Here is a 71504-nt window from a genome sequence, read left to right as displayed (position 1 = left end):
TTTGCCGTATACCTTCTGAAATGCCCGCTTCGTTTGGCTATCCAGCTGAAGAGAGCTTATCATCGTGCTGTCCTCCATCGATGCTGCGTTCAATGTCATCCGCCACTGGGCCGTGCCAACACTAAGCGCCTTTGAGGCTGGCTGTTTGACGGCAAGCATCACGATTTGATCGCGGGTCGATATACTTTGGAGCTTCTCTGTAGCCTTGGCCCGTTGTGAGACCGCGTGACGAATGCTTGTGCATGAAGGAGATGTCAAACACGCCGTACACACACTGAAACCGGCACTGTCTTGGGCTCACCATCTTCTGGCGCCTCCCCCGGAATTGAGGGAGCCGCAGGGGGTCGCGATAACGCGTCAGCAACGACGTTCAAAGCTCCTGGACGATGATGTAGCATGAACTAGATGGACGCGAAAAAGTCTAGCCAGCGAGCCAGGCGACCGGACAGACGCGGATGCTGCAAAAACCACTTGCACGCCGAGTTGTCCGTGTAGACTTCAAACGATACTCCATGGAGATAATGACGCCAACGAGTGAGCGCCTGTTTGATCGCAAAGAGTTCCTTCTCGTGAACAGGCCAATTCAGTTCATGAGGTCCGAGTTTCTTGCTGAAGAAAGCCACGGGGAGATCGTTGCCATCATGAAGCTGAGAGAGCACTCCGCCAATGCACGCATGGCTAGCATCCGTTGTCACGATGAACGGCTTGTCGAAGTCAAGCAGCCGGAGTACCGGTCGTGCTGGAGCGCGAGCTTGATGGCATTGAAAGCCTGGCGCTGGCGTTCATCCCATATCAAAGCCGCATCCTTCTTGACCAGAGCGCTCAGCGGCCGTACAAGCGTCGCAAACTGATGAATGAAGCGACGATAATACCCGGCGAGGCCCAAGAAGCGCTGGAGGTCCTTGATGTTGCCAGGCTCTGTCCACTCTGCTATGGCTCGGGTCTTACGAGCGTCCACGTGCAAACCATCAGCCGAGATCGTGTGGCCGAGGAAGTAGACCAAAGATTGGCCGAAGTCGCACTTGTCAGGCGTGTGCGGGTTGTTCGAATGCATCCACTCTAAGCGAGATGGGAACTTGCCAGTAGTGGGATCTTTTTGAGCACGCCGAAGATATTTGATACCCATGGTGAACCCGACACCTCGATCCAGTTCTTCTTCAGCAGCTCTGCCACAAAGATGTCCAATGCTTCCTGCTCGACCTTCGAGAGGCGGAAGGGAGCTCGGTTGCTAGGTGTCGCACCTGGTTTCAACACCATTTCGTGCTCGATTGAGCGGTTCAGTGGTAATCCAGGTGGCAGCTCTGCTGGGAAGACATCTGCGAACTCTTCGAGTACCGCTTGAAGCTGCAACCGAACGGTATTCACCTTGGGCTAAGTCTTCGCCGTGACCTGATACAATTCGGCATACTCTTCGGCTTTCGCCTTCGTTTCAAATTCCGCTGCCGAAAGGACACACAACGACGCGTCCGTGTCATCGTCGCTACCGTTGCCAAAGATTCGTGACAATGGCTGACATCCAAGTGTTGTTATCGAGCGCGGTCCCAAAGGCATAGTGACGTATCCCGCCTTGACACGATCATCGAGCTGCTGTCGCAGGTGCTGGGGAAGAGGGTGCTGAAGGCACTCCGGTTTCACTTCCACTGAAGTCACTGCCGGTCCCGACACCTGGAGACTGTTGTTCAACGAGCTGAAGTCGCGCACTACACGCTGGCTGGGGAATCGCATCACTCCAATTTGCCAGTCGATGATCGTGTTGAACTGCACCAGCCATGGAAGGCCGAGAATTATGTCTTGATTTATCGACACCTCCCACTCAATGAGAGAAACACCGTTGAAGTCCCTGCCCGCAAAGTTGATAGTCTCCAAACATTGCTGTGCCGTACGAGCCGGTGTTGTTGTACCATCAAATCGCTCGGCCGTGACCTTTGTGGGCTCGATGTAATGTTGAGCGAGGCCAGGACGCACAATGTTGCGCTCCGCACCGCTGTCGATCAAAACTCGCACGACCTGTCCGTTCATCGTCCCCTCAAACCGCAATAGCTCGCGGTTGGACGACGACTCGGCGCCGACCGACACCATGTTCAGCTGCAAACTGTCGATGACTCGACGTGGTCGTCACGGTTGTCTGCGTAGTCATCGCCATCCTCTTCTGATACGTCGTCATCATCGACGATACGACGAAATAAGCCCTGGTTAGCGCGGAATGACCCGCGACCTGGCGGAGGACGAGATGGGCCTCGGGGGTTGTTGCGCGCTAGCCGCTTAGGACACATCGCCAGGCGATGTCCGGGTTCTTTGCAGTAGAAGCAGAAATTACTTCGCAGGCACTCGTCGCGAGAAACAAAGCGCGAGCTCCCGATCTCCATTGGTATCGGCTCCTCGACGTGATGTGCCGATTGCTGAAGGCGTTGAGGACCTTGGCCTCCGCGATTCGCGTGGTTTCGACGCGACCCTATCGCGTGCGTGCGGTCGTACATGAGTGCAAAAGAAATCGCGTCCGTCGTGTTTCGGAACGGACGCAGCTTCACCTCTTGTCTGAAGCCCTTCTGGAAGTACATGACTTTGTCAATGTACGACATGTCTTCTACCTTGCAGATGATGTGCCGGAAGGCCGAACCGTAATCCTCAAGACAGGTGAAGTTGTTCTGGCGCAGGCGTAGGAGCTGGTCACGCAAGTGCTTTTGCCAATCGGGGGTCGTGAACTCGCTAGTCAGTAGCTCCTCGAACTCGTGGGAGCCATACTCGCTGTACCAAGCCGCTGCTGGTCCCTTCAAGTTTGCAACCAAGAGCGACAAGGGGCGCTGCTGCGGCGAGTCTACGCCATACTTGATGTTCTTCGACTCGAAGTACAACTTGGCGCTGAACAGGTAGTCCGCGACGTCGTCGTCCTTGGTACCGGCGAACTTCGGCATGGTGATGCCTTCAGCCCGGTACTCACGCGTGTCTTGTGATGAAGGTTCAGGCGACGGCGGTTGCTGCTGCTGCGATACGGATTGCTGCTGCTGTTGCTGTTGCAGTGTCGCCGCCATCTGTCGCTGCAGCTCGGCTGTCTGCGCCATGAACTGCTGCTACTCGTGCATCATCGCCGCGAGAGAGGCGAACATCTTCTGCACACTGTCCGCGCGTTGCATCGCGGCTTCGTCCATGTTTACGCCTACGCTAGACACGTCGTCAATAGATGGCTGGGGCGCGCAAACTCCTCGGCCAAATCAATCAAAAATTTGAAGTCGCAGGCACTCCCTGGAGCGCTGCTTCCGACAATGTCTTTAAGCCCCAACGAAGTCACAGAGGCTCGACCCGGAGCTCTGTTTCCGTCAATTACTGCCAACCACTTGCAGTAGACAGTGTCCCGAAGGAAGCAACTGGTGCAATTCCGTTCGGCGCTAGTTCGAGCCCGCCTCGGAGCACTAGAGACTCCTACTACTAGACCCGTATCGGCCACCGACGCAGATGTTACACTCGGCTGCGCACTGCTACTTTGCAAGTAACAGCCGAGGCGACAAGCCGTGGGTTGAGGTGGGTGCCGTGAATGGACACGTGGAAGTGATTGGGCCAAATGCACCAATGGGATATTAACACGAAGTGACGTGTGACAATGTGCGTCTCCACTCCTCCCCCAGAAAAGAAAAGGAGAGGGCGCGACGAAAATGGCGGTATCGTCAGCGACGCGTCGAACGGTACGGCGGAAGAGGTCACGCACGCGGCGTACCCGGAGAAGCTGAAGGGCGAGATGTACACACGCGGCGCACCGGAGGGACTGAGGCGGGAAGGTCTGCGCGCGCAACGACAACGCGCAACGGACGAGGCGGGACGAGCGTGAACAACGGCGACGCGTGGCGGAACTGGAACTGGAACTGGAACGGGGCTGGAACTGGAACTGGGACGGAAGCGCGCGTCGGCTTCGCAAGTGCTACCAAGTGTAAGGCTTTTGGTTGTGCTTGTTTCTTTGAAGGTAAATTGGAAACTGAATTGATGTGGTTATCTCTTCGTCCTGTGCTATCCATTTACCCAAGGGCGCCCTCGTGGCGTGCAGTCTGAAACATGCATTGGTTGGATGTGGCTTGCTGGAGCCAACGCTTGCGCAACCCGGTAAGTGTGCAGGCGGCGACCCAGGCTCTCTGTGCGCTGACTCAACTGATGATGTGGTGTTGCTTCTGCTCTTGCACGTGCAGATCATTACACGAGGCTTCGCCCCAGCAAAGATCCTTGATAAACCGGAGTATCCGTATTTTGCTGCCAGTACCGAGATCATTTCCTTCTCTGGGTTTCGTACATACGTCATGCTCGTAAAAGAGTACCACGTGTTCAACTGCGGTGTCACAAACAGGTCAAGTCCTGCCTCGTCAAGCTTCAGCAGCTTGAAAACGTTGGCGGCGGTTTCTCCATTTAATTCCCAAGTGTCTATTACCAAGATCCGCAGTCGCGATGCCATTTTATTTGTGATTGCGGCGTGCGCCCCCACCTCAACCGCCCTGGCGACAACACCATCCCCGTAGGTCTTGGTGAACATGTCGATTTTCAGCTTTGGGTTTGCCAGGGCCTTGCTCATTCCAGCGTTGAGCTCCAATTCCTTCATAAAGACGTTCGCCATAGAATCCTTGCTGCGCACCCACTTCTTGACCTGAAGTGTGTCTGCTGAGGAAAGCTTGGCCTCTTTTGGGGTGGAATTCAGCCACTTGACAAACCTGGAGTTACCGGGAGTTTCATTGCTCGCTCTTCATCCTCCGGTAGCTCGACACCTCTTAGCTGTCTCGAACGCGGACCATCACAGTCGTTGGTGATGAGAGAGCGGACAATCGACGGCGGGGGTGCCTTCGCGTCCGAAGATCTCGGTACGGCAATGGCTTCTGCAAGGAAAGTGGTGGTAAGTAGCAGTATAGTGAGGGAATACACACGCATGGATACTGCCCTCCTCGGAGACAGACTGACGAGCGAATTCACGAATGAGAGCAGAGCGAGATTTTGGGCACCTAATCTTTTGCTTACCTACGGTACCGGTACATGTACTGTACCGTGACGGTGCACCGTGCCGACATATAATGTCAGCAATGCCGCCAAAATATGTATCCTGCCCATAGTGGATCTAACTGAATAAGGTATAATACGACTGCAACCGACAAATTACTTAGCTTTTGTATTGACTGTGTCAGACTGCTTTGATCAATTTGCAATGGCGTTTCAACTATTATCGCGAACTCAACCGAGTTTCCTGGACATGCCCTCCAACTCTCCGAGCACGACATGAACGAGCAGCATTCAACCGGAGTTAGCTAGATGCGAGCGCACCACTTAAAGCACGAAGAGGATAAATTAATTAATAAAGAAACAGTTTATTACAATTTATTCGTATTCAATAATATATGTGCACTAGTAGTGGGGTGCCACTGCGGGACATCCCACCAGCAGCAGCAGCATCCCACCAGAGCTTGCGGCAACACAACAGACAGCGACAGCAGGTCTTCCTCCCGCTCGTCGTCAGTCTCGCACCCGACACCGTAGTCCTCTTCGCCACCTCATTCAGCCCGCTGCCCCCTTCCCCTTCCCCTGCCGCTGCCCCCACACCCTTCCCCGGACGCCGCCATCCAGCTGCTCGCCACTCTCCTCCATGGCGCCGCTTTGTCGCCCTCCTCATCCTTCCGACCGCTATCCTCCAGCCCCCCCATGTCATCCTGTTACCAAACGCCGTCCTTCAGCTCCCGGCCGTCGTCCTGCTCCCGACATCATTCCGGTCGCCCCCCCTCCCCCCTTTTGGTCGCTGAGCTTATCAGGGGTGACAGCCGGCGCCCCCTGCTGCTGGGTACATTCCTCTTGCTCACTGCCGTCTTTCGCCCGCGGCATCGTACTGTGTGTTTCCTTCCTCCCGGCCGCTGCTCTACGCCAGTTAACCGCCCTCCTCTGTCCCGACGCCCACACTCTTGCTCGCGGTTGCTGCCACAGACGCCGTTCTCCTCCCCTCTGCTAGCCCCCCCCCCAACTCCCCTTGGACACCGCTCTTGTAACGGGGTTACACGCACAATTGGCTACAAACCACTAGTGATTTTAACAGATAAAATATCTGTTAGCTATCGGTTGCACACATAAAATATCGTAGAAAGCAAGATACGTTATTAATGGCCAGTAGAATAAACAGTAGCAGATCAATCCAGAGAGAATTAAAAGCGCAAAATAGTTTTTTTGTTTTTTATACGCCTATGCTGCTTCAATGGACGAACTTTTGGCCTCCAACACATTTTATAAGCCCCGCAAAATTTGATTTTTGCACTAAGTGTCATTTTGATTCACTGAATTTTTATGTGTGACATAAGTGTCAATTCGTTTTGCTGACCTACTTATCCTTTTTGGCTCGTTTTCTTTGGGTTGGTTGAGTAGTTGTGCTGCAGAGTCCGCATCTTCGACTGACGGTGCATGGGCGCCCACGCTGGAAGCTGGTTTCTCCTGCCTTCCCTGCATCTTTGCTAATCTTGGACTGCGTGAGCTCCAGTCAAGTATTTTAACGGTCATAAAAACTAAAAAGCCCATTTCTCCGATATTCATTTAAGTGCGAAAATGAATGGCACATCTTTAAACGCCGATATCTCGAAAACGTCATAATGTAAATAAGCGTCAATTTGTTTGGCGGGGTCTCATTTTACCTTAAACTAGCTACTTGGAGTCTTTATTTGATTTATATTATACTTGTGGAGTCAAGTATAATTAATTCAAAAGATGAATAAATTCCTACGCTTCCTCATACACGTAGCGCAACGTGTAAGCTGAAGTAGTGAGCCAAAGTAGGCCCATTACAACTCTTTCGAGCTCGCCACCCACCTCCACGGCACCTCTGGCCTCCTGGAGCTCAGCACTGCTCACCCCGCCCGCCTGGCGGAGTCGGCGGCCTCATCAGTGAAATGGGTCTGTGTGTTTATTCAAATGCCTCCGGTGTGGACTACTCTGGGATTTGACCAATAGCTGAATTTCTTAATTAATATGTGTTTCGGATCAATCGTGATGCTGTCTGCTGCTGTCGGCTCCGTCACGCTATGGTATATGAACGGTGCTGACTTTGGTCAGACCATCGCGTTTAGGCGTTAGGAAGAGAAACGAATGGGAACAAAGCGTCGTGTCGTGGGTTGCCAATACGTATGGTACTGCAGAGTACTACAGTATACATGTATTGTGATTCCCGGCTCGATTGAGGTTTATTCTCCAGTTGAGAATCTCAACTGGCTCATGGGGCGGCATGTATCGAAATACACGCGTGTGATTGGCTAACTTGGTGTGCGACTGCATGCAGGGCGTGGCAAAACTAGGCGGACAAGCACGGCGAGGTCAGGGCATGAGGAACCACCAATCACAGGACAGCAACTGTGTACAGAATGAACAAGAACGATATCAACGGTGGAATGCACTCTAGGCGCTTTTCACGAGCGAGGTCTCGAGTATTGTTATCAGCTGTTGTACAGGCCATAATTCATGGGCCTAACTTTCAGGTGCCCGTCCCGTATAGAAGTGTAATAGAGCAGCTACGAACAATGACGCGGCAGAGCGCGGCGACGCAGGAGACGCGCACGGATACGTTTTATTCGAAAGAGCCGATGAAATCAATGCGCAGTAGGACAGGCTGGTGAGGACTCCGAGATCACGAAGATGAGAGGCGAAGATACGTTGAAGTCGACGCTGGACGGGAGACTGAGAGCGTTCACGGACTGCAGGATGCAATAGGGGGTTTTCAGTTCTCGATTTTCTTGGCGAAAGATCACACCGCAAAATCAGACCAAAAATCGGTCATTCTTCTGATAGCTTGTCAGATTTCTCGCGAGAAGGCCAAGCGGCACGCTGGTGCATCTACTTAGTGCGGGGATATCTACTCAGCCCCCCCCCCTTCGAGGTCGGTAGCGCGCGTCGGTTGTTCATAAAAGTCCTACTAACAATGCTGCGCAGGTCGTGCTAAATACTGCAGTCGGAGAGTGCACAGCTGGTTCGGTCGCTGTCGAGTGCGACCGTTTGCCAGGTCCTTCTCGCGGAGCTCGACGAACTCGACGAGAACGAGAACGACGACGAGCTTGATGAACTCCAGGACTTGTACTGTGGGGTGCGCGTGCATCGCTACCTCGGGGAGAGGTCGAACGTAGAGCGTTCCAATGCTCACCAAAGACTTGTGTTTGACTTCCGGGATGATGAATCCATGAAGTCCCTGCGCGTCACAAAGCATACGTTTGAGTTTGTCTGGCAGCTTGTTCGGGGCGACGCGCGCTTTGAGCAGCGTGGCACGAAGCCGGAACGAGATGTTAGCATCCAGCTTGCTGTTGCCCTCGATTGGTTTGGGGCTTGTGGCAATGGAAATTTCAATTGGAGAATCGTGCGGCACTATGGCGTGGGGGCTGGCACGGTTACTACGTATGTGAGGCGCGTGCGACGGGCGCTGCTGCGCCACTACTGCGCCTTCGTCAGATGGCCGCCTTTGCACGAACGCGAGGTTTCCTCTGCTTTTCTCCGCGAGAGATACGGGCTACCCGGAGTGATTGGCATGGTGGACGGGACGCACATTTGCTTCTATAAAAAGCAACACATCGACGGCGATCTTCACTTTAATCGAAAGTCTCGCTACTCGCTGAATGTGCAAGTTGTATGCAATGAGGACAAGCGCATTCTTATGGTATACACGGGGTGGCCAGGATCATGCGCGGACTCGACAGTGTTTGCTAAGTCACCAGTCTTCCAACGCCCCGCCAGGTAATTTGTAGTGGGTCTAACTTGACCCACTACTTTTGCTTACACGTTGCGCAACGTGTATGAGGAAGCGTAAGTACTTAGTAATTACTTAGGTTAATTATGTTTGAATACACAAATATAAGTTAAGTAAGATAGGATTCCAAGTGACTTAGATTAGGTAAAATGAGAACTGTATTGTTTGTAAATTGATCTTCCTCTAAAATCTGCTAAAAACTGTTTATCATCTATGAAAGGGGTTGGCAGCGGCTGGCTGTCAGAGCCCCGCTAATATGCATGTCTCTGATTGGTAGAAAGATGCTGCTTTCTACCAATAGGATCTTTGGGTATGTGTGGACCACTCACTGTGGTGGTCCACTTCAATGTATCCATCGGTGCGTCTTACACCAATGTGAGGAAGTATCCAAAACGTTTAACAGATAACCTATCTGTTAAATTCACAAGTGGCTTGCAGCCACTTGTACGTGTAACCCCGTTACACCATCCCCCCCCTTAAGGTTAGACGCGCGGGGTCTCCGCACGTCAATCTTCGGAATTGACCATTCGTCAATTCTCCGCGTTTGGAGAAGAAATCCGCGCTCATTCAACGATGAGCGCGCCTCAGAAGAAGACCTCGAAGTCGGTGGGGAGTCATCTCTCCATCGACGACTACTTCGAGCGTCAGAAGGCGAAGTACGGCGACGTCGTCGACTTCGACGACGACGATGAAGATATGGAGGGCGAGGAGGACTCGCCCTCTAAGTTCAAAGACTCAGTGTCGAGCGAATCTCTCGACCCTCATGCCAAGAACATTCGCCCACGTGAAGGGGACGAATCGGACGCTTCGAGCTCGAAGCGTTCGCGAACTGAGAGCGGTACCCCACTCGCTTCCGCTGGGGCTCTCAGTACTCCGCGCGCTGCTGCTGCAGCGCGTGATTTCAAAGCTCAAGGCTCTTCCCGCGCTGCAGGCGCAGCGCGCGATCCGTGGATGTCGTCCGCGTCCGAGATCACGGACCGGTATGGGAACTCGGTACCTCCGAATGAGGTGCCGCAGTACGTATGCAGCGCCATCAAAGCTGACGCTGTGGCTGCTGAGCTGCACTTTGATGCTGACACGCATCAAAGGCGCGATTATTACATCGGACTCTTTCATGAGCTCCGATGGTTTCAAAGCAAGAAGACATCTTCTCGCAGCAAAGTGCCCGAGTGGCAGGCACTTTGTCAAAGTTGGAACGCCTTTGTTGAGAACTTCAACAAGAGGCCGAGTGCTTACCGTGATCGGATTAAGCAAGCGCGTGATCGCTTCGAGACGTACTCGAAGCGTGGAAAGTTGGAGCAACTCCATGTTGCTGCGGAGGAGGCGAATGTGCCGTGCGCTGTGCCCGAGGGCTTTCAGTGCACGAAGTACTTCCCAGGCGCAGTCCGCTTGAGCGACCGCGACCTGAACGGGTACACGTCGTTCCGTGTGCCCGAGAGTCTCAAAGAGCTCCGTGCTAAGTTCTTAGCACGTGAGGGCTCGGGCGCTAGCAATGACCGCAGCGCTCGTATTACTTCCGCTGCGCCAGCGCGTACTGCTCCTCGTACGCCCCCACCATTTCCGGAACGTCCTCCAGCAAGACGTTCCGCGGCTCCCATGTATCTTGATGGGGAGGAAATCCTCTCCAACGAATACGAAAACGAGTCCCTTGAGGGTTCGTTTTCGGGATACTATGGTCAACAATCCGCTCAACAATCCAGCGCGTTGAGCCGCGGGCGTCACGGATCGGCGGTGGCGGGGGTGGGAACACACCCCGGGTATGATCAGCCCCGGGCTGATCAGTATGCGCCTCTCCACGACCGGGTGACCGCCGTGGAGCGTCTGCAGGGCGCTGAGTTCGCCGCCCTGAAACAGGAGCTGGCGAACCAGAAGGCCCAAGTCGCGGCGGTCTCGCAGACCGCCTCGAACATCCAGGTCGAGCTGGGGACCCAGATGAAGGGATTGCTCCAGCGCGTCCGCGCGCTGGAGGAGAGGCTGCTCGTCGCCGAGGCCAAGTCCTCCGCTTCTGCCTCGGCTCCTGCCGAGGCTTCGGGTCAGCCGAGCTAGATGGCTCGTGCTGCAGGTATGGCTTCAGTCGTCCGACGTAAAAGGTCGGATGGAGGCGCATGCCATACGGTATGTCTAGCGTGTAAGCATTGCCGTGCCATGCTAGCACAGTGAATGGCCCGATGAAGCGCGGAGCAAGCTTGCTTGCTCCGAAATCCGAAACCGCATGTTTAGGCAGGTTTTGCGTAGCTAACAAAACCAATGAACTAACCTTGAATTCATTTGTGTTGCCTCTGTCCACACTGTCTGCGTTCAGCTTCTGTTGATCAACAGAAGCTGCTATTGCGTCTTGGACAAACCGAATTACGGCTTGTCTTTTGGTGATGAAATTGATTGCATCCGAGCTGAAGTCATTCAGCTCGCTCTCCGCTAGAGGCCCGGCATCTGCGTGGTTCTTTGCGGTGTCTGCGCCCTGCGCAGACCCGTGGTCGTTGTCCTTGTTGGTGGAGGAGTCTGCGCCCTGCGCAGACTCATGTGGTTTGTCCATTGTTGCAGCTGACACTGTGCAAGTGTCAGCGATTTTCTGCGGCTGCTGTATTGCAGTCGTAGATCCTCCCCCACTTGAAGTGGGAGCCATCACTCCGAGTAAACTCGGTAGACGTGGATGCCGCATAGCATTCACGTAGAACGGCGTATGCCTGGTCGAGGCATGCACTGAGTTATTGATGGCAAACTCTGCCATCGATAAGCACTCGGTCCAGTATCGGAACGAGTGAGCGTAGCTCTTCAACATATCGACGAGCACGCGATTCACGCGCTCGGTTTGGCCGTCCGTCTGCGGATGATCCGCAGTCGACATTGAAAGCTGGCTCCCAAGAATTGGAAACACTTCTTACCACAGGTTCGCTGTGAAGCGCGGGTCTCTATCCGACACGATGTCGGTCGGCATGCCATGGGGTTTGAACACCATGTCGACGAACAGACGGGCCGTCTGTTTCGCGGTCACTTCTGCCGGCACCGCAGCAAGATGGTACATCTTGCTGAAGCGGCCGACGAAGACCACAACACCGGTATCCCCTCCGCTGTCCGGGGGAAGACCAAAGATGAAGTCCAAAGACATGGAGTTCCAACACTCCGACGGAGTCGGTAGTGATTGTAACGGAGCCTGCGCGAATGGCGCAGGCTTTACGCGTTGGGATATATCGCAAGCACGGATGTACTTGCGCACCCACTTGTACTGGTGGTGCCAGTAGAAGTCGCGCGTGAGAAGGACGTATGTCTTCTCACGTCCGAGATGTCCCGCGGTCGGGGCATCATGATACTCGTACATGATCCCGAGTCGCAGGTCATGGTCATTTGGCACGACAACGCGATCCGTGTTGTCGTCGACTGCATTGTAAAGCAGTAGTCCGTCGTGCACACGAAAGCGGTGTGCACGCGCTCGAAGGTGCTTGGGCAGCTTCTGACGGGACTTGTCAGAAGGCGCTGTGCCATAGGCCAGCAAGAGCTTCGTGTCCGCGTCGTGCGCGTACGCGGCCTTCACATCATCCAACAGGGACGATGTGGGTTTGCTTGATCGCATGACGTCAATGGCATTGACGTCAGCAGCTTCCGCGTAGTCCGGCCGACGTGATGACGCGTCGGCCACTACATTCAATCTTCCGGTTTTGTATTCGACCTGGAAGTTATACTCCGCAAAGAATGAGAGCCATCTCGCCATTCTTTGTGATATGTGTGGCGACTTCACTGCGGTGCGCAGTGATGCATGGTCGGTGTAGACCACAAACGGTCTACTTCCAAGCAAATACACTAGGAACTTTGCGAGTTCATATTTCATGGCAAGGAGTTCCTTGTCATGTACCGGATAATTACGCTCAGCTGCTTACGGCTGACGCGATTGGTAGTAGACGACACGACCACGGCCTTCGCGATCGTGCTGCATCAACATACATCCAATCGCGAAATCGGATGCGTCACGCACTTCGTGAAATGGGCGTTCTTGGTCAGCCACGGCCAAGATCGGCGCCTCAGTCAAGCCCCGCTTGACTGCATCGAATCCTTCTGGCAATCGGTTATCCAATTCCACACAGCTTCCTTCTTAAGAAGCCATGACAGCGGGCGGATCTTGCCCGCGTAATCCTCCACGTACTTGCACAAGTATGTGGCCAAGCCAAGGAACTGCCTCAGTTCCTTGACACTTGAAGGCGTTGGTCATTCGTTAATCACTCTGACCTTTTCTGGGTCGGGTCGAACACCATTCTTTCCTACGAGACACCCGAGGACGGGTATCTCGCTCGCCTCGAATATACACTTCTTTAGGTTCGCGTAGAGCTTATGCTTTCGCATAAGTTCAAGTAGCTTCCGGAGATGCACCCTGTGCATCTCTACGTCGGTCTTCCCGTCCACAGCCCGGCTGTGGATGAATATATCATTGAAGTAGCTCGGTGCGAAATCGCGCACCGAGCGCAACAAGTGCGTCACGCACCTGTTGAAGGTCGCAGGGGCATTCTTAAGCCCCTGTGGCATTACTAGCCATTCCCAGAGCATACCTCTTGGCGTGCTCACTGCCGTGAGAGGAATATCGCTCTCACGCATTAGGATCTGATAGAATCCGTCTCGCAAGTCGAGAGCACTGTAAACGGTGCTCCCGGCCATCGAATCGATGATAACATCTTTTCGCGGTATCGGTGTCGGCGCCGGTACCGTCGCATCGTTCAGCTTGTTATACGCATGAACGATGCGCCATCCGTCCTGTGGCTTTTTGACACAGAACGTCGGAGCACTGTGCGGGGACTTTGATTCCCGCACTTGTCCTGCTTTGCGACGACTTTCAAAGAAGTCGTCGATTGGTTTTACTTGCTCCCGCGGCAGTGGCCACTGCCGCGTGACACAGTACTTCGTGCCCGGCACGAGATCAATCTCGCGCTTGCCCTTATCCTGCGGAAGCTCCGCAGGAATCCCTTCCGGGAGTACGTCCTTGTACTCCCTCCACAATTCGTAATGTGGACTCGACTTAAGCGAGTCCCAGCCTTGTTCCTCGAAGCGCTCTCGCTTCGTCTTCGCACTGAGCGTGTCTTCACTCTCAGTGGTACTTCCCATGAAGAGCTGCCTCAGGTCTTCGCTCTCGCTCTCCGTTCTTTCGCTGTCCGAAAGAACGCAGACCTGCTCGATGCGTCCATCGTGCAAGTCGCGCGTGAAGCGCTTCCAGCTCATGACTGGAAGCGAAGTCAACTCCGACGCCGTCGTCGGAGGATTAGCGAGTCCCATTTCGCGATACTAGAATCCAGTATCGGTGCGTGTCAAGACACTTAGCGTCTCGACATCCGGCGTCACCGCCTCAGTCTGCCCAGCAGACTGCTCTTGATGCGTCTCGGTCCCGGACCGAGACTTGCGCAGCGTTATCCGCATGCGCCGTCTTCTTGTTGTGCGGAGCCCGGCTCCGCACAGTTGTTCTTCTGGTCCAGGCCCGGCCGTGGACAGTTGTTCGCCGGCGGACCCTGTCTGTGGGCGCGCGGTATCAAGTCCAGCCGTACGACAGAATGCAAATTGCGTCAGTGCGGTACGTTTGCAACCGTCCGCACTGTTTGCAGCGTCAACTCCCGGAGTCGACACGCCTTCGACACCTCGACGCCATTCATTGGCGGAGCCCCTCATGACCGAGGGTGCGTCGGCTCCCGAAGCCGACGCGTCGTTGTCGACCTGACCTCTTCGGGTCAGGGACTGTCCCTGACACACTTGAATGTGTGTGTTGGTTCCCGGAACCAGCACATCTTTTTCTTCCGACTTCGGCAGTATTGCCGACGTGGGTCTCACTTGTGGGCCCCCTCGCGCACTTCTTGGGCACTCCGGGACAGCAGCATTAAGCGCTGTATCGACTGGTGAGCCGCGCGCACCTGCTGGTGCGTGCGCTGCGGTAACAGAGCCATCGCTCTCTGTACCGCTGTCGCGGCCGAAGCGCACGAGCGTGCGCTTCTTCCAGTCTATCACCGGATCATGCCGTGCAAGCCACGGCATGCCCATTATCATGTCGAACTTATCGTCCTGGATCTGGACGATAAAGTGTTCAACAAACACTCGTTGTTTGTACGAGAAGCGCACGTTCACGACGCGCTTCTCGGTCTTCACGATGGCACCTGTTGCCAGTCGCACTTCCAGAAGACTTCGAGGTACATTTACCTCCTCGAAGTCAAGCCTCGACAGGCTCCGTAGTCGATGAAAGTTGTTCGACACGCCTGAATCTACCAAAGCGCGAAGAGAGTCGCTCGCTCTCTTCGACGTTACCTTCAGGATGACCAGGTTCGGCCTGTCATCTTGTTTCTTGCAGTGAGAGCTGGTCTCACTGGGGGCTGCAGTCCTCATTGTCGCGTGCCGACATCGGCACGCGCGACTGCATTACCAGTAGGGCGCCCCGCGCCTAGTGGATGTTCGCGTTTTTTGTTGGTCCGCGGCGATGCCTAGCATCGCCACGACGGCCACCTCCAGGGGGCATGGGAGCTGTGCACTCCTGTGCAAAGTGACCGATCCTTCCGCAACGGAAGCATCGCACGTTGCCTCCCTGCTGCTGGTAGCCACCAGTTGTAGCGTTCGAGAGGTCCATTGGTTCTGGACCTCCCGTCCTCGCTACCGGGCGCGGTTGCGGCCTCGGCACGTTCACATGCAGTTTAGCCTGCCGCAGGCTAAACTCTTCTTGCATGGCAAGAGTAATCGCAGCTTCGAGAGTACTCGGGTACTCTCGGAAGAGATAGGTCTTCACAGGCCCATCTCTAAGCCCCTTCATGAACGTGACGACCTTGGTCGCCTCGTCAATCGGGTTAGTCACGATATTTGATACCAAATATCGTGCGCGCTGCGCGTAAGCATGGACGTCATGCTTACCCTGCTGAAGGTCGAGGAACTCCGCCCTCGACCGGAACTCGTTTTGCGGGGGCTCAAACGCTTGTTTGAGCTCCTCTTTGAACACTTCGTACGTGCTGAAGCACGTAGGATCGGAGAGTCGGCGTCCATACGCCCAACTCCTTGTGCGTCCGCCAAGGCAGGACATGGCGAACGCGACCTTCGACAGCGGGTCGACGATGCGTCGAGCCGCTATGGCTGTGTCGAGTTCGACAAGCCATCGGAGGAGAGGCTCGCCCTCTCTTCCCACGTAATTGCTTACGCTCAACTTTAATGGTTGAGCACGCGGTGTCGTCCCTGACGACGCCGTCACTGAGGAAGCAGCATCACGCTGCTCCTTCATGATGAAGCCCAGAGCAACACCATGTTGCTCCGTCGGCGATAGCGTACGCAGCATTGTGGCTATCGCCGCTTCTCCAATGACTGTTGACAGTCGTTGGAGGGCCTCCCACTCTGGGTCAGACAGGTGGGGGCAGTCAGCGCGTGCAACATGCGTTACAGGCGTATTGGAGCTCTGCATGGGCACCTCCGTGCTAATGGGGTTCTCGGCTCCGCGTTTGTAAACCCTGTACGAACGTCAAGCTGTCGGTCGTTGGACGGACTACAAAGTGCTACCAGGTGTAGTGGGTCTAACTTGACCCACTACTTTTGCTTACACGTTGCGCAACGTGTATGAGGAAGCGTAAGTACTTAGTAATTACTTAGGTTAATTATGTTTGAATACACAAATATAAGTTAAGTAAGATAAGATTCCAAGTGACTTAGATTAGGTAAAATGAGAACTGTATTGTTTGTAAATTGATCTTCCTCTAAAATCTGCTAAAAACAGTTTATCATCTATGAAAGGGTTGGCAGCGGCTGGCTGTCAGAGCCCGCAAATATGCATGTCTCTGATTGGTAGAAAGATGCTGCTTTCTACCAATAGGATCTTAGGGTAGGTGTGGCCCACTCATTGTCGTGGCCCACTTCAATGTATCCATTGGTGTGTCATACACCAAGGTGAGGAAGTATTTGAAACTTTAACAGATATCATATCTGTTAAATTCACAAGTGGCTTGTAGCCACTTGTACGTGTAACCCCGTTACATAATTTGTTAATGATCAATATCTACTTGGAGACTCGGGATACGCAGTTTCGCGTAATGTTATCGCGCCGTACAAAAAGTCCGCAGCATTGGAGGCCGATAATAAAGCGTTTAACGACCGTCATTGCAGCGCTCCTGTAGTGGTGAAGAACACGATTGGGATGTGGAAGTACCGTTGGATGCCTCTCAAAGGGATACGAACACAGATTCGGAAGAAAAAGGATTTCGATGTGGTAAATAATCATGTGCTAGTATGCGCGATGCTTCATAACATTGGGTTGAAGCTAGACGATGTTTGGACGGACGAGAGTAATTCCGACGACGAAAACAATGCAAACAACACACTCGAGGAGAGCTCTAGTCTTCGGTATGGGTTTAACAAACGCGAGCAACTCAAACATGCACTGCTACGTAGTCAGAACTAGCTACGACGAATACTAGGCTGTGCTAATCAGGGAAAAAGGTCTTGAGGATCTCATTGACTTCAGCGAGTTGCTTCCCGCTCAGAAGAAGTTGCAGTGCCATCTTGTTTTTTTTCTTCGGCTCGTTTGTCGGCGGAGCGCTCGAAACGGTCGCGCTCTCTCTGCTCGATCTCCTGGCGACGAAATCGATCGTCTTGCTCCAGTTTCTTTTCTTTGAAAGCTAGGTATTGCCGCATGCGCTTCTCACTGAACTCGAGGCGTTTCTCGGAGGCCTCCGTGTATATACTTGCGAAGTCACGGCACTTTGCGTTCTCTGCCTTTTCCACACCGCGAGCATCACGGCTTCGAGCGCTGACGGGTTGTCGCCAGAAGCAAGAGAAGGGAGTGATGGTCGTGACGAAGCATTGCGTCTTGAAGCGGCGGCTTCGGCACTTGTCGATGAGGCCGCGGTGGCTTGGGTACTTGGTGTGGCGGAGGACACGGCGGCCTGAACAGTTGCCGTCGCGGAGGACGCGTCGACGATAGCTGCGGCAAGATCCGTCTCTGACAAGCCATCGGGGACGCTGAATTCAGACGAAGGAGATGTGACGTTGCTCCTAGCTGGCGTGGCTTCTTCGTCCGTGCTTGCTGAAACCTCTTCATTACCAGGGAGACTTGCATTCACACTAAAGTCCCAGGCATCTGCGTCGTCGTTATCATCTCCACTTTCTTCGCTGACGGGCGCCGTGGTGTGTGAGTTAGGCTCGACGTTAGTCTGCTCACCAAAAATGTTGTTCAGACGATAGTAATGAGGGCACGCCTTCTCAACAGCATCACGAAGGGTGTAGCCAAGGGCATACATTTCATCAGTGATGCCAAAGCCGGTCTGCAGAAGGAGCTTGTCGTGTGTGTTCCTGTAGCGGCTAAAGTAAGACTTCTAGCGACTTTGGCAGACTTGAGCAGTCCACGGTTCTGCCAGGGTGGCGTCGTAAACCCCGGCCTTCTTCATCGAGCTGATAGTCGCACGATTCACTGCGACTGCCATTCGCTTGAAGCTTTCGATCTTAGTAACGCCGACGTCGTGAGAAACACCCTTGCCTGAAGTGGATTCCCCCACCATTATCTTGTAGTTGCTGGACACCTCGAGCCACTCAACCATATCGAGGGATTGCTGCTCCCTTGTGTGCACATACTTAGCCGTCTTCTTCGGCGTCTTCGTCGCTGCTGCCACCTCTTGCTGCGGCCTTGGCGATGCCGCCGCATTCTCACTGGAGTTGCGCGCCATGACCTTGATGCTGGGCGCGCGCAAAATTTGAATGAGGCTTGCTGCGCGGGAAAGTGACCTTTCGACATGAAGAGATATCTTTCGAACCGTCCGCCTCAGAGGACGGTCGGTTTGGCTGATTTCTCGCGGTCGATTTTTGGCGCCGTTCGTGCGAGAAAATGGACCAAAAAGACGGCGGCAAATCGGACAACTGAAACCCCCTAATGGGTGCATTGCTTGAGTGGACGAGAATGAGTGTTAGCTCGCGCGGCCGAGCGCAAGGTCGAAGTGAGCAGTCAGTTGGAGATTTGCGCCGAACCGAGCAAATCGACAGCTACGGAACGAGACACGGCGGTGGATTGGATCACCACCCGCCACGACGAACGAACCGTGGCAGTGACCTGTGTGTCACCTGCTGTTGATACGAACTGCGGACTGGGGCTTGTGTGCTACTAGGACGTTTGCAGAGCGAATCAGATGACCTGTGTGTTGATCGAGGCGGTTGTGGACGAATCGAGTGGCCTGTTTGCTGCTGGAGACGTTTAAGACGAAGGGAACGTACGAACGACTGAGTGTGGTGGTGGACGCATTGCTACGTGAGGTTGAACAAAGTCTGGAGACGCAGGAGTGATAGTGTGAAGAGGACGCGTGACTGTGTTCGAGGAGTGCTTGAAGCTAGGATTGGAGCCGCTTCCAAGTTTGCTGTAAGCTGCATTGTAAGGGCAGGCGACTCGAGGTGCGTACGCCCAAGTGGCTAAGTGAGCGACGCTTGTGCTGGCTGAACATCTGGACGTGGACAATTCGCATTGCTAGGACGGGTTTCTGTAGGCTAGACGTGCGCTACGTTAACTTGCTTTGATAGACTTGAAACGCTTAATAAAAAAAAATGGTAGTGCGCTATCTGGGCACACTCCGGCACGGGGACTCACAATTGAGCCCGTTGGCCAGCAGGACTTTGGATACTCGCGACAGCACTGTACACCAACACCCGACGTGCAGGGTTAGTGAAGACACGTTACATGGTGGTCATACAGGGGCGTTCAAGCGAGAAGAGGAGAACGCCACGAACCAAGAAACTGACGATTGAAAGGCAAGAAGAACCGAACGACTTCGAGTTGTTGAAGTGAAGGATGGCGAGAACGAGACTAGTTTCAGCATCTTCTGGAGTCGACACGCTCGGGACCACGATCTACACCGAAGGTGCCGGGCACGACAGCAGTTTATCTAGGAACTCGATGACAGCAGCGGCGAGTGTGCATGCTGCTAGTGCCGCTAACGATGAGCAAGAAGGGTCTGCTGCAGAGGCATTGCCAGGGCCTTCAACTGGTACGACTCCGACAGCTCCCCCTCCAGATGTGGTCATGGTGGCAGCAGATACAACGGGCATTGACGAGTATTATGCAGCAGCTGGTGAATTCGATGGACCAATTAACGGCGAGGATGACCAACCTTGAAGCTACAGTCAAACCTGTTTATATGAGGCCCCGTTGGTGGCCATATACAACAATGACTCATATAAAATGGACTCAGTTAAAAAACATATGTGGTGCACGTAAAGAAATCGCGCATAATTCGCTGCCGCTTTGCCTTCACCGTAGTCTCCCGAACCAAAGCGGTCACGGTCTGTAAAGCTCTTCGTTCTCTATGTCTGCTCTCCGCATTGAAGCAGAAATGCAGACAGCTCCATGCAGTGTCTCAGAGCGCTGGCAGGTTGAATTGTGGGTTCCTGGTCCTCCTCCTCCTCCTCCTCCTCCTCCTGCTCGTCCTGCGAACCTGCATCACTTTCTGCTGCTTCGTCCACTATCACATCTGGCTCGTGCGCACGCACGTCCTCGTCCACTGCCAGATACTCACTAGCGCTCACAGCGCCCTCCCACTTCGATAAAATCGCTGTCAACTCCTCCATCTCATTGCCGGATACCGCCTCAATGTAATTCGTGTCAGCGCGGACCCTTCCCAGCATCGTTCCGCCCAAAATGCGAGTTTTAACCCAGCAATTTGTAATCGTCGTTGGCGTCACACCAGCCCAAGCATCCATAGAGAATTGGGCAGCTTCAAGTACGTTGAGCTTGCGTGTAATGTTAGCTTCAAGCGCATCCTAACACCACCGCACAAAATACTTTCGGTACCTAGCCTTGAACGACCGGATGATACCTAAATAAATAAAAAATGTAAAAGAGTTTGTTAGTTTTGGCCTTACCACAATACTGATGAAATATTTACCTGCATCTAGCGGTTGGACAGCGGATGTCAGGTTTGGAGGGAGGAAGTGGACGGTCACATGAGTCAGGTTTCGTAAAATCTTGTGGCATGAAGCGTTGTCGACTAGAAATAGGACCTTGCGATTGGAGGCCGCCATTCTCATGTTGAAGTTGTGCAGACATTCGTCAAAAATGACGGATGTCATCCAGGCGTTCTTGGAGGACTTGTACAGTGTAGGTTTACCTTTAATTGCCGCTCCTTTTTTAAAGCACCTCGGGTTTTTGGCCGTACCAATGACAATTGGGTCGAGCTTGTCGGAACCCGTGGCGTTGCGGCAGAAGGCCAAAGTCAAACGTTGCTTTTCCTTTTTCTCGCCCTTGCGGACAGTCGTTGCTAACGTTTGGTTAGGTGCCAGGCGATAGAAAAGCGCTGTTTCATCGAAGTTGAACACATCATCGGGTGCAAACTGTGCTACCAGCTCTTGTAGCTCTAGCCTGACATCACGCACTGCATCATCTTCTACAGCTCCACCTTCTCCGTGTAGCACATGGGAGCGGATACCATTGCGCTTCTTAAAGCTTTGGAGCCAGCCTTTGCTAAACCTGAGTTGCGTGGAATCGATGCCTAAGCGCTCCGCCAGCTCATGCGCCTTCAGCAGGAGCACGTCGTCCACCATTGCCGTTTTAGCTTCGTTCTGAAAGAAAAATTCCCTCAGTTCCCGCTCGAACTGTGGGAATTTCACTCGGCGCCGCTTGGTTGCACTCAGGTCGACGTGGCTGAAGTAGGAAGAAGGCAGGCTGCGCAGTCGGGCAAGTGTGGCACGGCTGACCCGGGCCTTGAACGTCGCGTAGATCCACTCAGCGAGCATGGTGTTGTTCATGCCAGGATTCTGCTTGAGCTTTAGGTGCACTTGGAGCTTTTGTTCTAGCGTCAGGCAGGTGCGAGGAGACATTGCGAGGGAAGGGGACTTGCGTTGGGCGTTGAGTAGTGGGGGCTTTGAAGAGTGTGTGGTCGTGAACAGTGTGAATCAAATAAACAGGTTAGACCTAATTTGGTCCTCCAAAATGTGACTCATATACCTTGTATACATATAAACAGCGGTTATACAAAAACTAAGTAAAATATTTGGTAGCAACAAGGCTTGCATCAAATAAATGGCAAGGCTCAAATAGGGAGGATCATATAAGCAGGTTTGACTGTAACCAGGAAATGACCTCTGGCTCCGCAACAGGTAATGCCGGAGTAGCAGCACCCGCCCCACCACAATCAAGTACAACAACGACAGCAGGGACAACGTTGACGTAGATCGCCACAGCGGCACCGGCACGTGAAGTGACTTTACCTGCACCAACCGAGTCGATGCGTGCACCAGCTTCGGTTGGCCCCAAGACGTCAGCAACCTGTGCGATGCGAGCATCGAGACGCGGTGATCCTGATGACAGTAGTAATGATTCGGACAGCAGTGACAGTGATTGGAGTCGGAGCAGCAGTTCCAGCAGGTCGAGTGGGTCGAGTAGCTCGAGTAGCCCCAGTGGCGATGGCTCGGGTTGAAGCAGTGACGACAGTTCAGGCTCGTCAAACAGTGACAGTAATTCGGATGTGTGGAACGTATCCCGACGACACCGTAGACGGCGCCGTAGGAGACGCCGCCGCATCAAAAGCATCAAGGATTTCGAATTGTCTGTGTACTCCCCATCACGGGAGTGGTTATTGCAACCATATGTATGGTTGTTTTTAGACGTTCTGAGACATGTATGGTTGCTTTAGGGTTTTTAAAAATTACGAGCGTAATTTAAATGTCTAAATTACCACTACGACATTAGGTACACGAATCTCGCTAAAGTGCGCTTCCGATTAGGTACGATGTCATTAAGTGCGCTTCCTTACAGCCGCTCATTTTAAGAATCGCGCTGCTGGACGGAGGCCTCGTGGGAACGCATCTCGCGAATCGGAGAAGCAGTAAACGGCGACGGGGGACCGATGGCTTCTGGGGGGGAGCAACTAGACACGGTAAACAGTTTCCTCCTTGTTTGTAGCAAAGAGAATGCCTACGTGCCTCACAGGTTCTTTGGATTCTGTCTGTATATCCTGTCTGTCTGTATTGTTTAGGGCGAAAGCTGCGGGATGTGAACGAGGAGCTAAACTACATGTATGCCGCTCTCGGGCTTGAAAAGGACGACGACGAAGACGAAGACTTTGTGCTGGATGATGACGATGAGGAGGACAACGACGACGAAGAGGCGGAGGATAACTGCCAAGAGGAGGCAGGCGAAGAAGAGGTCAACGATGACGAAGAGAGTGATGGCGGTGACGAGGACAGTGACGACGATGAAGAGGATGGTAGCGATGGACAGGCGGCGAGTGACAATGAACAGGAGGCAGACGACGAATCCACCGCAGAAAACGAAGCAAAAGCGGGTAAGACTCGTTTGGGTTGTAGTTGACACTTATTGACATGTATTGATGAGGCATTATGTACTGTTCATTTTGATTAGCACGCAAGACACAACCGAAAAAGAGAGCTACATCACGCAAGCAAACGCCAGGTATTCTCGTTAAAGTTGCTTTAAACATTATGGTTGCACTGTCATTAATAATATTCTTGCTGCAACCGATAGATACTGCTCTGTCCAAATGCAATATTTCTGCTGGAAATGATGGTCAATCTTTCGCGAGACAGCGTAAGGCTGAGCTGCACCATCACGAGTCTGTCGACGTCAATTCGGCTCAACGTTCTTCCAAACGGAACAAGCAGTACACACCGCGGAAGCGATCAAGTAAGCACCTCGACGAGTTGCGAGAGATCAACGAGGAGCGAGAAGATTATATCAACCCCGTTCCGCCGTTCACTCCAACGGTTATCGAGAGTTGGAGCAAGTTCAATGCACACATGAAAATATACAAGAAGAAATACCACCTCAAGTTTCGAGTTCGAAGCTCGGAGTCGCGAGACCTGTACAAGAGGTATGTGTGTCTTCTGTTTGATGGCAAATTTAACGCATTAACGAAAATTCTCTTCATATGCAGCAATCACCGGGACCAAATCCCTTCACGTTTTAATTGGAGTCACAAGGTTATCCGCTGTACACACGGTGTTTCGCAAGCATCGCGTTCCAAGGGACACCGCAATCGAAAAGGCAAATATTGCGGGTGTCCTGCACGCATGACGCCAACCGTTCAGCGAATAGCTAATGGCAAATGTCGAATCGTCATAAGAAAAGAGGTATCTGTCTTTTTGTCTATTTGTTAGCTTTTTATTAATTCTCAAATGTTGATGTTGGTAAACAGAACTCTACGCACACTCACCCGACCACCCGAACGCAAGCATCGTTGTACCTGACAACGAAGACACTTCCATTGGACGAGCAAGATCTCGAGGATGTTAACACTTTAGCGGACGCTAGTGTCTCTTCCAAGCATATCACGAACTTTCTCAACGAGAGAATCGGTATGTAGTTTTATATATGGTATGCTGAAGTGTTACTTACTTTACTGCTCGCGCTTCGTGTGTTTGCTAGGCTGCAAAATAACACCTCAACAAACCCGTAATCTCATCCGCAGTATCATGCTGCACGACGCAGCGAAGGCCCGTTTCAAAAACTTGCTGCAAGCTATCCGCCGGTTAGACGGTAGTGACGTCCTTGCTATGCAATACCAAATGGACGTGACATGCGGTATTGTGATGCAAACAAAGGTGCAGAAGTTAATGTTCGAGCGCTGGGGCGACACGATTACGATGGATTTCACTCACGGCACGAACAATTTGGGCTATCACTTGGGTACGTATGAGTTGCTCAGTATAGCAACTTTATCTTTCTTACGGCAACCTTGCGTAGTTACAGCAACCATGTCAATCATATAGCAACCTTGTTGTTTAACAAAGTGATTTTCTGCTGTTGTGTGTTGAATATCTCAGGGAGTCTGGTTGTCACAACCGCTACGGGTAGAGGGTTCCTAGTTGTAGACTTCATATGCCTCAATCAACGAGCCCCGATGCTGACAACAATCCTGGGATATTTCCAAGAGAAGAACCCAGGATGGCGACTAATGTCCTCCATCGTTATCGACAAAGATTTCGTTGAGTGGAGGGTGCTGAAAACACTATTCCCTGATGCGAAAGTTTTGCTCGGTCCATTTCACGCCATTTCGTACTGGAAGAAGGTGGTGCAGCGGGCTCCATATAAGCTGAAGGTGTCTGAACGCGACGAGCTACTCAACCTGATGATAAAAACGCTCTACAGGTGCGCACTTGTTCTTTCTGTAATTGTTGGTGTTACGCTAACTTTGAACAATATCCAGCACCACAGAGACAGGTTACGATTCTAGTTACGCTGTATTGAAGCAATACTGCGAAGATAACAAGAAACAAGCTTTCTTCTCGTACTTTGAAAAAAACTGGGATTCGTGTCGTGTCATGTGGGCCAACTTTGCTCGCGGCAAATTTTTCACGGCTGGGAATACTACAACCAACCGGATTGAGTCGAAATGGAATCAAGTGAAAATGTTGTTGGGGCACAATACACGAATTGACAAGACTATTGCGGGCTTGGTGCAGCATCAAATCATGATTACTCAGCAGATCGGCTTCGTCATCGCGCAGTTCCATTCGACTTCGCCCGTTCCTAAACCATACCGATGTTTCTCCGGACGGTAGCAACTCGGCTGTATCCTGACATCTTCGAGAAAGTGAGAAAAGAGTGGGAACGATTTGTGAACTTCATGGTGGATGCGACTTGTGAGCGTACTACGTCGAGTTCTTCACATTGGAAAATTTATTGCGGGAATCAAACATTGGAAGTGAAAGACGTACTTACGGCTGCAGCAGAAATGTTACAGCCTATTGTGCAGATGCCCAAGTTAAGGTTGCCGAAAGTAAAGTTGCCGAACGGCATTGTACCTGAACCAGAACAACCACTTTGTGATGAGGTGGGCAACGCTTCGCCAACCGAAACTAGGAAGCAAGTTGCGTACGTTCGGCTACGACGAGGTGAACAGGCAAATCAGGTTGTATTGTCTTCAGCTGAAAAATACTCATTCGCAAAAGCGATGATGGAACCACTGTTGGAGCACCTGTCAAATTTGTCCAGTGCAGACTTCTACCAAGAGTTAAATGCTTGAAAGGAAACGATCGCCATGGGGCTCAACCGTGTCAACGCTGACCCACAACCGAGTTCTAAAGAACCTGCTGACGATGGCAAGCAAGAGGAAGACGTATCCGAATCTGTCTCAGACTTCGTTCTGGACCCCATGGATGCAATGGGGACTATGAAGCTCATGGACGCATTGGAAAGTAGCCCCGGGGCCATGAATTATGGCGATTATGATTCGGACGAAAGTGGGTTACCGACACAACGCACAAACCTTTCGCAGTTATCTCAAACCCGACCCCCCTCCGACGAGAAATTTCATGACGGCGGCGGAATGAGTAATTCTGACAAGCTGCCGAACCTATCGAAGCCCGATACAGAGTCGCGCGAGCGCCAGGTCGGTATCGTTAGAGTTCCTAAGCCACCAAGTCGAGGAAAGTCAAGGTCAACTCCGAAACAGCTGAGACAAACTACGATCAGTTTCAAAGCTGACCGTCTTGTTGTTCTCAAGTACCCAACTGAATTTGCCGTGACTTTGGATCAGTTCCTGATTTGGGCCAGAAATACCGCAAACCTGAAGTACGTGATGGAGATGCTGTCGAAGTATCCTGTTCAACTTGAGGATGCCTATCTAAGAGCTCGGAAGATTGACTGTCAGTGCGAAATTGTACAACCTGCGGACTAAATGCACACATTTGGAATTCCACACGACCTCGCCCTCTCCATGCAGGCAGCAACAACTACTACCCGGAGGGAGAAACTGCCAATTGTACTCGATGAAAAGTCCGAGAAGCAAGGGCTTGTTCTCGACGTCGTCTTGTCGATTGATCCAAAACTCTGGAAGTTTAGCGGGTAAGGTTGCCTTAGAGATATAGTTGCTTTAGTGATATGGTCGCTTTAGTGATATGGTTACTTTAATAGGGTTGCTTTAACATGCTTATGGTTCTAGACAATATGTAGGTGCTCTAACAGGATTCTACACGATCAAGGCGAAGTGCTCGTCATGGTTGAAGGATCGAAAGTGGCTGGAGCACGATTGGCATAAAGTGGATTCCATCGTGGATCTTTTCAGTGCGGAGACAAAAACTACAGGACTATCGCGTGATGCTGTTCGCGAGCGGCACCAAGGACTAGCGAGTGAAATTATCTCTAAGTTAGCTCAAGTCGGCTACGCACTGAATTTGCGACGCTCTCAAACAATGTCCTAATCAGCTTTGACAATATCGTGGGAGGGATGTGTCGAGGTTGGCTAAATGATAGCCCTATGGACGTTTGCTTGGAGACACTTGCAAGATCGGTGGGGAAGTGCCATGTGCTGTCATCGTTGACATGGGCTATCGGATGGCCGAGTGTCTCTAAGACAGCACTTGCAGCAACGAATATTATTATCCACCCCGTTAATATGCACGCAGACCACTGGGGCGTAATTATTCTTCATCTACGGTACACGGCAAAAACAAGCAAGCTTCGGGTGCATGCTTACATGTACGAGCCGCTCATTGATGACGACTATCACCGTGAAATGGAAACCGTTTGGACTGGAATTGCAAAAGATGAACAGAACGAAGAAAAGGAGGGGCTTCGTGGTTTTGTGGAGCGGTGGCATAACGCCTCTGACCCCCGTGGTCATCTCTTCTTCGATCCAATCGAATGGATCTGTGCCCCTCAACAACCTGATTTTGCTAGTTGTGGTGTGATGGTAGTAGCCCAAGTCAACAGCTATCTGACGGGGAGCCTGCAGATGCAACTTTGTAGTATTTCCAAGAACGACGTCAAGGTGATGCGATTGAAAATGTTGTGGATCATCATGTGTTACTCCCAGGAACGCCAAGTTTCTGTTAGCAACGCTGCTAAAACTAGCCAGATTCATCAGCAACTATAGAACCAGCTCTGAGAAACACCACAATCTGTATTTGCCTTTAAATACAGAGTTTACGCTGCATTAGGCTTTCAGTTTTTGCACCGCTAGTTCCAGTAGAATATCAAAGGAAACAGCGTCATCCTGTGTGGTGAGATCCCCATGATCGACCCCTTCATCGACTAAGGCGGCTGCTAACGCATAGCTGTTCTCTTCGTTATCTTCGACGAGGGCTTGAACTTGTAACTGTGCTGCCAGAAGCTTTTCCAGATGCTCGGTAAGCTCATCCAGCTTCTTCTTGAGGAGTGCAATCTCAGCGATTCTCGCGCGCACCAGCTTACGTGCCAGCGATTTCTTCTCCATTGTTGCTGTCGCTAAAATCTGCCAAGTGTTGGAAATGTGTGACACATATAGGCATGTGTTTCACGTATTTCTGTGTAGAGGACATCAGTTAGGCGCCAGCACGACATGTCTAAATTTAGAGACAGATAGGCAAGACCCATGACGAAGGCAACGTGTCCCTGTCATTTATGCGTAATTTAAAATAGATTACCGGGCGCCAGGGTTGCTTTAGGCCTTGTGGTTGCTATAATTGCTGTCATGCTGTCGTCATATGGTTGTTGTAACGCCATTCCCCCATCACCAAGTGCGTCGGTTGCATTTTGGATTGATCGTATCGACTTAGCACTGAAAAGAGCACGCCGTTCTGGGCGAGGGCAGTGGACGGACATAGATCTGTATTACATTCTTGGCAACAAGCTGGTTGACAACGCCGCTAAATGGTACACGACGCTGAATCGTAGGCTTTCACAACGTGAACGAAATTGGACGAATACGAAATAGGCCTTGCTAAGACGATACGGCGAGCGCATGGATAAAGCGGCTGCAGAACGGAGGGTAGCGCAGCGCTGTTTTGCCCCTGGCGAGTCGTACGCTGACTTCACTGCCGGACGCAACAAGGTCAAGGAACGAGTGCTCTTGGCCCAGTTCTATCAATGTGTGAGCCTAACCGTGAGAGCATTGATCAGTCAGCCCACTGAGCCGAAGACGCTGAAAGAAGCAGTCGATCGAGCAATGGAAATTGACGACAACGAAGAAAACGTTGCGCGTGGGATGTCCAATATTTGTCGGTTTTGGCCCCAAGCTCCAGGTCTCAAGTGGCTGGTAACGCTGGCACAACCGCTGTGATTCCCGGCGTGGGTAGAGCCCAACTACCGGCCACTTCCGCTGCCAACAACGGAACAGATGCAACGAGCGATGTCGACGCTGAGAGTTTTGCTGCTTTCACGAATCCTCGCGGGCTTCACAATAAGCTGTAGGCATCTGGGAACCTCCAAAAGGACGAACTTGGAACGGACGTCAATGGGACTAGACGGAACGAAGAATGAAGCGTGGAGCGCCGCCAACGCGTGGACAAGTAGAAAAGCGAGCCGCAAAGAAATCTGACGAGAAGTCGAAGGCGATGCTGGCTGGATCAGTCGAAGAATCATGTGAAGACAAATCAGATGCTCCACCGCCATGTCACACAAACCGATGCGAAGACCCGAAGCTTGAGGGCGCAGTGGCGGGCGCCCGTCGAACACTTGAGAGGAAGATTGGAAGTTGAAAAGTGATTGATTGAATCGTTAGTTTGGCGTCGGCTCATTGCCGCCGCACAACCAGTAGTTCTTGGCGACCTGGACACGCAAACAAGTATCCAGGTCCCATCCTAAAGTCTATCAATCTCAGATCCTAACTCTATCCTGATCTACCAATGAGAATCTACTAATCCAAAACGTAGCTTGATCCAAATATGCGACTCGCGTCCCATAATCAAAAGTTCGGCTCGAAAACTTGATTCTTGCATATCTCAAGGATGTTTAGCCAATGAGGTCGCATGAAACTCCATGTTTATGCGTCCCATAATTATGATTATTCTTGATATTGACCAGTAGGATAGCATGTAACATCAGATCCTGAAACGATGACACATATTCATGGATGGTCCCGTGTTGTTTCAGCTGAAATAATCGCTCACGAAGATTGTATTCAAAGTCTTTGGGACGAAAGCGTTCACGTAGCTTCGCCTTAAACAATTGCCATGCTTTGGGAACTCCTGCCGCTTCACAATCTGACGAAAAAACGCGATACCAGTTTAGCACAGATTTACCTAAACTGCTGGATATCATGGTCACAAAATCGGACGTATCGGCCTCCATCAATCCGCGCTTGTTAGCGTAATATTCCTCCCTGGCAAAGATCCATAGTTCCAAATCTTCACCGAATTTCCCTTCATACATGGGAGGATCCTTCTTCCGTCGTTCACCTTGCGATGCGAGCAAGTGTTCAAAACGGTTATTGGCTTGCTGCATTTGCATCTGAAATTGCGTTTGCATCTGCGTCTGATACATTTGCTGTTGTTGCGTTAACAAGATCATTAACTGTTGCATTGACATTGCGTCAGGTGCAACGTTTGCCGTTCCGGCGGGTGGGACTTCGTGGTGAGCTTCCTGCGGCGTTGCCGCCTCCGTTTGAGCCGTCCGTGGCACTTGGCGTTGCCGCGGGTTAGGCGATTCACTCTCAGCTGCCCTACTCCTTGTCATAGTCATTAGGGGTAGGACAGATGGACTTTTCGGTGAGTGATCCGTAAAATACGGCGAAATAAAACGGAAAAGGAATTAAAAGCTCAAAAAGTGTTTTACAACTTAGTGTTGCTGCGGTTTCTGGCGAATAAGGCTGTTAAGCTTCGCAGCAAGGTTGTCTTGGCACTCCAAAAGGTTCAGAAACGCCAGGTTAAGTTGGCAATCACCCTGGGCCTCGATGCTCTCGTCCTTGATCCAGAAAGTCTCTTTGCGAAACTTGCCCAAAACCCGCTTAGCCGTTTTGACCTGGCGGAGGAGATCCACTTGAAGTTTAGCGATACTCTCCGCCTCGGCTGGCGAGAAGAAAAGACTGGTGTCAATCGCCGTAACAGGTGGAGGAGCAGGAGTGGACGTCGATGATACTTTGACGTCACTCGCTTTCTGATGCTTCCTCTTACTGCTTTGGTTGTGACCCTTCTTGTAGCGGGCCATAGACCGACTCCAAAGATCGAAAAAGAGGCAAGGGACTACCACCGGGTAACCAAGGACCGTTATACTTCTACAAAGTTCCGCTTTCGCAGACACAATGCAGGCGCCCTGGTGCTAAACCGGCTTCTAACGGAAATTCCCGATTAATACCCTCTACCCAAATAGTACCCTCTCAGAGTAACCCGGTAGTAACCCTACAGTAACTCACGTACCCTACCCTGCTCTGATGACCAGTCATCTTGTTACACCTCACTTCACTATAGAACGCAGCCCCAGCCATTCACTAGCGCTGCCTGCACACGTTCGCAGCTCACGCCCTATCTACAAGCAGGCGATATTGGTATCTACAAGACGTTCAAGGATCTACTCTACATGGAGATCAACGCCTGGAAGGAGAGCGACAAGGTCGAGTACACTCGCTTCGGCAACCCGCGCATGCCGGCGGTGGCTGTGGTTTGTGAGTGGGTAAGGAAGGCATGGCGCGACACTGACAGCAACACTGTCATTAACTCAGTCTCTGCTGCTGGGTTTGCAGACAGCTACCTGGACTGGCACGTTGCGAAGCACGACGTGTATGGTGAGCAATTCTGTACAAGCTGGGAAGCCGCTGACGAGGACCACGAGGATATGGACGACTTTAACCTGGACGAGCTGCACGACGCTCTTGATGATGCTGCACTGATCGACGAGTAAGCTAAGGTAGCGATGTAACCTTTTGGTAATACAGAGTAACCTTTCGAGATTTTGTGAGGGGTACTATTAAATAGTGCCCGGGGTATTATTCCGTAATTTCCGTTAGTGAAAGCCCAGCACACAGCGAAGGTTAGGCACAATCCGATCTAGGCGGAGGCAAAGCCCCTACGTGGTATTTCCACCGGCCACACGGAGTGATAATGTACCCACTTCTTCGAAGTGTGCTCCTCAAAAGCTGCACGTTCGCAACCTAGAGCTTCCCCACGATGTGGCTGGCTCCAATAGTCACAGGTAAAACTCGCTTCCCACGATGTGGCCACGAGTAAACCTTTCTTGAACTTGAACCGAAGCTTGACACGGCAAGTGCTACTATGTCACACAAACCGATGCGAAGACCCGAAGCTTGAGGGCGCAGTGGCGGGCGCCCGTCGAACACTTGAGAGGAAGATTGGAAGTTGAAAAGTGATTGATTGAATCGTTAGTTTGGCGTCGGCTCATTGCCGCCGCACAACCAGTAGTTCTTGGCGACCTGGACACGCAAACAAGTATCCAGGTCCCATCCTAAAGTCTATCAATCTCAGATCCTAACTCTATCCTGATCTACCAATGAGAATCTACTAATCCAAAACGTAGCTTGATCCAAATATGCGACTCGCGTCCCATAATCAAAAGTTCTGCTCGAAAACTTGATTCTTGCATATCTCAAGGATGTTTAGCCAATGAGGTCGCATGAAACTCCATGTTTATGCGTCCCATAATTATGATTATTCTTGATATTGACCAGTAGGATAGCATGTAACATCAGATCCTGAAACGATGACACATATTCATGGATGGTCCCGTGTTGTTTCAGCTGAAATAATCGCTCACGAAGATTGTATTCAAAGTCTTTGGGACGAAAGCGTTCACGTAGCTTCGCCTTAAACAATTGCCATGTTTTGGGAACTCCTGCCGCTTCACAATCTGACGAAAAACGCGATACCAGTTTAGCACAGATTTACCTAAACTGCTGGATATCATGGTCACAAAATCGGACGTATCGGCCTCCATCAATCCGCGCTTGTTAGCGTAATATTCCTCCCTGGCAAAGATCCATAGTTCCAAATCTTCACCGAATTTCCCTTCATACATGGGAGGATCCTTCTTCCGTCGTTCACCTTGCGATGCGAGCAAGTGTTCAAAACGGTTATTGGCTTGCTGCATTTGCATCTGAAATTGCGTTTGCATCTGCGTCTGATACATTTGCTGTTGTTGCGTTAACAAGATCATTAACTGTTGCATTGACATTGCGTCAGGTGCAACGTTTGCCGTTCCGGCGGGTGGGACTTCGTGGTGAGCTTCCTGCGGCGTTGCCGCCTCCGTTTGAGCCGTCCGTGGCACTTGGCGTTGCCGCGGGTTAGGCGATTCACTCTCAGCTGCCCTACTCCTTGTCATAGTCATTAGGGGTAGGACAGATGGACTTTTCGGTGAGTGATCCGTAAAATACGGCGAAATAAAACGGAAAAGGAATTAAAAGCTCAAAAAGTGTTTTACAACTTAGTGTTGCTGCGGTTTCTGGCGAATAAGGCTGTTAAGCTTCGCAGCAAGGTTGTCTTGGCACTCCAAAAGGTTCAGAAACGCCAGGTTAAGTTGGCAATCACCCTGGGCCTCGATGCTCTCGTCCTTGATCCAGAAAGTCTCTTTGCGAAACTTGCCCAAAACCCGCTTAGCCGTTTTGACCTGGCGGAGGAGATCCACTTGAAGTTTAGCGATACTCTCCGCCTCGGCTGGCGAGAAGAAAAGACTGGTGTCAATCGCCGTAACAGGTGGAGGAGCAGGAGTGGACGTCGATGATACTTTGACGTCACTCGCTTTCTGATGCTTCCTCTTACTGCTTTGGTTGTGACCCTTCTTGTAGCGGGCCATAGACCGACTCCAAAGATCGAAAAAGAGGCAAGGGACTACCACCGGGTAACCAAGGACCGTTATACTTCTACAAAGTTCCGCTTTCGCAGACACAATGCAGGCGCCCTGGTGCTAAACCGGCTTCTAACGGAAATTCCCGATTAATACCCTCTACCCAAATAGTACCCTCTCAGAGTAACCCGGTAGTAACCCTACAGTAACTCACGTACCCTACCCTGCTCTGATGACCAGTCATCTTGTTACACCTCACTTCACTATAGAACGCAGCCCCAGCCATTCACTAGCGCTGCCTGCACACGTTCGCAGCTCACGCCCTATCTACAAGCAGGCGATATTGGTATCTACAAGACGTTCAAGGATCTACTCTACATGGAGATCAACGCCTGGAAGGAGAGCGACAAGGTCGAGTACACTCGCTTCGGCAACCCGCGCATGCCGGCGGTGGCTGTGGTTTGTGAGTGGGTAAGGAAGGCATGGCGCGACACTGACAGCAACACTGTCATTAACTCAGTCTCTGCTGCTGGGTTTGCAGACAGCTACCTGGACTGGCACGTTGCGAAGCACGACGTGTATGGTGAGCAATTCTGTACAAGCTGGGAAGCCGCTGACGAGGACCACGAGGATATGGACGACTTTAACCTGGACGAGCTGCACGACGCTCTTGATGATGCTGCACTGATCGACGAGTAAGCTAAGGTAGCGATGTAACCTTTTGGTAATACAGAGTAACCTTTCGAGATTTTGTGAGGGGTACTATTAAATAGTGCCCGGGGTATTATTCCGTAATTTCCGTTAGTGAAAGCCCAGCACACAGCGAAGGTTAGGCACAATCCGATCTAGGCGGAGGCAAAGCCCCTACGTGGTATTTCCACCGGCCACACGGAGTGATAATGTACCCACTTCTTCGAAGTGTGCTCCTCAAAAGCTGCACGTTCGCAACCTAGAGCTTCCCCACGATGTGGCTGGCTCCAATAGTCACAGGTAAAACTCGCTTCCCACGATGTGGCCACGAGTAAACCTTTCTTGAACTTGAACCGAAGCTTGACACGGCAAGTGCTACTATGTCACACAAACCGATGCGAAGACCCGAAGCTTGAGGGCGCAGTGGCGGGCGCCCGTCGAACACTTGAGAGGAAGATTGGAAGTTGAAAAGTGATTGATTGAATCGTTAGTTTGGCGTCGGCTCATTGCCGCCGCACAACCAGTAGTTCTTGGCGACCTGGACACGCAAACAAGTATCCAGGTCCCATCCTAAAGTCTATCAATCTCAGATCCTAACTCTATCCTGATCTACCAATGAGAATCTACTAATCCAAAACGTAGCTTGATCCAAAGATGCGACTCGCGTCCCATAATCAAAAGTTCGGCTCGAAAACTTGATTCTTGCACATCTCAAGGATGTTTAGCCAATGAGGTCGCATGAAACTCCATGTTTATGCGTCCCATAATCATGATTATTCTTGATATTGACCAGTAGGATAGCATGTAACGAATATAAACCATGCAATGTTTTATTACGCTGTACAGCGTAAACAGAAAGGTATGCATTAACAATTGACGTGGGAGTCCTCTCCCATCTCATTGGCAGACGGACATCCACGTCACACGCCACCACCGAAGCCCAAGAGACTCAAGGCAGCTGTGCGACAAACTATTCCGCGACCAGCTACACCCAACAACACTGAGCAGAAGGTCGGTAAGCGGACAGGTGAATAGAACAGGTGCTACGCGTGTAATGGTACTGGTCATTTCGCGAGGGACTACCCAGACCAAGAAGCACGAGCCCGCAACGATGCCTACTTGGCCTCGAGGCAAGCCAATGCAAAGCCTGCGGAAAGCGACAATCGGACGCTGTAGGGGGAGTACCGCGCCCACGAAGAGACCGGATCTCCAACAGATGAAGTCAGACGATGTGCGGTCGTCGGAGGTGCGAATCGAAGGGTGGACTCGCCGTACGCCACTGGCTGCCACATCCCGAGGACAACCGGCGGGAGATTCAGTGCAGGCGAGGACAGATAATTGAGGACAGCAGGGAGAGACTGCCAAGTGTGAAGATGATAGCAGATGTGATGTGGGGCCCGAGGACAAGTCAGCTGCGAGGACGATTGATCAGCAGTTAGTGAACGAGACCTTAAGCCGTGATGAAGCACGAGCGCGGCGGTACTTGGCGACAGTGCGCCCAGCAATGGCAACACTCTGTTAGTTGAATGCTGTCCGCGACCGACCAGAAGATGGAGCTCCGCAGCGGACACCACACGATGCGGACGACGGCAACAACGCATTGATGCGTGCCGGTGATGGTGAAGAAAACGAAAATGACGGCGGAATCGACGCAAGATGCGTGGAACCGACGCAAACCCGCGGTAACGTGCCCATGATCGAGACCAGCCTGACTGAAGACGATGTTGTTCCTAGCATTGCAGCTAATGGCACAATACGTGTAGTACGCGAAGCGCCGCTTGACGATGACGGCAGTGATGTGCCCTTCGAGCCCGGCACGCGATCTGAAGATTGACCGGATTCAGTATGCTCGGAATCGGAACCGCAACTGGACGACAGTGCTACAGGTAGTGACGAGGTCCCTCCGTCTGGGGAAGGCGAGACAATCGTGGCGGAATTGCAAGACGACGTCGAGCATGAAGTGGTGCAGTTAGGTACGTTGAATGCGGAACTAAGCACAGGACGCGACTCAAGTGTCACGAGTATAACCCGTGCCCGCGCAATCGCAGACAAGAATGCACTCAGCACAGTCCCAGCCAGACAAGAAACCTACGCGATTCATCGCACACACCTCGCCTCGAAACTCATCGCACAAGAATAACTACATCCTTATCTACAACTAGCCGTAAGCAGCTCTAACACTGCGCTACTGGCGCCTTTATAATGACCAGTCTTCATTTTTCCTGCTAGTTCACAAGCTCCTAGTCAAGACTCAAGCCTCGCTCCACAGAGTGCAAGACATCAAGCAAGCACTCCGAGACGCGAAACGGAGACGTGTGCAGCGCGCAGAACGAAACTCGGCGCGCGGTGATGACACGATCGATGTTGACGAAGCAGTGGTGGTCATGAACGACGAGCAGCGCGCTCGCCGGCAGCTGCAAGCGGCCGACGCCCGCGGAGAATTGAAGAACAGCCGGCAAGAAAGGCAGAGCCAGCCACAGACAAAACATGACCTCCAGCCAGCCAAGGTGAGGCTTGTGCAGCAAAGACGAACTGATGAAGACGGCACGGACGTACCAACTGATGCCGCGAACACTGAAGCAACGGACGGCTTGCCGACAGCCACGATGGCCATCGTTGGTGAACAGCGCAATGTGAAGTTTGATAGTGGCTCTCGGTACTAAGTCGCAGGTACGGACTGGATGGCAAGAGGTGAGCGTGTGCGATGCGAAACACCCGTGGACTACGTAGAGGGTATCGGTGGATTCCTTCTGGACGTTCTCGGTGTATGGGAGTTCAAGATGGTCAATACATTCGGCCAAAGCGTACGGCTGACTGCGTGTATAATTGATGGTTGCAGAGATGAATTTTTGGTAGGCGTGGATTTCATGCGACTACATCGTGCGAATATGGACTTTGCTCGAAACGAAGTGCGGTATGATAGTAAGGGCGAAGCAGTAGTGATCCCTTTTCGAACGGACAGCGGAGATGGTGATGTACGAGTCGCCGCAGTGAGGTTAGCACGTGGACAACGTCTGGAAGGACAGGCAGTGCTGCCCATGCAGATATCTGTGACGGCACCGAATGGTGAAGGTGTTCTCTTACCCACGAAGAACAGCGGAGCAGTGATGCTAGCAGCTTCTGTAACGAAGGCGGTGAACGGCAAAGCGTATGTGCCCGCCATTAACCTACGTGGTAGCAGGACGAAGTTACCGACCCGACAGGAACTGGGCGTATGGATACCGCTAAGTGCTGATCTGCAGACACTGGAAATGAACGGCGAGCTTGATACTGAGCGACTTGAAGAATGGTTGCAGGCGTTGGGCGATGTAGCCATGCCAGTACCTAACGAAGATGAAATTGGAATTGGTGTTGAAGACGCCGACGCACGCTCAATGATAGTGAAATTGCGTCGAGCATACCGATAATTGACTACTCATGATGGATACTGTCCGCCAGCAACAGCACTCGATATGCACCACCACAGTGACAGTGGTGAAACGCGACCGATTATGCTAAAGCGACGTCGTTATGCGCAAGCCGAAGACTCAGTTATCGAAGAGAACGTCTCCAAGATGCTCGCTGCCGGAGTAATTGAAGAAGGAAACGGTGCTTGGGGATTTCCCGTGGTTTGGTACGAAAACAGGACGGAGAAGTAAGGTTATGCATCGATTATCGAGCCCTAAATAAAGTGGCGAAGAAGAACGTGTATCCATTGCCCCGAATCGACGAGACTTTGGAATCAATGGGCGGTGCTAACTTGTTTACTACGTTAGGCCTTCGTACTGGGTATTGTCAAATTGGAGTAGCACCTGAAGATCGTGACAAGACCGCCTTCACGGCGAAGATGGGATTATACCGCTTCATCAGGATGGCTTTCGGACCGATGAATGCGCCCTCAACGTTTCAGCGGATGATGAGCGCAGTATTGCGTGGACTTACGTGGACTACATGCTTGGTGTACTTAGACGATATAGTTGTGTTCACTCGTTGTGGATTGAGTCATTTGGTGCAGCTAGCAACAGTACTTGAGCGACTCTCGAAGGCTGGTCTCACACTGAAGCTAAAGAAGTGTTTGTTTGGTGCAGAGAACATGGAGTATCTCGGACACGAATTAAGTTCGAATGGAGTGCGGCCGATTGAGCGACTCGTGACCGCAGTTGCAGAATTCCCGCGGCCGACGGATGCTGTTGAAGTGAAGCGCTTCGTTCATTTAGCTGGTTATTATCGGAAATTTATCGAGAGATTTAGTTCGATAATGGCGCCGTTAACATGTTTGCTCCGGAAAGATCACGAATGGGAATGGACTGAAGCTCAGGAGTTCGCGTTCGAGCAAGTCAAAGCAATCCTGACAAGCTATCTCATGCTAATTTACCTGGACTTCACTCGTCCATTCCGCTTGGTAACAGACGCCACCAGAGTCGAAGTTGGCGGATGCTTGATGCAGGATCAGGGCTTTGGGTGGCAGCCCATAGCTTTTGCAAGTAAAGTCAACAACCATGCTAAAGCGAACTATTCCGTGACTGAGTTAGAATGCCTCGCTGTGGTATGGGCAGTATCGCTCTATCGACCTTATCTGTACGGCCGTGTGTTTGAAATTGTCACTGATCACGCTGCGTTGAAATGGTTGATGACACAACCAAATCTTGCTGGACGACTTAACCGCTGGTCTCTAACTCTGCAATAATACGTGTTCGAGGTGATCTATCGACCTGGATCGACTAATGCCGTCGCCGATGCCTTATCTCGGGCACCAGCAGCTGTGATGGCAGCTGTTGGGCGGAATCGACGAAGTAAACGATTTGTACCGCAACGCCTGGAATGGTACAGGTGTCCCCGCTGAATCTGCAAAGGTGGGACCAAAAAAGACTGCGAGGTTACAATATTTGCACAGGTTGCGCATCGACGCTAATGTACTGCTTTTATAGACGCTAATGTACTGCTTTTTAATGAAGAATGTTTTTTTGTAGTTTTCTGAGCCTTGGTTCATCCCGAATAATGCAATACAAAGCACGCTCAGACGGAGGTCGGGGCAAGTCGAAGGCTCGAGTTGTCCATTCAGCAAGTGCGTGCATGCTGAAAGATCGGTTGCCGGTCTGTGCGCCATATCGCACACCATGACCTTCTCACCCAGCGTCAGGCGCACGTATGCCTTCTTGTTAATTTTGGGCTGGTTCGTCATGAGGACTTTAGGTAAATGGAGTTGGTTGTGGTGCACGCTGCATGTCCTGCAAGATATAATTTTCGTTGTGGGCCTCTCATTTGCTACCGTGTTCTAGCATCTCGATCTTTCCCGCAGGGAGACATTTTCCCGCAATGATCTCACTAATTCAGTACATCTCACCAGACAGTCTTGTGCACTGGCAGACTCCCGCACACTCTGTGTTCGCGGCAGATAGCCGATGGCAGTTGCAGATTCAGCGGGGACACCTGTAGCAACAACTACGGCAGACTTGCAGTCCACCAACCAGTTTGTGGAACGTGGATCAGTTGACACAGTACCCATGAGGATGAGAAACGAACAACTTGCAATTGATGCGGTGCGAGCCGCGCCAGATGTGGTCGAGTTCCACTCCGCATAATAGATACTCTTTCAAATTTATTTTCAAAAATAAAAAAAAACGGTTACTTATCAAAAAATAAAAAAAAATAGTTTCTCATCGGATAAAATGATGTTGATACGTGCTACTGAGCCTTCACGGTCAGAAGGCTGCAGGTTTTGTGCGACTGACTAAGACCCGGCCTTATATGTCGTCGGATATAGGATTTAGGATTTCCTCGGCGGGAGTGATGTGTGAGAGACGCGCGCGCGAGCTACCTCGGTCGGGCTGGGCGACATCTGTAAGGTCGGCAGACACAAAAAGCAAGCAGACAAAGTCGTGCAAAGGACAACAAGCACTCACCAGCCAATCATATTCAATCAATAGATTTCATCTTTGTATGTCATATGCTTTTGAGAACTTTGTGTGAGTTTACGTGTGTTTTATGAAATCATTGGCATGTTTTATGTCATCTTATCTGCCGGGCCAAACTGTCCTCGAAATCGCTTAAGACGCCACCGCAGGCGCTTTTCTTGCTATTGGATCTCGTGTTGAGGTCGCGCTGCCGCTAAAACTCCTGTGTGCGAGATCGCATCGACTGGAAAGAGGAGATTAGCTTGCTTTCTTCGCTACCCTGACGTTAGTTTCTACTAAGCGTTTCGAGTGTTAGACATTTTGGATCTGCCCCGCTAAGAACAATGTGCCCCGCCCGCATCAAAAACTCGCAATTTTCAAGAGTGTCATCCCTCCCGGTCGGCCAAACCAATCCTTTGTGCGACCCGTCTCAAGGCAGACTAGGAGCTATCAGCGCACGAAAAAGCTGTATTCCATGGCAGAGCCAGGGAATTGTGTTTTCCACTTCCGAATTGCGCTTCCGGTATACCGGTGCATACCGGTACATTGGGGGTGACTACACCGCAGACCAGCCGATGGACGCGTGGCGTTTTCCCTCACTTTGTCTTCAGACCAACAAGCAAGCAACGAAGAAGGGGGTTACTTTACCCAGCTACGTCATGATCACCCGCGGGACCACCGACCAAGCCACCCCCAGCTCCCCGTCATCCAGGGCCGTGACGGCTCCATCGGATAGCGAGCTCCCTGCGGCTGCTGCTGGCGTCGCTCCTCCTGACGTCGTGGACGTCACGGGTGCGGACGAGCCGTGGACGACGGCGCCTGCGAGTCGCACGTCCGAGCCCGCACCGCTACGCACGAGCAAGCGGGCGACATCGAAGTCGGCTTCTCGTGAAGCTGTGGTCGACGCCCGCACGGGCAAGAAGAAGGTGTCAAAGCGCGCTACGGTGGCATCGACTGCGGGGACACCAAGGAAGCCCACGGGTGACAGCGGCCGCGACTCCGACTCCGACCTGGAGGACAAGCCGCCGCCTCCACCTGCGAACAGGCCAAAGAAGACGGTGACCTCGGCGAAGACCAGGCAAGCCAAGGCGGTGGCGGTCGCGAAGCGTCCGGCGGCGGGTTCGACCTACACGAGTTCATGGCATCGTTTTCGCCCGGTACCTCAGTCGAAGAGAGCGCCGCGACCGAGGACCCCGCGGCTCAGGCCAGTGCAACCACGCAGGGAGTCGTAGGCCAGGACGACCATGGTGTTCCCGCTCAAGTACAAGCCCTGCAAGCCGAGATCGAACGGCTCCGTGCGCTGGTAGCCCGGCAGGACGTTGGCCAGTTACCAGTGGTCCCCGCCTCAGCCATGCATGCAAGTCCGGCGGCTCCCACTGCCCCGAACAGCAAGGGCGAGATGCCGCCAGCGGAGGTGTGGGAAATCGGCGCGCGAGCGGGAAATTTTCCGCGAGACCGTCTGTTTTCCTAATCGCTCAGCCCCGCCCGACGCTAACACACCGTGTCTACCGGGGAGTCAGGAGGACTGTACCGGCACCGGCATCGGCACCGTCCAGACGGGTATTTTGACCTTACGGACTGGGTTGGCCATGCAGCAACCCACACCTCAGACTATACAGTCCGGGTTGACCATACTGTCACCCACGGCCATACAGCCAGTACCGGCCAAACAGTCAGTACATTCATTTAAGCATATGCGTGGAGCGTCAGCTCTGACTGCATTGCAAGATGTTTCGTGTGTATCACTTCATGAAAGCGAGCTGAACTCTGCTACAGAATCAGTATCACGGACAGTCACGTCGCCGGGATCGGTATATCAGTCTTCGAGCCGCGGCGTCAAGTTCCCCACCGAAGAAGAAGACCGGTTGCGTACTGGAACTGCACCATGACCAAGCCACCTGCGCCCGGTCATTAGCGTCAATGCCGCAGCAGCGATGCACTCGAACGTTCGTGAAAGAAGCAATCTATTGCGCGTTACTCGCAGAGCCACTCTGGCTCAGGCTATGGCGAAATTGGGCGTTACGCTGCCTCCGGACAACTACCCGCTGTCGCGACCGGGAGTGGCAGGGCCCGAGTCTCTTCTTGATACTTCGCTGCGGAAGGCACTATCGGAGTATGCACGGCGGTCGGGCGCCTCCCTTCCAACTTTTGTCGAAATGGTGCGCGGGCAGACGGTTAACGACTACCGACCAAAGAAAAGCTTGGTACCACCTATGCTGAACGGATTGTGCAGGGGCTACGAACATTTGGAAGAGCTCCAGAATATCGTTCATGGTGGTGTTAAAGTCCGGTTAGGTAAGACGCCTCCGCGGCAGGTACAACGGCCACCAAACCACGGGTCGGCGAAAAACCGTCTCAATGTGCTCCGCAAGAACATCCACAAGGGGCAGGACACAGGGCGATGCCTGGTGCTCGATCGGGACCTCCTCAAACAATGACCCGAGATAATCATCAGCCCCTTCGGAGTGGTCGACTAGGGTGGCGAGGACACCAATGTTACAGGTCCAACGATTCACGATCTGTCGTACCCCGAAGGCACCTCCATCAACGACTGTACGGACCAGGACAGCATCGTTAAGCCTGAGTATACACATTGCGACGCGGTGGCAACCGAGATCCTGAAGTCCAAGCGCGCCCACCCAAATGCTCGTGCCTGTGTGATGGCTGGTGACATAGCCTCTGCTTTTCGAAACATCAGCATCCACAGCAACAGCGTGTATCTTTTCGCCGGGCACATCGAGGAGGACGATATTATCGTGATCGAGCTCGCAGCGCCATTTGGCTGGACCGGGTCCCCGGGGTTTTACGAAATTGCTGGTTGTGCCGTCGCTTACGTGCACGGTTCTCACACCACTGACACGTTCCCGAATGGTTTCTTCAACTATCACTGGGTTGATGATCACATTAATGTGGCTGCGGACATTGGAACATCCTGTGATGACGCGAATCGGTCGCTAAGGTATGCCATGGTAGCGGTCCTGGGTGCTGACGCTATTAACGCTAAGAAGTTCACCGATTGGAACACACGACAACGCGTACTGGGCCTCGTATTCGACGCTGTGGCGGAAACGGTGTCTATACCACCAGAGAAGATACTCAAGGCACGGAAAATTGTGGCGGACGCTTTCTCCGCTTCGTCGCTCTCAAGGCAGGCCTATCGGTCGCTGATGGGTAGTCTTCGGCATGTGGCAAGATGCATCCGTGCTGCACAGCTGTTTCTCCAGCGCCTGCGCCAGCGCGAAAGTCATCTACATCGTTTTCAGCGTGTCCCGGTTACACCTGACATGCGACAGGATTTGCTATGGTGGTGGTGTGTGCTCCACACACCCAGTTGAACGGTGTATCGCTGGAATACTTCAACTCTCTCCCGGCACCGGATATTGAAGTTGAAATGGACGCGTCAGATTACGGGCTCTGTGCGTTGGACGTCTCCTCGCAGATGGCTCTCACTTACCAGTTCACGGACAGCGAACGTGAGCTGATCGCAGCATTCAAGGATGGAGCGCCGAACGAGTTCGATATCAACTTCCGCGAATTACTTTCTTGCGCTTTCGCGGTCCACGCGTGGGGACGCCGTTGGAGCTGCGGGGTTCCTCGCAACGGACGCCCTTGCCACGTCCTGTTTCGTATCGACAACACCTCTGCCGTCGCTTGGCAAAACAAGCTCGCCTCGCGAAACCCACGCGCCCAAGTGATTATCCGGCTCCTAAGCTGGTGGGAAACTTCGTTCCAGCTCCGGTTTTCAGCATCTCACGTGGCCGGGACCGACAACGAACGCGCAGACGCTGGCTCCCTCATCACCGCTAACCCATCGTATGCAGCCAAATCTTCATCACTAACTCCCGGCTGGTCGCAGGTATCACCGACGGTGGATATTCACGGTCTGACCGACATTTGGCTGCGTATCTCCGAGCGCACTCCGTTGCTGACTCCACGTTCGATCAATACAGGCGAGCGCCGACCAAGTGGACGACCTGGACGTCCCACCATGGTATAGCCCCTCGCTTGCGGGCATGCCTCTCGCTGTCCAACTACAACACATCTCGGATTTTATTCTTCACGGCTTCCAGTACGGCTTCGGGTCCGGGGAGCCCATTCGCAGCGACTCGATAATGGCGGTCCTCCTCGGTGTTCGACACTTCTTTGCGGCATCCGGTCATGACTTCCCAATTTCACACCCGCACATCCGTATGCTGCTCAATGGAATCAGCCGCCTCGACTCACCACCGCGCCGAAAAGCACCAGTGTCGATCGGGCTTCTTGAAGCGTACTTCCGCAGCCTCGCGATGACTGAGCCATTTGAGCAAGCCATATGAGGGGCCATGTGCTTGGCGTTTTTCTTCCTCCTGAGGCGATCGGAAATCGTAGCAATTGCCGGAGGTTCCTTCAAGTGGTTTGCCGTTCGAGTTCAAGACATCGCAGTTCTAGACGTGGAACGTCGGCCAACATTGACTCCTTCGAAGGAACAATCGGTGTGTACACGCTTGATCGGTTCCAAGACCAGTCAATGCGACCCCTCCATAACACGCATGCTGTCGCGTTCTGGGCACCCATTCCTGTGTCCCGTGTTTGGTGCCCTGATCCTGCTCCGAGTCCGTAAAAACCTGCCCACCGACATACCGGCCGCAGTGTACCTGGGCCGCCGCGGAAAGCTGGCCTGCATTGCAACGGCCGACGTGGCAGAAGCTATCAAGCGAGCGGCTACGAGCACAGGTCAAGATCCGCGATGTTTCAGCTCGCATTCTCTTCGGTCCGGCGGGGCAACTCACATGTACCGATCTGGCACGGACGCCCTCACAATCCAGTTTCACGGCCGTTGGGTCTCCGATGCATTCAAGACCTACATTAGGCTCTGCAAGGAGTCGGTGGTTTCCCTGGCGGCAGGCATGGTAGCAGACCCACGGGGCGATTCGACGTTGCATTAGTGGGGCTGACGGCATGACCATTTGGGGACACCGCTCTCCTCGTCCCTTATCACTGAGCTGATGGTCATTGCATAAGCTCCCAATAATGAAACGTTGTTGAACCCCCAATGTAGTGGAAAGTGGCGCTTTTGATTGGCAATCCTATATCTTCCTAACATACAAGACCGGGTCTAAGGTCGGGTTTCTTAATTCGTCCGGCAAAGAATTCCGCCAATCAGCGTCGAGTATTTTGGGACGGGGTGGACCAAGTCCACAGACCTCGAGTTCGAACCGATTTTCGCAGACTGACGTAGGGATGACACGCCCACCGACCGCCTCGCCCTTCCGGAGGGAGAGTGAAATTTAGACATTCGTGGAAACCGTGTTTGGGCAGGAACATGAAGACCCGATCCTTGCTGTGCTCCAAGGCGACGACCTGAAAAAGAGCGAGGAAGGCCTACGCGAGTTCCTCAGCACGTTCAAAGCGAAGGCGCTTCACTCGGCGTGCACTAAGCTACACCTTGGGGCTCAAAGGCGTGCGTGTCGCCTCCGCTTCCGCGTGCTTATCCTTTTTTGAAAATTTACCCTGCTCGTCGAATATCAAGATATCGGGCGATGATGTCGCCCACCCCGGTCTAGTCGAGATCGCCTGATCGGAAACGCGCGCACGCACCCAACGCAGGATCCTGCGGAGGGAAGATAAGAAACCCACCCTAACTGTCGGAACCTGCAACCTGTAAATCTACCAACTGTGAGAACCCATAATATGGGTTGTCTACCAAGCACCCATTTTCCCCCTTTTGGAATAGTTATGAGTGCAAATAGCTGGCACCACCTGTCTGGGATCAAGGATTTTGCCAACATGCATTTTCATTCTCAACCGACGTGGTGTGGCTGTATGGTTCCGGTTGAGTAGGGGCCTGACGCGGTAAACCTAACCGACTCAACGGGCATCTAAACAAATTCAAGTCAATAAGTGAATGGATTTGTTGTCACATATTAATACCAAGAACGGAGCTACGTTGGTAAAGGGGTTGTCAATGTCTGTCACTTTTTTCGATTCAGCAAGTCAGATTTTTTCGGGACTATGATTGACCAGAAAAGCACCGCTAACCGAACGAAAGCGGCAGCACCAACTTAAGTTTTTTCTTATAGTAGTGCAAAGATCCAACAGGGCAATGACCACGTGCAAGCTGACGACATGCCGCGTGGAGAAGGTCACCACTGAAGACTCAACCCTTGTCTCCTGCGGTGTCAGCAGTTAGCATTCATAAGGGCTGTCTATCAATTCTATTCGTGTCGCTCGACGCCGAGTGCTCGATTGATCGGGTTGTGTGTGCTACAGCGCGATTCTAAAGTCTCTGCGAAAGGCCTCAGCGCAAACAATCCGAAGGAGAGCCCCCTGGTACAATGACGGACCCATCAGCTCCGTGAAGAGGGTCGATCGAAATACCGCGTCGCGAGTACTCGCGCAAACTCTGCCGCATACTGAATGGCTGTATCCTCTTCGCTCGAGTCACTCTCGTCGAGGACGCAGCGTAATATGGCGGCTTGTCTCGGTGTGTCGAAAGCTGCGCGCGACTCTCAGCGCCTTCTGGCTGTTAGACTGGTGGCGAACTCGGGAGTAAATCGACGTCATTGACCCACCACCGCCTTGATTGTCGACTCGTTCATGCAGCCCTGGCATTTATCTACCAAGCAGCACTGTTCACGCGTCCTATTAACACGGGCATCCACTGCGCTTGCTTCGAAACCACCGCATCTGCCCGCCTAGCTGTTGTCGGCGACAACTGTCGCCGCCGTGAGCATCTACGGTACTGAAGTTGCCTTTGGCAACAAAGTGTAACGAGTGTGAAGTTTACCGCGGGTTGCTGGTCATCTCCATGGTTGGCAAATACCGGGGGAACGCAATGGACGGCTGGAAACCGTCCACGGTGAGGATTGCGGTCTGGAGGGTCGTCGTGACTCATGACGACCCTCATGAGCACGTGGATGGCGATCCGAAGGGTCACCAAAGCAGCTGAGTGGGCGAAGGCGAGCGCCCGACGAGTGGTGGCAGGAGGCGGCCCTCGTAAGATAATCCGCCGGATGGAGCGCAAGAGACTTCTCACCGTGATAACGAAAGCCTTGCGGGGCAACTTACGGGCACGAAGAACTATGGGCCATCGGTAGCTGGGGCACCCATACGTGGACGGGACCTGGTCCGGTGTGCGTTAGTTCGAAGAGCTCTAGCAGAGGAGAGGATTAGGGAGGATGGAGGACAGGAGGACTCGAGGACTCAAGGACTCGAGGAACACGAGGAACAGTCTAATAAATATGACGCGAGTCCGGCTACTGAAGTGGCCTGTACGGTGTTGACTGTCTCGTTATCTATACTAGCGGACTCTGGACACCCTTCGCAGCAGCGCTGTGCACGAGCAATACGGACCCACCGGCGAGCAGGTATCCCAAGACTCGTTACCAATGTGTCCGCCCAACATGTGACGCTATTGAATCTGTAGAGCATTGTTTTTTCGAATGTTGCAGACGTGGCAAATATTGTGTGAACCTACAGTTTTCCTAGGTTACCTGGGGGACTCCTCCTATGTCCAACCTCAGGTGATGTTACCAGGCAAAGGAAACGTCACCACCACATCTGCGGAAGGTTCGCATTGTCCTTGCTTTTCATGCAACATGGAGACTACGGAATGATATTTATTCGGGAAACACAGACTGAGGCGCCTGGTGTTGCAAGCATCAAGTCTTATTTTAGAAGCCGTTGGAATTTTATCCATCCCTACGCGGCCGAGTTGGAAGTCGATCGGGTGGCACTAACCGAAGCGCTTATTAATAGCCGTTTGAGATATGGCCCGCCTGTCGCGTTAGGCCCGAAGAGTGTTTGTCGTTGAAGTGGGTGCGAGTGTTGGTCCTGTCGCGAAGCACGGTAGTTGTGGTCGATGTGCGTGGTAGACGGTTTATTTAATACTGAATTGCTACTGCTAGCCTAACATGCATGCCTCGCTGTGTTCCTACGCGAGCACAGGGCTCTCGCTGCGTATTTCTGGGGTTTTCCTCGACTATGTGCTACCCTGCGTCTTTTTGTTTTGTTTTCATTTCTTTTCTACTAAATGCATGTTCCAAGTTTCTTTTTCATGTTTTCCCTACAAAATGCATGTTCACTGTGACGGCTGACCCTCTCGGGTAGCTGCCACAGGAACTTCAAGCCTCTGGCCACGAGCAAGTAAGCCAGAGCCTTTGCGCCGCATCGCTCTGGCTTGCTTGTTCAGCAGGCCAGAGGTGGGCTGACATCTCCCCCTGGTTGACTTCGCGTTGGCGGAGTTGATACTCATCCAGGAGTTGACGCAAATGCGGAACGTGCTTGATCTGGGCTTCGCTTTCCCAGGTTGCCCCATGCTCCGGCAACCCATGCCACTTCACGTGCCATTGACGTTTGCGACGTCTAGTTCGTTTCTTGAGCAGCTTCTCCACAATGTAGAGTTCTTCTCCAGTGTCCTCGTCCAAGATTAGAGGTACAGCCTTCGGAATCGGTCGATTCGGAAAATCCTCACGATTCGTTTGGTAATGGGTCGGTAACCCCACGTTGAATGTCGGATTAAGACGTTTCATCGTGTGCGGAAGTATCAACTTCGCCACGTTGTCGTTCACCATACGTTCAATCACGAATGGTCCGACATTCTTGGCCGCTAATTTTGCTTTCTTAAATTCCGTGTTCTTGTTTACGGTTTTTAGCGGTAAGTTCTTCGTATCGAGCACTAAGTCACCTCTTTTAAAGACAACATGTCTGCACTTGCGATCGTAGTACTCCTTTTGTCTTGCTTGAGCTTCTTCCAAATTCTTCTGAGCACGTTCAACGATCTCCTGTCGCTCCTTGGCAAAGTTCTTCGCGAACTCCGCGAGCGTCACATCATTCTCCGATTGCAGCAGGTCTTTCTTCTCCTCTGCCACAATGTTTGACACCTTACGTCCTGTGTCAAGTTCGAATGGCGCGAACTTCGTAGACGCGTTGATGAGGGTCGAATGCGCACATCCGATAGTCCCTAGGTGCTTAACCCAATCGTCACCGTGATACGAGATCATACATGTCTATGCATCTTCGAGCACGAGGTTCTGGCGCTCAGTCTGGCCATCTGCCTGAGCTCGGTGCGCAGTTGTCACGCTGAGTTTGATACCCATCAACTTCATCGATGCTTCCAAAAGTCCGAGATGAACTTCGAGTCGCGATCACTGATGATAACTTTCGTCAATCCGTGATGCCGAACAACTGCATCAGAGAACACTTTAGCCGTGTCCTTCGCGTCAGCTGTCGAATACGTTGGTGCATACTTCGCTCGCTTGGACAACTTGTCCACTGCAACTAGTATTGCATCAAACCCTTCCGACACTGGCAAACCCGTGATGAAATCCATTGACACCACTTCCCAGCATTCCTTTGGCACTGGTATCGGCATCAGTAGTCATTTTTTCTTCTGGCTACTGGACTTCCATCGCGCACAAGTCTCACATGTGCGAACGTATTCCGTTACGTCGCGGTCCATAGTCGGCCGGTAGTACCATTGCGCTGCTTTCAGGTACGTACGTCGACTTCCAGGATGCGCGGACGTCGTTCCATCATGAAAGTCGATCATGACATTTGTGCGAAACTCTTTTACCTTCGGCACACACAGTCGGTAGACAGTTTCGCCTTTCGTCTGTTTGAAAAACAGAGGCCCATTGTGCTTGACGAACTTCTCCTTTCCTGCTCCATTAGACCACTGTTGCTTGAAAGCAGGGTCTGATTCGTATCTTTCCTGAAACGCTCTTTTCGTCTCAGGGGCCAAGTGCGAACTTACAAAATGATAGTCGACGCTGTTGACTTGCTGCTGTGCTACGCCAATCGGGCGACACTCCCCCCGTAAGTCGACATCGTCGAGTAACAGGTGAGTATCATCCGTTGACAAGTTGCGCAACACTGCAGACTTAATACGGTGGTCATGAACTGGTGCGGCATTCTTCGCGCATTCGTCGTCGCAGTCATGAACCGTATACGTCACATCCGGAAGAGGTGCTTCTTTCTCCTTTTCGTCTTCCAGTCCCTCCGGTGGAGGCCATGAGAGCGCTTCCGCTACAACGTTCATCTTACCTCGCACATGTTGCAAAGTAAACGTGTACTGCGAAAAGTGCGTCAAAAAGCGAGCCATCTTTGGTGACACTTGTGGGTGATGCAACATCCACGAACACGCTGCGTTATACGTGTAGACGTCGAATAGGCGTCCATGCAGATAGTGTCTCCACTTCTCCGTAGCCACTTTGATAGCTAGTAGCTCCTTCTCATGCGTAGGCCATCCACGCTCATGTTTATCCAACTTCCTCGAATAGAAGACAATCGGTCGATCTGCTCCGTCATACTTCTGTGATAGAACTCCACCAATACAATGTCCTGACGCGTCCGTCGCCACGATCAACGGTCGCTCAAAGTCCGGCAACTTCAGTGTAGGCGTTTGCTGAAGTGCGAGCTTGAGATGCAAATACGAGTCCTCCACAGGCTTCGTCCAATTCCATGGGACATCTCCCTTCGTCAATCCCTTAACGGACGAGCAATCTCGGCAAAACCACAGATAAATCTGCGATAATAACCTGCCAAACCCAAGAAACTCAACAACTCCTTTCGATTCGTCGGAGTCGGATACTTGGCTATCGCTTCCGTTTTACGCGGATCAACGTTTACTCCTGCCTGCGAGACAACATGTCCTAGGAAAGCCACTTCGGACTGACCAAACGAACACTTTGCCATGTGCGCAAAAAGCTTCTCGCGACGCAGTACCATACAAACGGCACACTGATGCTCCACATGCTCCTCCATACTCTTCGAGAAGACGCAGATGTCATCGAGATACACGACGACAAATTCGTACTTGTCGAACAGCTTGTGCATGAGCCTGGACCATGTCCCTGGCATTCCAGCCACTCCCATGGGCGCTACACACCACTGATACGCTTCCTTGTGTGTTCGAAACGCAGTGTACGGACGACTTGACCCCACCACCAGCATTTGATGATATCCCTGCGCAAGGTCGATCAACGTGTAGATGACGCGACCTACCATCTTATCGAACAACTCCTCGATTAATGGCAACGAGAGCTTGGCAATGACAGTCACGCTGTTGAGATAGCGGTAGTCGAACACCCAACGCAACGGAATCTTCAAATTGCCGCTACGCAACCATTCAGCCCTTTTCGGCATTTGACCTGTGACTGGGTCCTTCTTCGGGATATCGAAGATGTTCGAAACCCACGGCGAGTTCGACACTTCAATCCATCCTTTCTTCAACTTGTCTTTGACAAATTCTTCGAAAGCATCCTGTTCCATCTTCGACATGCGGAACGGTGCACGAGAGCTTGGTTGAGCCCCCTTCTTCAACGTCACTTCAAAGTTGACTTCACGCATCGGAGGCAATCCGTCTGGTAATTGCTCCGGAAACACATCCTTGAACTCCTTACCGACTACGTTGAAGATCTGTACTGGAATTCCTTCCACTTCGGGCACAAGTTGTATCTTCACCCGAAACACCTGCTCATACTCGCCTTCCTTCAAGTTGTGCGAGAACGACGGTGCATCGACGTCGATGAATTGCATCCGGTCAGGTATGACAACCTCCTCCTTTTGCCAATCCACTTGAGGGTTGTAGTCCTTAAACCACGGTTTCCCCAAAATGACGTCGTACGACTCCGGCAACTTCCATTCCACGAACTCGATCGCTGGAAAGAAGTACCCATCCATGCTCACTGGCGCTTCCACGTGTTTGACATCCGTCGCCGGTGTTAACGTGTCATCAAAGCGCTGAGCTTGAAGTCGTCTTGACAGAAGCACATTACTAGCCAACCCTGGCATAATCATGTTCGTGCTTGCACCCGTGTCCAACAGAATTCGGAAATCTCTGCCATCGATGCGACCCTTCCTGATGAAACGGTTACTCGTACGTTCGGACTTCACTGCGTTCACCTTCAAGGTCTCCGTTCTACTTGTTGGTTGCGATCCTTGCTGAACCAACTTCACTGGCTGCTTCTCATGCAACTCAGCTTCCTGCTCTGGCGGCGATCCGCACACACCAGACTCCAATTCCGGTTGCATGCAAACTCGGTTCTTCAACTGGCTGTAGTCCACACGAGCCAGCATCTTCCGTCCGTTCTTACGCTGCAGTGACAGTCTCTTCCACTTGTACACGTGCCTTGTCCATGAATGCCTGTAACTCATCCGCTTGTTCCTGGATGTCAGCCACACTCATAGGCACGCGATCCATGACGACAGTATCCACCTGTTCGTCATCCTCGAGGACCATGTTCATCCTCGGCTCACGCCCTTGATTACTGCCCGAGTTGTTGTACTTCGGCGCATTCCGCTTAGCCATTTGCGTCTGCTGCGGCTGTATCGGACATTGGCGAGCCCGATGGGCGCTACTCCCGCACCGGAAACACAGGTTTCGGCGCATACATTCCTCCTTCGACGGTACCCTTACGTTGTCGATCTCCATCGGCACTGGTCCATCGTTGTTGCTCTTCCATCGTCTGTTGTCGTACGATCGGTACCTCGGTCAGTCGCGTGCTCCTTCCGAGCGTCCACGATGCGCGCGAGACCAGTCATAGTCGAGCGCTACGGTAATAGCGTCGGTCAACGTTGCACTCCTGCGATACTGGACTTCCTATTGAACACTTGACGGCAGACCACGCAAGAAATACATGATCTTGTCAAGTTCGCTGATCTCCTTGACTTGAGTAATCAAGTGCCTGAACTTGCTGATATAATCGGGCAAGTCTCGACACTGACGCTCCTTCAAGTCATTCATCTGGTCCCGAAGACGTTCTTGCAGATCCGGAGGCACGAACGCTTCCTCCAGCTTCAAAAAGAAGTCTTCCACACTCTTCACATCGTCATTCATGACGGTGTACCACTGCGCGGCTCCATACTTCAGCGATCCCGCTAACACAGCAAAAATGCGTCCACTCAACTTACTATCCTTCCAGGCTATGCCCGTTGCTAAAACGTACTGCTCCACCTGCTCCCGGTATAGTCGGAACGATAAAAATGCCCATAGCTGGGCATTTTTATCCCATCCAGCTTTAGTTGCGACAGCTGCCTTGACTTGCGCAGCTCGTCGATCAATTCTGTCTGCTTTTCCATGGCCGCCAACACACTATGCATTAGTTGGGCCGGATCCGCCATCTTGAACACGCGAAAACTTCGTACTTTATGTGTTCACCCTTGAAACTTGATACCGGTGGGAGCAATCTACTTTTAGGGTCACTAGCTAAAAGAAAGTACAAGAGAAAACCTGTTAAAGAAAATAGCCTACTCTACTTCCTAAAATTGACCGAGTTATGCACTGTGGGAGGTCTTGGACTTTTTCGATGCCTTTGAAGAGGTCGATGACACATGAGAGGTCGAGCGGTGACGGTTGTGGTGCTGGTCTTGGCTTCGCCAAAATTTTGCTGTGCCGGGCTACCAAGAACAAAACTGACTAACCGGCTTCGAGACTTATAGTGCTCGACTTAAGTGCGGTGCAGTCTTTTGAGAACAGTAGCTGCTTTGGCGAATGGGCTGTCACCGGGGCCAGATGCAAAACAAATTTGCACCACGGCTGCCCTCCAGTTATTTACCACGGTCAGCGAACAATAGTAGATTGCCCTATTAATTTACCAAATTCTCCCCAACGGCTGGGTTGGTCACACTAACGTGACACTTACACCTCAAGCTGAAAAAATCTCCCCTTGAGTGCCGTGCAGCAGCGAGCCTTCCCCCCGCAAGTGCTACCAGATGTCGCGTTGGGCCCGAAGAGTGTTTGTCGTTGAAGTGTGGGTGCGAGTGTTGGTCCTGTCGCGAAGCACGGTAGTTGTGGTCGATGTGCGTGGTAGACGGTTTATTTGATACTGAATTGCTACTGCTAGCCTAACATGCATGCCTCGCTGTGTTCCTACGCGAGCACAGGGCTCTCGCTGCGTATTTCTGGGGTTTTCCTCGACTATGTGCTACCCTGCGTCTTTTTGTTTTGTTTTCATTTCTTTTCTACTAAATGCATGTTCCAAGTTTCTTTTTCATGTTTTCCCTACAAAATGCATGTTCACTGTGACGGCTGACCCTCTCGGGTAGCTGCCACAGGAACTTCAAGCCTCTGGCCACGAGCAAGTAAGCCAGAGCCTTTGCGCCGCATCGCTCTGGCTTGCTTGTTCAGCAGGCCAGAGGTGGGCCTGACACCGCCTATAGACAACATACCAGAACCCAATTTATCCCTCACATTTGGTTACAAGTTAGTTGTCAATTACTTGAATCTTAATAAGAGATGTGTCTAAGCTAGTTATTCAATTTCGATTCTTCTGTAGTTGTCTTTAGCTGTCCCGCTAATTGTGATATCTCGAATGTTCCTTGTAACTGGGAATACGTTTCGTGACGAATTATGCCGCGTTCGACTTGTGCAGATAATACTGTAGAATTTATTATGAGGCGACCGGATTTGCGGTTGCTGGTTCTGCAACCAGTCCGTCCAGTACTTGGCGTTTTGAAGTCGAACACGCCCTAAATGTTTTTTTAATCAAAATGTTTATTGACCAATCTCGAGCAGAGAGCTTTGACCACCCCAGTTTTGCTCTGAGATCAGCATTTCAGCTTCCACGCCTTGTTCACCAACGCGCTCGTGATACGCGGCGAGCTCAAGAACCAGACGGTCAAGATACAGGTGGGCTCGAACGAGGCCAGCACGAGTGGTTCCTCGGCCGCGCACGACGAGGCCCTGGCGGGCACTTCACTCCTGCGGACCCGGAGGCTCGGCCAAGGACTAGCAGAAGGTGAGAGTGGGTTGCGCTACCGACACGTCGGGCACAGGTAGCTACCATGAGCTTGACTCTGACATGAAAGGCACGCTCTAGTAGTTCATGTACCACAAGGATAGCCGCATACCAACCTGTTTTTTCACCCAGAGCCAGCATCGAGAGCGCCGGCGTGGTTCTCTCCGAGGTGCTGGTCGAGATGCTGTCCGCTCTTTCCTTGGCGGACGAGGCATTCGCACAGCACATGCAGGTGGACGAGGTCGCGGGCAAGCGGTGGGTGTAGAGCGACGAGTGGATGATGTGGATATGCGGCAGCATGCAGAACTTGAGGAAGAAGCTGTTTGTCACGATTGTAACGGACCAGCGGGAACTGCGATCGTGATGGCGTCCGGTTTGGAAGATGAACAGTCACAAGCAGTGAGAGCCCCGCTAACCTTTAAAATATATCACTTCGTTAGTTTCCTCCAAGCCGCAAGAGCCTTTCCAGCCTCCTATCCTCGAGAAGCGCAAGTTCGAAGTCCGCTGCTCTCCAATACTTCGCTTCCTCGCCTATAAGTGACCGTGAATATCAACAGCTACGAGGGATCGTCCTATCCGGAGTAGGTGCCACCATATTTGCAACATTGTAGAGCTTCACGAGTGAGGGGACAAGATGGCCATGGAAGGCGTCAACATCGACGAATTTAACGCGGAATATGGAGATACAACTTCTACCAGTCTGTATCCGAGCGAGGTAGAAGCGGTCCGTGACCTGTTGACTAATCTGCCCCGGCTGAAGGAAACCCTCCACACATTGCGACGGGACTAGACAACTCTGACCAATACGGTGGCGGCATTTGCCACCCGTGTCGAGCGACGGCACCACGAGACCGTGGAGCAGGCCAATTGGACGAATCAGCTTCTGCAAGAAGTGATAGAACAAATGCAGCAGTTCTCAAAGCGGAGCTATGCTACAATGCGAGATCACTCAGAGGGGTTGACTGAAATGCGAGAAGGAATGGAGCAGATGCGCGCTGAGATACAAGCTCAACACGAGGAACTCACTGACCTTCGTGCTACTGTTTCTGCTATACAAGTTGGGAGTAACGAAACTGGAGCGAATGTAGCCAACAACTCCGAGCTGTACCCCGAGTGGGACGTGCTGGGCCGGATGCCTGCAAACACCCCAACTTACTCGGTGGATGAGCTTGAGCTGCTATCCAAGATTTTGAAACAGAATGAGACTCCAACATTTGGCGGAGCAGATAATGAGGACATTGAGGTCTATGTCCTCAACATGAATTCCTGGTATGGTGCATTTGGTTTATTTTTCGGGCAACCCCAATTTGATTTTCGTGTGGGGCAGCTCTTGATGAATCACACAAAAGGTGAGGCAAAAGTCTGGCTATTGCAGGAGTACTCTGGTGAGTGGCGCTGGAGTCTCATTGTGAAGAAAATGCGGCAGCGTTTCCTCACAAAGTCGCGTGAAGAAGATCGAGTAGCTCGTTTGTTTGACTGTACTCAAGGATCACGCACGCTGGACAAGTACATCGAAGAATTTTTGCGCCTAGCTAGAACTGAGAAAGTCTCAGTACAATTTAAGTTGATACTTTTCAAAAAGAGTCTGCAGTCTCAAGAGCTGCGGAATTTTCTTCAAACGAAGCTGTACACCACGGTGGAAGAGCTGATGGACGCCGCACGGACAATGAATCCTCGGGCGCCACCAGCGGACCCAAATAATAAGCGGGGTGCAAAGCAGTCTGGACCTGGAGCTCAAGAAACCGCCAAGAGTCGAAGTAAGGCTGCGCCCAACAAATTCGATAACAAGCCAGACGCCTCGCGGTGCACTGCGTCTCACTGCACAGAGCAAGGTCATGCCAGGGATAAATGCTGGCAAATGCATCCGGAAATTCAGCCAAAGTGGCTCAAGAACAAGAACAATGCAGCCACAACAGTGTCTACACCGGCCCGCAATGGCGGCAATGATCAACTTTTGAAGATGATGGCTGCGCTACAAGCTGATATGGCAAAAATCAAGGCTGATTTAAACTAGGTGGTTCTGGGGATGGCATCCCAGGACCAGATATTGCCAACGCAACGGCGGAGTCGAGAGTCTTCGACCCCGGGAAGAAGGAGAATCAGATGTACTTTCGTGATAACGCAACCCTGCCCGCGCCCACAAAGAACTACTTAATCAAGGACGTCGGCTGCGCTAGGGGCAAAAGTAAATCACAAGGTAGAGCCTTCTTTGACGAGGGAGCAGACTTTTGCGGTGTCTCGAAGGTGTTTATACGGCGGAATCAGTGGGATAACGCTGTTGTTGATTGAGGCTTCTTCGCTGTGACATACACGAACGGAAAAACGGAGCAAGTTCCTAACCGCATCGTCACGCTGACTATCTACGTGGACGACATGGCACCTTTCACCTTCGATTTCAACGTTCATTTTATCCCAAACGACTGTGATCTAATTCTGGGTGTGCCTTGGAAGAGAACGACGCTACCTATCATTGACTGGAAGACGGATCAAGCTTACAGTAGAGAGCAGTACCGCCAAAAGATCGAGCGGCTAATGCACGAGGTACGGCAAAGCAAGGAACTAGCTGCACCAGTCCTGCCAGTAAGTGTGTCTGCAGTACCTGAACTACCAGCTGAGAGGAGTGCTTATTATTGTGGTCGTTGGGGATTCACCAAGCACATCTCGCTGAAGGCAGCAAGGAAACTAGTAAAGAAGCGCGACGTGGAGTTCATGGTGGTGATGCCATCAGAGACGATTAATGCAATTTATGTTGAGTCTCTAATAGAAGATGACTACACGGCGACTGCAGCTGCAGCAGCGGGAGCGGCAAATTCAGCTACATCCGACAAAAAACAAAGGCAAGAGTCTACTGATCTTGGGAGTTTTTCGGATAATCCTGGTTATCCGCTTCTAGTGGAGTTCCTGGAAATATTTCGTGCTGAACTGCATATCGGTCCTCCCGAGCATGGCGAGCATGAGATGGAGATCAAGGAAGGAACGGGTGCTGTCTATCGACAACAGTGGAGACTCAGTCCAGAGCAGGAAGCCGCACTGCGAGAGTGGGTGAATGCGATGCTGCGAGCAGGGCTGATCCGCCCAAGCAAGTCGCCTCACGCAGCTCCGACCTTCTGCATTAAAAAGCCTGTCGGCTGGAGAGTGGTCCACGATTATCGCGCCATGAACGCGCGCACAATTAGGCAATCCTCACCCATGCCGAGGAAAGATGCAATATTTGACCGCATGAGCCTTGCATTTTGGTTCAGCTGTTTCGATCTCATATCAGGATATTACCAGCTTCGGATGCGCGAGAAAGATATCCCGTATACAGCCTTTCAAACTCCTGACGGCCTGTACGAGTACATTACAATCCCGATAGGCCTCAGCAACGCACCTGCCACTTTCAATCGGATTGTGCAGGCGATATTTGTTGACCTTGCGACTTCGTTGCTACTTACTTTGATGATATTTACGCTTTTACCAAGGGAAAGGACGTGGGGTCACACTTGGCAGCGGTGCGGAAGGTCTTCGAGCGCTGTCGGGAGAAAAAACTTTATTTTAAACTAGCCAAATCAACACTTTGTGCCGCTGAAATTCCGTGTTTAGGAGATTTTGTGGGTCGAGAAGGCGTTAGAATTGATCCCGACAAGGTTCGAGTTACTAAGGACTGGCCTCGCCCGAAGACAGTGCGAGAACGCCAGTCATTCTTAGGGACAACGGTGTACGTACAACGTTTCTGCCGGTCCTACTCTCAGATTAGTGCGCCACTGTTTGAATTGATGAAGAAGAAGCAGAAGCAAAAATCGTCACTAGAGTGGACCGACGAGCACGTTCGGGCCTTTGAGTCCCTGAAGGAGGCGATGAGCAACACACCCGTATTGGCTCTTCCAAATTTTTCGAAGCCATTATTTTTTAGAACAGATGACTCGCGATACGCAGTAGGTGGTGTTCTATTTCAGCACGACGAGAACGGTCAAGAGCAGCCAGTAGCCTTTTGCGGTCGGAAGATGAAGTTTGCAGAACTAAACTATCCGACGCATGAGCAAGAAATGCTTGCCATTGTTCATTGTTTGCAGCTTAGGAGAATTTATATGCTCGATGGGGGATGTCTTGTCGAGACCGACCATCACTCGCTAGAACGTGTGCTGAAGCAGAAAAATATTAATCGGCGACTGTGTCGCTGGTACAATCTGCTTGCGGAGTTTAATTTGCGGTTTAGGTACATTCCCGTCTCAACTAATACAGTAGCAGACGCTATGAGCAGGCGACCGGACTTCTAAATCGATTTTTTGGAGCAGAAGCAGCGACAGATGTGTGCAGCTCGGCGCCTACAACCGAAGTCACTGTTAGAAATGATCCGAGTGGCTCAGCGAGAAGAAGGATATAACAAGACAGCACTGCCACCACAACCAAAAGGCGGCGCTCAGTTCATTTTCGTGGAGGAGGAGAACCTCATTCGATGAGTATCGGGCGCGTCAAAGCGCATTTTTGTTCCGGCTGACGCTAGTGAGCTTCAAAATACTTTACTTTGGGAATTGCATGATATCGCGAGCGCTGGACACCCGGGCTTCGAGAAAACACTCATCGCAGTTCAACAACGATTATACTGGACTCACATGCATCGCAGAATTCGCGAGTATGTAGCCACCTGTGAGTCGAGCCAGCGAAATAAATCTCGTACCGGGAAGGCACCAGGACTCCTACACCCGCTGGAGATCCCAACCGGTCGCTGGTCATCCATTGGAATGGATTTTATTACGGGCCTCCCTGAAACTATAAACGGGTATGACACGATTTTAGTCATTGCAGACAGGTTGACTAAGCGAGTACATTTTATCGGGACCGTCTCGAAAATTTCAGCCGAGGATCTGGCGGAATTGTTTGTCAAGGAGTACGTTCGTCATCATGGGTTGCCGACGGATGTGGTTTCCGACCGTGATTCAAAGTTCACATCAAAATTCTGGTCATCGTGTGCACGAATTCTAGGTACTAAGCTGAAGTTATCAACGGCATACCATCAACGAACCGATGGACAGGTCGAAAGGATCAATGGTATCCTCTCAGGGTACCTACGGCACTATGTCAGTGGTTTCCAAGACGATTGGGATCGGTATTTAGCTCTAACAGAGTTTGCCTACAACAATCGGTACCAGTCAAGCATCGAAATGAGTCCCTTTGTTGCCGATTTAGGGTACTCACCGAAGCTACCACCCATCTGCAACTTCCTACGGAACAGCGAGCTCCTGCATCGAAGTTCCTGATTCGAATGGAATCTATTTTACGAAATTTACAGGCTCAATTGCGATCGAGTGCAGAGCGAATGAAGCTCCAGTACGACAAAGGCCGGCGCGACCAGAAGTTCGAGGTGGGCAACATGGTGCTCATCTCGACCAAGGATTTCAATCCAAAAACAGTAGGAGCAGTACAACGCAAGTTTGCCGCCAAGTGGTAGGTCCCTACGAAATACTTCGCGTTGTGCACGATGGAGCCAGCTATGAATTGAATCTCCCGCACGAGCTACGAATCCACCCAGTTTTCCACACAATGGTGTTGAAACGATTCGTAAAGGACGCTACAGGGTGCTCACGCGACTCGACAATCCCAACAGTACGGCTGAAGGACGGATCTGAAGGCCATCTTATCGAGGAAATCATCGATCACCGGATAAAGCGTGACGGGACGGAGCAGTACCGATGCAAATGGGTCGGAAAGGCAGATGATATCACCAGGGAGCCGACCACAAATTTATTTTCGGTGCCCGGTTTAAGTCGCGAGTACAGTACCATCGCCGAGCTAAGGGGCTACCAACTCGAGTGTCCAAGCGACTACAAGATCAAAAGCAGCATCATTATTGCGAAATTCGCAGCTGGTAAGTTGTTTAGGAGAAGGGCGTTCTCGTGATGGAGGTTGTGTCACGGTTGTAACGGACCAGCGGGAACTGCGATCGAGATGGCGTCCGTTTTGGAAGATGAACAGTCACAAGCAGTGAGAGCCCCGCTAGCCTTAAAAATATATCACTTCGTTAGTTTCCTCCAAGCCGCAAGAACCTTTCCAGCCTCCTATCCTCGAGAAGCGCAAGTTCGAAGTCCGCTGCTCTCCAACACTTCGCTTCCTCGCCTAAAAGTGACCGTGAATATCAACAGCTACGAGGGATCGTCCTATCCGGAGTAGGTGTCACCATATTTGCAACACTGTTATTGTCGACGGCATACTGCTCACACAGCGCCGCGATACTGGCTGCCTGAAACTGTTCCATGCGCTACATCTGCTACATTAAACGCGCGCTGTTAGCCGCTATCCAGATGCATTTGCTCCACCTACTTCGCAGCCGCAGCATCTGGCTAGCTTGCAGTGTGCGTAAAAAGCCTATATAAAGAAAAATAGTCTTCTATCCAAAGCGCAACAGCCTGGTAAATACTGTAGTATTATACATGTAGTTCTGAGCGTGATCCGGCTTGAAAAGCAAGCTGAAACCAGCAGCGTCACAGCTACCCGATGCAATACAAGTATTCTACTCCGAAGTACACCTCTAAATAACTCTGCTGATGCTCAAGGACGATGCTGTAACTGTTATCCGTGAAGGATTCATTAGGACGACATGAAACATGCTACGTGATACGTCTCGCGCCAACAACTAACAGATAATAACTCAACGACCCAGAGGATGCATTGAAATGTGCAGGCCGTATCTTGAGGCAAGGCGTGGAAGTCTTGAGCTCCTCGTCCTTAAGTTTGACCAGCACCCCGGGGACGTCTGCCAAAAGCGACCGCGTGGGGCAACGCGTTCAAAATGGGACATTAGCACGAGCCATCATAATCACTTCATTATGGAAGCTGGAGCGGCTCACGCACAGCTGCAATTTCACCGCGGTCCGAGGATCCAGCGCCGTTACCCGTGTGACGCAGCTTCATTTCCTGCGCTCGCGTTTCCAGTGGGCTTGCTGGCTACCGCTCCGTTTTAAAACTGGTCTTACGGTATCTATAACACGATAGCTAGCCAAACATCTGTGACCAAAACAAGTGTTCCCAGGCTGAAGGAGCAACCCCTAAACTCGATTATGAGGGCGGGTGAGCGCCTTCGGTTTGCTAGGCGACTTTGTGTCCACACCACGACCAGGGCACTCACGATGAATTGCGGCGATGGGGCTGTAGTGAAAATGCTCGACGCCGCTAGAAGGTGCTGAACACAGAGATACTGGCCAGGTTTGCCAGTAATCACGTGGTTATTGATAGTGAAGGGAAAGCCTGCAATCATTTGGAAATGCTCAAGATGGTATAGCCGCCTTGATGAAAATCTCTGACGCGAATGTCAGGCGCGGGTATCTCGACTTTTACAACTCGCACAAGTCACGTCGTAACTATCGCTGAAGCCTGGCTTCAAAACACTTCCATTCATTCCACAATGTGGTATGGTGCAGTGAACCAGTTGGCAAATGCGTGGCGATGAAGTTAAGAGTAATTAGAATGAGAGCTTTTGTTCTTTAATCATTATTATTACTAAAAAGCTTCTTTTTTCCAGGACTGAAATTTTTCGTACTGATGGATTAGGACTTCTGTTCCGGTTTTATCAATCTGTCGTCGATAGTCGAAAGATTTCAGCGTCTACGAAACGGATAGTGTGTTATTGCTCATTCATTTGTCCCCCCAGGGCATCTTCACCTTCCCTAACAGGCCATTACTAATGCTAGCAAAGCATTTTCTACCTGCAGCTCAAAACATGTTTCCTTCCAGCTCGCAGCACCAGCCTATAATCCTGAGTTATTGCTCAAAGTGTATCCTGAAGTGCACAACACGTCTCCGTCTATTCAAATAACACTACACTCGATAGTTCCTGCAACACGGTAGCTAATCGAACTAAAGAACGCAGTCAGTCAAACAGTTGTGGGCATGATTTTGCTGCCGAGACGAAGAGCAAACATAAAGATGCAGTGGTATTACAGATTGCCGGTCAGCGCAGCGCATACACGGACAGCCTGGCTGCCCCTGCACTTGCGTTCTATCCATTGGGTAGTCTTGGTGTATCAATGAGCAAAATGATCACCCGGGAAGCTGTCGCGGCACTGCTGCGGTGTTATTCAGGTGAATACCTGAATTATACTACATTCGGCATCAGTAGCGAGTGTTGTAGGGCCCAGAGAGCAATAGCCAGGCATTTACGAATAGGGCATATGCCGAATCTACCCTAAGTAGCTTATTCAGGACGTTGTGGCGCAATAGGATAGGGTATTGATAGGGCATATACTAAACCCAAGGTAAAATGAAAGTTGTGTGTATTGAATAAGCGTCTGTGATCGATGTAGACACTAAAGCACCAGTGGGAACCCGTCTTGTTCGTTTGCAGGGGCTATAATCTGTTCGAACTCGCTAAACTGCAGCGTTTGCAGCGCTCCTTCCAGCGAGAAGTTTGTAAGTCTGCTTTTCGAAGGAGGTTTCTCCCATTTCAGTAGTGAGAAATCACTCTCGACAGTGGATGTTCCTGGGAATGTCGTTGCTAGACCGCCAACAAACTTTTGTAGCGCAGGAAATTCTTTATCAACAGCCCTCCATCTTGTTTCGAACGATGGTACACTGTTTGTAGTCTTGTTTTCGTCGTCGGTGTCACGGTCAATGCTCTTTCGGAAATTGGCTTGACGACAACACAACTCACACATTTCCGAATGTTCTTTCTCGATTTTATCGATATCCATCTCACTCTAGCGAGATTGCATTCGCTCGCGATGGGTGGCAATTAGTGAGGATAAATCACGACCTCGTAGCTTGACCATATCAGACGGGAAAGCGGGAGGGAGTTCACCCTCGATCGGCTCGTTTTTTTTTTCGTTTCGTTCTGGAGTGATGGAACGAATGCATTCAATCAAATTTGCCACCACACCCTCGTCAACTCAGAAGAATCTAAAAATCCCAGTGAGTGGATGATAGAAATCGCAAATCTACCGTCATCCCAGAGGATGTCGAATATGTTTTGGATCTACAGAAATAGTGCCTTCATCTGAGTACACGTGTCCGTCAACAGATTCCTGATCTTTATTCTCCACAATGCACGCCCCAAAAATGCCTAGAAGATCTCCTGATAATCGCATTAACTCTGCTTCCTGCTCCGTAACAAGAGCTGAGCGCACCTCTAGTGACCGAATTGTGATCACTGCTCGCGATGTGAGTTTATCTACCAACGAAAGGATCAGCCACCACTGATCTGGAGGTTTGCAAACAGGATTGGTATCCGCCAAGAACGCTGTCAGTGCGATCCGATGGGTTTTAAACCAGGTGCAGCATCTTCCCATAGACTTCCAACGTGTACCTTGCAGTAGTGGGGCAGTAGTTCCCATTTGGCGAATCAGTTTTTGCTGGCAGCACATGTGCTCAATTGTCTGAGTCATGTATCCATAAAATTCGCCTTTCATCACCGCCTTAAATGCTTTTTATAATGTGAGATCTGATTGGCGCAAACCACACCAGACTCTTATAAATTCAGCCCAGCATACATTTTGAAAGCGTGTGGCTAACCCTCTGTATTGGCCAGTCATTTTGCGTTCGCCGTCAGTTGTGAGAGCTAACATGACATTCTTCCAGTTTGGACAGATTACGTCAAGCACCTGAGTGATGGCATCAAACATCGCGCCTGCGCTATGACTTTCTCCCATTGGAATCGCAAGTAAATGCAGATTGACCAATTTTTTTATTGTAGTAGATTCGAATCCGGGCGTCTAAATACGATATAGAGATGTGAGTTGACATATCCAAAGCTAGTGAGAATGTCCATGTAACGGGGTTACACACACAAGAGACAATAGTCAATTGTGCATGACAAGTTCACAAGTGACAACAGCGACAATTGTCACTAGTGGTTCTAACAGACAGGTATCTGTTAGAAGATAGATGCTTCCTCACATTGATGTAAGTTACACCAATGGCTACATTGAAGTGGGCCACCACAATGAGTGGCCTGCATATAACCAATAATACTATTGGTAGAAAGCAGCATCTTTCTACCAATCAGAGACGTACATGTCAACGGGGCTCTGGCAGCCAGCCGCCGCCAACCCTTTCATAGATGATAAACAGTTTTAGCAGATTTAGGAGGAAGAACAATTTACAAACAATACAGTTCTCATTTTACCTTAAACTAGCTACTTGGTGTTTTATTTGATTTATATTATACTTGTGGACTGAAGTATAATTAATTCAAATTATTAATAAACTCCTACGCTTCCTCATACACGTAGCGCGACGTGTAAGCTAAAGTAGTGAGCCAAAGTAGTCCCACTACACCTGGTAGCACTTTGTAGTCCGTTCATCGACCGACTACGTGACGTTCGTACAGGGTGTACAAACGCGGAGCCGAGAACCACATGAGCACGGAGGTGCCCATGGAGAGCTCCAACACGCATGCAACGCATGTTGCACGCGCGGACTGCCCCCACCTGTCTGGCCCAGAGTGGGAAGCCCTCCAACGACTGTCAACAGTCATCGGAGAAGCGGCGATAGCTACGATGTTGCGTACGCTATCGCCGACAGAGCAACATGGTGTAGCTCTGGGGTTCATCATGAAGGAGCAGCGCGATGCTGCTTCCTCAGCGACGGCGTCGTCGGGGACAACACCGCGTGCCCAATCATTGAAATTGAGCGTACGCAATTACGTGGGAGGAGAGGGCGAGCCTCTGCTCCGATGGCTTGTCGAACTCGACACAGCCAGTGCGGCTCGATGTATCGTCGACCCGTTGTCAAAGGTTGCGTTCGCCATGTCATGGCTTGGCGGACGAGCGAGGAGTTGGGCGTACGGACGCCGACCCTCAGATCCTATGTGCTTTAGCACGTACGAAGTGTTCCAAGAGGAGCTCAGACAAGCGTTTGAGCCCCCGCAAACTGAATTCCGGTCGAGGGCGGAGTTCCTCGACCTTCAGCAGGGTAAGCATGATGTCCATGCTTACGCGCAGGGCGCACGATACTTGGTCTCAAATATCGTGACCAATCCGATTGACGAGGCGACTAAGGTCGTCACAATCATGAAGGGACCTAGAGATGGGCCCGTGAAGACCTTTCTTTTCCGATAGTACCCGAGTACTATCGAAGCTGCAATCACCCTTGCCATGCAAGAAGAGTTTAGCCTGCGGCAGGCTAAACTCCATGCAAATGTGCCGAGGCCACAACCGCGCCCGGTAGCGAGGACAGGAGGTCCGGAACCAATGGACCTCTCGAACGCAAGAACTCCTGGTTACCAGCAGCAGGTAGGCAACGTGCGATGCTTCCGTTGCGGAAGGATCGGCCACTTTGCACGGGAGTGCACAGCTCCCATGCCCCCTGGAGGTGGCCGCCGTGGCGATGCTAGGCATCGCCGCGGACCAACATAAAACGCGAACATCCAGTAGGCGCGGGGCGCCCTACTGGTAATACAGTCGCGCGTGCCGACATCGGGCACGCGACACTGAGGACTGCAGCCCCCCGTGAGACCAGCTCTCACTGCAAGAAACAAGATGACAGGCCGAACCTAGTCATCTTGAAGGTTTACTCGAAGAGAGCGAGTGACTCTCTTCGCGCTCTGGTAGATTCAGGCGCGTCGAACAACTTTGTTCGACTGCGGAGTTTACCGAGTCTTGACTTCGAGGAGGTAAAGGTACCTCGAAGTCTTCTGGAAGTTCGATTGGCAACAGGTGCCATCGTGAAGACCGAGAAGGGCGTCGTGAACGTGTGCTTCTCGTACAGACAACGGGTGTTTGTCAAACACTTTATCGTCCTGGACCTGGACGATAAGTTCGACGTTGTTATGGGCATGCCGTGGATTGCACGGCATGATCCGGTAATTGACTGGAAGAAGCGCACGCTCGTGCGCTTCGGCCGCGACAGCGAAACAGAGAGCGATGGCCCTGTTACCACAGCGCACGCACCAGCAAGTGCGCGCGGCTCACCAGTCGAGACAGCACTCAATGCTGCTTGCTGTCCCGGAGTGCCCAGGAAGTGGGCGAGGATGCGCACAAGTGAGACCAACGTCGGCGGTGCTGCCACCGTCAGAAGAAAAAGACGTACTGGTTCCGGGAACCAACACCCACGTTCAAGCGTGTAAGGGACAGTCCCTGACCCGAAGCGGTCAGGTCGACAACGACGCGTCGACTCCGGGAGTCGACGCACCCTCGGTCATGAGGGACTCCGCCAATGAATGGCGTCGAGGTGACGAAGGCGTGTCAACTCCGGGAGTTGACACTGCAAACAGTGCGGACGGTTGCAAACGTACCGCACTGACGCAATTTGCATGCTGTCGTGCAGCCGGGCTGCACGACGAAGCGCCATGCGATCAAGCCGGGCTAGATATCGCGCGCCCGCAGACAGTGTCTGCCGGCGAAGGAACACATTACCGTGCAGCCGGGCTGCACGAAGGAAAATGCGGTCAAGCCGGGCTTGATACCGCGCGCCCGCGGACAGGGTCCGTCGGCGAACAACTGTCCGCGGCCGGGCCTGGACCAGAAGAACAACTGTGCGGAGCCGGGCTCCGCACAACAAGAAGACGGCGCAAGAGGAGAACGCTGCGCAAGTCTCGGCCCGGAACCGAGACCCATCAAGAGCAGTCTGCCAGGCAGACAGAGGCGGTGACGCCGGATGTCGAGACGCTAAGCGTCTTGACGCGCACCGATACTGGATTCCAGTATCGTGACATGGAACTCGCTAATCCTCCGACGACGGCGTCGGAGTTGACTTCGCTTCCAGCTCATGGCTGGAAGCGCTTCACGCGCGACTTGCGCGATGGACGCATCGAGCAGGTCTGCGTTTTTTCGAACAGCGAAAGAGCGGAGAGCGAGAGCGAAGAGCTGAGACAGCTCTTCATGGGAAGTACCACTGAGAGTGACGACACTCTCAGTGCGAAGACGAAGCGAGAGCGCTTCGAGGAACAAGGCTGGGACGCGCTGAAGTCGAGTCCCTATTACGAATTATTGAGGGAGTACAACGACGTACTCCCGGAAGAGATTCCTGCGGAGCTTTCGCAGAATAAGGGCAAGCACGAGATTGATCTCGTGCCGGGCACGAAATACTGTGGCACGCGGCAGTGGCCACTGCCGCGAGAACAAGTAAAAGCGATCGACGACTTCTTTGAAAGTCGTCGCAAAGCAAGACAAGTGCGGGAATCAAAGTCCCCGCACAGTGCTCCGACGTTCTGTGTCAAAAAGCCACAGGGCGGATGGCGCATCGTTCATGCGTATAACAAGCTGAACGATGCGACGGTACCGGCGCAGACGCCGATACCTCGAAAAGATGTTATCATCGATTCGATGGCCGGGAGCACCGTTTACAGTGCTCTCGACTTGCGAGATGGATTTTATCAAATCCTAATGCGTGCGAGCGATATCCCTCTCACGGCAGTGAGCACGCCAAGCGGCATGCTCTGGGAATGGCTAGTAATGCCACAGGGGCTTAATGTAACGGTGTTACACGTACAAGTGGCTGCAAGCCACTTGTGATTTAACAGATAGAATATCTGTTAAGAGTTTTAGATACTTCCTCACCTTGGTGTAAGACACACCAATGGATACATTGAAGTGGGCCACCACAATGAGTGGTCCACACATACCCAAAGATCCTATTGGTAGAAAGCAGCATCTTTCTACCAATCAGAGACATGCATATTAGCGGGGCTCTGACAGCCAGCCGCTGTCAACCCTTTCATAGATGATAAACAGTTTTAGCAGATTTAGGAGGAAGAACAATTTACAAACAATACAGTTCTCATTTTACCTTAAACTAGCTACTTGGTGTTTTATTTGATTTATATTATACTTGTGGACTGAAGTATAATTAATTCAAATTATTAATAAACTCCTACGCTTCCTCATACACGTAGCGCGACGTGTAAGCTAAAGTAGTGAGCCAAAGTAGTCCCACTACACCTGGTAGCACTTTGTAGTCCGTTCATCGACCGACTACGTGACGTTCGTACAGGGTGTACAAACGCGGAGCCAAGAACCACATGAGCACGGAGGTGCCCATGGAGAGCTCCAACACGCATGCAACGCATGTTGCACGCGCGGACTGCCCCCACCTGTCTGGCCCAGAGTGGGAAGCCCTCCAACGACTGTCAACAGTCATCGGAGAAGCGGCGATAGCTACGATGTTGCGTACGCTATCGCCGACAGAGCAACATGGTGTAGCTCTGGGGTTCATCATGAAGGAGCAGCGCGATGCTGCTTCCTCAGCGACGGCGTCGTCGGGGACGACACCGCGTGCCCAATCATTGAAATTGAGCGTACGCAATTACGTGGGAGGAGAGGGCGAGCCTCTGCTCCGATGGCTTGTCGAACTCGACACAGCCAGTGCGGCTCGATGTATCGTCGACCCGTTGTCAAAGGTTGCGTTCGCCATGTCATGGCTTGGCGGACGAGCGAGGAGTTGGGCGTACGGACGCCGACCCTCAGATCCTATGTGCTTTAGCACGTACGAAGTGTTCCAAGAGGAGCTCAGACAAGCGTTTGAGCCCCCGCAAACTGAATTCCGGTCGAGGGCGGAGTTCCTCGACCTTCAGCAGGGTAAGCATGATGTCCATGCTTACGCGCAGGGCGCACGATACTTGGTCTCAAATATCGTGACCAATCCGATTGACGAGGCGACTAAGGTCGTCACAATCATGAAGGGACCTAGAGATGGGCCCGTGAAGACCTTTTCTTTCCGATAGTACCCGAGTACTATCGAAGCTGCAATCACCCTTGCCATGCAAGAAGAGTTTAGCCTGCGGCAGGCTAAACTCCATGCAAATGTGCCGAGGCCACAACCGCGCCCGGTAGCGAGGACAGGAGGTCCGGAACCAATGGACCTCTCGAACGCAAGAACTCCTGGTTACCAGCAGCAGGTAGGCAACGTGCGATGCTTCCGTTGCGGAAGGATCGGCCACTTTGCACGGGAGTGCACAGCTCCCATGCCCCCCTGGAGGTGGCCGCCGTGGCGATGCTAGGCATCGCCGCGGACCAACATAAAACGCGAACATCCAGTAGGCGCGGGGCGCCCTACTGGTAATACAGTCGCGCGTGCCGACATCGGGCACGCGACACTGAGGACTGCAGCCCCCCGTGAGACCAGCTCTCACTGCAAGAAACAAGATGACAGGCCGAACCTAGTCATCTTGAAGGTTTACTCGAAGAGAGCGAGTGACTCTCTTCGCGCTCTGGTAGATTCAGGCGCGTCGAACAACTTTGTTCGACTGCGGAGTTTACCGAGTCTTGACTTCGAGGAGGTAAAGGTACCTCGAAGTCTTCTGGAAGTTCGATTGGCAACAGGTGCCATCGTGAAGACCGAGAAGGGCGTCGTGAACGTGTGCTTCTCGTACAGACAACGGGTGTTTGTCAAACACTTTATCGTCCTGGACCTGGACGATAAGTTCGACGTTGTTATGGGCATGCCGTGGATTGCACGGCATGATCCGGTAATTGACTGGAAGAAGCGCACGCTCGTGCGCTTCGGCCGCGACAGCGAAACAGAGAGCGATGGCCCTGTTACCACAGCGCACGCACCAGCAAGTGCGCGCGGCTCACCAGTCGAGACAGCACTCAATGCTGCTTGCTGTCCCGGAGTGCCCAGGAAGTGGGCGAGGATGCGCACAAGTGAGACCAACGTCGGCGGTGCTGCCACCGTCAGAAGAAAAAGACGTACTGGTTCCGGGAACCAACACCCACGTTCAAGCGTGTAAGGGACAGTCCCTGACCCGAAGCGGTCAGGTCGACAACGACGCGTCGACTCCGGGAGTCGACGCACCCTCGGTCATGAGGGACTCCGCCAATGAATGGCGTCGAGGTGACGAAGGCGTGTCAACTCCGGGAGTTGACACTGCAAACAGTGCGGACGGTTGCAAACGTACCGCACTGACGCAATTACATGCTGTCGTGCAGCCGGGCTGCACGACGAAGCGCCATGCGATCAAGCCGGGCTAGATATCGCGCGCCCGCAGACAGTGTCTGCCGGCGAAGGAACACATTACCGTGCAGCCGGGCTGCACGAAGGAAAATGCGGTCAAGCCGGGCTTGATACCGCGCGCCCGCGGACAGGGTCCGTCGGCGAACAACTGTCCGCGGCCGGGCCTGGACCAGAAGAACAACTGTGCGGAGCCGGGCTCCGCACAACAAGAAAGACGGCGCAAGAGGAGAACGCTGCGCAAGTCTCGGCCCGGAACCGAGACCCATCAAGAGCAGTCTGCCAGGCAGACAGAGGCGGTGACGCCGGATGTCGAGACGCTAAGCGTCTTGACGCGCACCGATACTGGATTCCAGTATCGTGACATGGAACTCGCTAATCCTCCGACGACGGCGTCGGAGTTGACTTCGCTTCCAGCTCATGGCTGGAAGCGCTTCACGCGCGACTTGCGCGATGGACGCATCGAGCAGGTCTGCGTTTTTTCGAACAGCGAAAGAGCGGAGAGCGAGAGCGAAGAGCTGAGACAGCTCTTCATGGGAAGTACCACTGAGAGTGACGACACTCTCAGTGCGAAGACGAAGCGAGAGCGCTTCGAGGAACAAGGCTGGGACGCGCTGAAGTCGAGTCCCTATTACGAATTATTGAGGGAGTACAACGACGTACTCCCGGAAGAGATTCCTGCGGAGCTTTCGCAGAATAAGGGCAAGCACGAGATTGATCTCGTGCCGGGCACGAAATACTGTGGCACGCGGCAGTGGCCACTGCCGCGAGAACAAGTAAAAGCGATCGACGACTTCTTTGAAAGTCGTCGCAAAGTAAGACAAGTGCGGGAATCAAAGTCCCCGCACAGTGCTCCGACGTTCTGTGTCAAAAAGCCACAGGGCGGATGGCGCATCGTTCATGCGTATAACAAGCTGAACGATGCGACGGTACCGGCGCAGACGCCGATACCTCGAAAAGATGTTATCATCGATTCGATGGCCGGGAGCACCGTTTACAGTGCTCTCGACTTGCGAGATGGATTTTATCAAATCCTAATGCGTGCGAGCGATATCCCTCTCACGGCAGTGAGCACGCCAAGCGGCATGCTCTGGGAATGGCTAGTAATGCCACAGGGGCTTAATGTAACGGTGTTACACGTACAAGTGGCTGCAAGCCACTTGTGATTTAACAGATAGAATATCTGTTAAGAGTTTTAGATACTTCCTCACCTTGGTGTAAGACAC

The 71504-nt window shown here is 52.0% G+C and overlaps 5 protein-coding genes across 5 annotated transcripts in view; 3 read left to right on the top strand and 2 right to left on the bottom strand.

Annotated features, from left to right (window-relative positions):
- IUM83_13048 (uncharacterized protein) overlaps positions 1–2912 on the bottom strand; it is a gene marked incomplete at both ends in the record, with an annotated part of 4155 nt that extends 1243 nt beyond the window's left edge. The window contains one exon of the mRNA XM_067937705.1: positions 2476–2912. Coding sequence (XP_067795807.1) covers positions 2476–2912 — 437 coding nt within the window. The remainder of the gene's footprint in view (positions 1–2475) is intronic.
- Positions 2913–19996: 17084 nt separating this feature from the next.
- On the bottom strand, positions 19997–21508 carry IUM83_13047 (uncharacterized protein; the record flags this gene model as incomplete). Its single annotated transcript, XM_067937704.1, has 2 exons — positions 19997–20452; positions 20555–21508. The coding sequence occupies 2 exons, from the start codon at positions 21506–21508 to the stop codon at positions 19997–19999; spliced, it is 1410 nt and encodes a 469-aa protein (XP_067795810.1).
- A 1195-nt stretch (positions 21509–22703) lies between these two features.
- Positions 22704–31244, top strand: IUM83_13046 (Zinc finger SWIM domain-containing protein 3; the record flags this gene model as incomplete). The annotated part of the gene is made up of 5 exons (XM_067937703.1): positions 22704–22974; positions 24075–24335; positions 24473–24797; positions 30815–31008; positions 31087–31244. The coding sequence occupies 5 exons, from the start codon at positions 22704–22706 to the stop codon at positions 31242–31244; spliced, it is 1209 nt and encodes a 402-aa protein (XP_067795809.1).
- Positions 31245–33518: 2274 nt separating this feature from the next.
- Positions 33519–33839, top strand: IUM83_13045 (Pogo transposable element with KRAB domainlike; the record flags this gene model as incomplete). Its single annotated transcript, XM_067937702.1, has 2 exons — positions 33519–33603; positions 33682–33839. 2 exons carry the CDS (start codon positions 33519–33521, stop codon positions 33837–33839), a joined length of 243 nt encoding a protein of 80 aa, XP_067795775.1.
- A 6439-nt stretch (positions 33840–40278) lies between these two features.
- IUM83_13044 (Secreted protein) lies at positions 40279–54685 on the top strand (the record flags this gene model as incomplete). The annotated part of the gene is made up of 4 exons (XM_067937701.1): positions 40279–40822; positions 42206–42662; positions 54242–54457; positions 54553–54685. 4 exons carry the CDS (start codon positions 40279–40281, stop codon positions 54683–54685), a joined length of 1350 nt encoding a protein of 449 aa, XP_067795838.1.
- Between the last annotated feature and the right edge of the window lie 16819 nt (positions 54686–71504).

The sequence above is a fragment of the Phytophthora cinnamomi genome (assembly GCF_018691715.1).
Source record: "Phytophthora cinnamomi strain GKB4 chromosome Unknown Contig19, whole genome shotgun sequence".
Taxonomy (NCBI): Eukaryota; Oomycota; class Peronosporomycetes; order Peronosporales; family Peronosporaceae; genus Phytophthora; species Phytophthora cinnamomi.
The sequence above is the reverse complement of the archived record's forward strand: the minus strand, read 5'-3'. Positions and strand labels throughout refer to the sequence as shown.